Source organism: Camelus bactrianus, chromosome 34 (assembly GCF_048773025.1).
Source record: "Camelus bactrianus isolate YW-2024 breed Bactrian camel chromosome 34, ASM4877302v1, whole genome shotgun sequence".
NCBI lineage: Eukaryota > Metazoa > Chordata > Mammalia > Artiodactyla > Camelidae > Camelus > Camelus bactrianus.
In genome coordinates, this window is record NC_133572.1 from 3022354 (window position 1) to 3093877 (window position 71524).

At 47.7% G+C, this 71524-nt stretch overlaps 1 protein-coding gene across 4 annotated transcripts; it reads right to left on the minus strand.

The window, feature by feature from the left end:
* Positions 1 to 8107: 8107 nt before the first annotated feature.
* On the minus strand, positions 8108 to 42468 carry PARP11 (poly(ADP-ribose) polymerase family member 11). Of its 4 annotated transcripts, XM_074357250.1 has the most exons (8): positions 40349 to 40569; positions 23757 to 23882; positions 22804 to 22924; positions 20328 to 20403; positions 18128 to 18200; positions 17916 to 18046; positions 12387 to 12538; positions 8108 to 10867 (listed from the first exon to the last, which is right to left on the minus strand). In XM_074357250.1, the coding sequence occupies exons 1-8, from the start codon at positions 40364 to 40366 to the stop codon at positions 10551 to 10553; spliced, it is 1014 nt and encodes a 337-aa protein (XP_074213351.1). In that variant the 5' UTR covers positions 40367 to 40569; the 3' UTR covers positions 8108 to 10550. The 4 variants fall into 4 exon arrangements, 2 of the variants coding, with proteins under 2 accessions (XP_074213351.1, XP_074213352.1); XM_074357251.1 differs by lacking the exons at positions 22804 to 22924; positions 40349 to 40569 and having other exon boundaries at positions 23757 to 23886; XR_012503907.1 differs by lacking the exons at positions 8108 to 10867; positions 12387 to 12538; positions 17916 to 18046; positions 22804 to 22924 and having other exon boundaries at positions 40349 to 42468.
* Positions 42469 to 71524: the final 29056 nt, after the last annotated feature.

Sequence of the window (71524 nt, forward strand, 5' to 3'; positions counted from 1 at the left end):
ATTGAAATAGAGTTGATTTACAACGTTGTGTTAACATCTGGTGTACGGCTTAGTGGTTCAGTTATACACACATATATTCTTGTTCATATTCTTTTTCATTACAGGTCACTACAAGCTATTGACTATAGTTCCCCGTGCTCTGCAGCAGGACCTTGCTGTTTATCTATTCTGTCCATAGTAGTGTGTATCCGATAATCCCAAACTCCTAATTTATCCCTCCCTTCTTTCCCCTTGGGTAACCATAAGCTTGTTTTCTTTTTTTTTAATATATATTTTATTTACTTATTTATTATTGTATTATTTAACTATGTTTACTTTGGCAGGGGGCAGGGAGGTAATGAGGTTTATTTTTTAATGGAGGGACTGGGGATTGAACCCAGGACCTTGTGCATGCTAAGCATGGGCTCTACCACTGAGCTCTACCCTCCCCTCATAAGTTTGTTTTCTACATCCGTGAGTCTGCTCCTGTTTTGTAAATAAGTTCATTTGTGTCATTTTTTTAGATTCCACGTACAAGTGGTATTATAGGATATTTGTCTCTGCATGCCTGACATAATTCTGAACCAGAGGCTGAGGTTACAGGAAAGAGGATGAAGAAGGCTGGGAGAGGGGGTGACACTTGATAGTGTCAAGGCTTCAGGAGGTACAGACACACTAGGTCAGCAGGTGAGACATCCAACCCGGAGACCCCCTGGGAGGTGGTGAGCAGTTCAGGGCTCAGGGGCCGTCCACCCCAGGGCGCCCTCTGGTGGAACTCAGTGTGGTTGACAGCGTGGACCAGGGCACTGTCAGAGCAGAAGCTGCTCCTTCACAGGTGCCCCTCCCTTCTCCAGCCTCCAGCTCCTTGCAAATTCGCAGGACTACACCCCAGACTCCCTGACCCAGGAGAGTCGGGGAGGGTACAAGAACCGCAAAGATAGATATTTCCAACTAGTTGCAGTTTTTTCTCTCCAGAGAGGTGCCACTGCCTTTCCGATCCAGTGGCAACGAAACTTGGCGGGGATTCAGGCAGTGAGCAGTGCGAGTCGTCACAGACCTGCACTGAGCCCGGGAGGCGAAGGCACCCACTGCGTTAGCGCTCAGGCACCTACTCATCCCAGGCTGCGTCCTAACGCACCCGTAATAACCCAGCTGGCGGTTACAGCAGCCCTGGGGGGCCGGTGCCGATTGTCCGATGGGCCCGCAGCACAGAGCGGCCACACAGCCTGTGACTGCTTGGCTGGATGGGACCCCAGGCTGTCTGGTTTCAGAGTCCGCAGTGCTGATCAGCACCCTGTGCTGCTCTGGGTACAGATGTAACGGCCTCACCCTCCGAGAAGTGCATGTTCAGTGGGTGTGTTCCCAGAGCTGACATCCTTTCAAAACGGGGGCCCCAAGTTCCAGCCCCTCCTGCCCTGTCATCGCTTCAGCACAGAGGATGATAGTGTTGGGAAACCAAGCATCACCAAAAATAAACCCGTATTTCCCCTTCAGCCCCCACCTTAGAGCCGGTCAGTCCCTGCCCTGGAGGGTCGCTGCACAGTCTTCTCCGGTGATGTAGTAACAAACCTTCCGTGGACAATTGCTTTAGGCCGACTTATTCGAGCCGAGAAACGATACCTCCCTGGTGAATTACACTGTCACCGCAGGGAGGGCGTTTACAACTCTCTCTAAAAGGAGTCTCCAAAGCCATCATACGTGGTCACAAAGCACAAAACTCTCTGGGAGACCTCAGCGCCCGAGGCCCAAGGCAGCCCGCACTGGGGGTGCCTGTGTTTGCCATTTCTGATGTAGCACCTAAATACGGTCAATTCCATATTATTCCAGAAAGTTCTAAACAGCAACACCTGAATTTTCCACCTGCTGGTGGCTATTTACGCAGAATTTACATTGTGGTCACAACTATGTTTGCAGTATTTACATTATATTGGGTATAGCAAGTACTCTAGAGATGATCTGATGTATACAGGAGGGTTCCGCAGGCTGAAGGCAAATGCCTCTCTGTCTTATATAAGAGACTCGAGCCTCTGGGGATTTCGGGATGGGGGTGGTGTCCTGGAACCCATCTGCTAGGAGCGACTGTGAGCATGAGGTCCACATGTCAATAAACTTCTGCTTTCCTTTTGCTAATCTGTCATTACAGGGGTCTCAGCCAGGAATGCCGAAGGGAGACGCGAAATTATTTTTCCTCCTCTGCATCAACCACTAAGCTTCCTTGTCTTTTGTTACCCTTTCCTCCCCGTTGTTCAAGTCTTCCGCTGACATGGGGTTGGGCGAGGTATCCAGAAGGCAGCTCACCCGCGGGCTCCCTGTCTGGCGGCGTGCGCAGGGCTGGCTCTCTGCTGTTCTCCAAGAACTCGACGGAAGCAAACTGGGCTTTGCTACCTACACACAGTATTTTTCAAATGTTGACCTTGTAATACATTTTTTTTTTTAATGGAGGCTGTCATACCAAGATCAGGCACATACAGCCACATCACATCCAAGTCACACGGAAAGACAGATCACCGGCCCGTGTGGGGTGATCCCGACGCCTGTGTGTGGGTCTCCGCTAGCTCGGACACGGGCAGGTGACCCAGGAGTCAGCCCTTCCGGTCCTCGCGGTGACAATTACAACTGCACGAAGCCGAGTCTCTTGTTGTGCCCACGGGGACGGTGAAGCCCGGGGCTCGGTGACTTCAGAGTGACTCGGAGCAGCCCCGGGGGGAGCGCGTGCGCCCGTCAGGAGCCGGACAGGTGGGAGGGGAGTCCCAGGATCGGAGACCGCTTCTGTGTTCCGTGCCGGGGGAGGGACGGTTCGGAGAGTAACCATCTCCGTAGCTATGGACTCAGAAGCACCCAGCAATTTGCTGGATTACGTAAAATTCCACAGGAGAGAAGGAAGGAAACGGGGGCTACGTGACAGCGCGGGGAAAGGCGGTTCGCGAAGGCCTTTCGGACAGGCCAGGTTCCGGAGCACGTGAAACGGTCACTGTCGGAAACGGGCCCGCTTTTCCCGCAGTTCCTACAAATGGGATGGACACACCCCCAGGCGGACTCGGGGCTGGGCTGTCGCAACTCGCGGCCGAGGAGGAGGCCGGGCCGATTCCCGAGGGCCCTCGCACTCCGTTCTCTGAAGTTTCCAGCCAGGAGCTCGGCTCCCGGGTCCGCGGTGCCGGCTCTGGGGGGTGATGGCGCCACCTGGTGCTTGTCGCCCTCAACCGCACCTCCCGCCCAGACGCCTCCCTAGCTCGGACCCCCAGCGGCGATCCCTGCCCCCAAGCCAGGCCGAGTCGCCCGAGGCAGCAAAGCCTTTCAGAAAACGGAATCAGCACGGAATTGTTTGCTAAATTAGAATGTTCTTTTTCGAAAATTATGAGGGGAGTCAGTGCAGCGCCGAGACGTGAGGACGCTGAGTTCCCGTTCCCCTCCGTGCGTGGACCACGCGAGGTGCTGCAAGGAACACGCAGGGCGCCTGCGCACGACCCTTCGCCCGGCAGGCACGGCCCGCGGGGTGGGAGAGGCAGGGGCGGGTGGCAGACCCACCGTCACGCTGAGTTTCCAGCCCTGCCTGGGGGGAGATGGCGCTGGCCGTTCGGGAGTGTCCAGGCAGGCTGGAGTACTTCCTGGAGGGCAGGTCAAAGAAGGCATTTAAACTAGCAAAATGGCAAACAACAAGGCCCTGCTGTGCAGCACAGGGAGCTAGATCCAGCAACTTGTAATAATCTATAATGGAAAAGAATCTGAAAAAGAATATGTGTGTGTGTGTGTGTGAACATAACTGAATCACTCCACTGTACACCGGAAACCAACACAACGTTGTAAGTCAACTCTACTTCCATAAAAAAGTCAGGGATTGCCTAGAACAAACAAGCAAAAACAAACCAGCAAAATGACTGACAGAGACGATCTTTCAATCTCTTCCTGAAGTTGCAGTTTTAAATTGTACCCGTGAAGTGGCTGATCAGGGTATAGGAGGTCTGTACCAGTTAGAACGAAACACGGAATTTAAAAAGTGTCATCTGTATGTAATCAACAAATTCTCTGATGGGACACTGTGACTGTTCCACATCCCTACTGAGCACAAGCAAGAATAAAGTGGTTCTAAGATACAGAAAATAAAGATAAATCTCTTCTCATGCCCGACTTTGAGTTCCTTGGAGGCAGGAAAAGGAACAGTGTCACAGTTCTGGACGCTGTGTCCTGCCTGGTGCAGAGCCTGGCGCGTAGCAGATACAGATGCTCAGCTAGTGTTTTGTTGGAAGAGTGACTACATTCACTTACAGTTTCCCTGGAGGCAGAAAACTAGACCAAATAAACTGTTATTGAACAGGCTGAGAAGGAAAAGCCGAGCAGCCCTGACACTGAGGAACTGGCCAAGTGCGCGGTCGGGTCATCCTCCCTCTCCCTGGACAGAAACGCCCTCACCGAACACAGCCCAGGCGAGCGTCCCAGGAGACTATGACGACACAGGCAGCGCAAGGCCACGCCATAGTTTTGTCTAAGCACAGAGGAAAATAAGGTCAGTGTGCCACCCGCTGGGCACTGACAACCCCTCCCACCCGCAAGGCACCGACAGCCCCCGTCTCAGCCAGAACGAATGTTTGCCGCTTCTTTACAAAGGACAGCTTATCCTCGGGCCAGCCTTCCCTCCCTACAGAGAAGACCCACCGAGATACCTGCTTCCTGATAGCCTCCAATCTGGGGCCCACCCCCTTCCGGAGATGCTCCCCCAAGTCCCTAAGAAGTCCTCTCTGAGCCCCTCTTCCTGGGATGCTCCCCAGCCCCTGGTCGGCCCGCTCCCTGTACACCCCGACCCACTTAGCTCCAGGGCTGCTTCTGGGGTACTTGGCCGAAGGGCGTGGACCAAGTGAGCAAAGAGGGAAAAGCGCGCCCTTAACTCCCAGGGCCGCGCGGACCCGGTGAGAGCCCAGATCTGTGAGAGCCGTGTGAGCTACAGAGCACCTCCTAAGAGAGGAGGGTCTTGTCTGTTGACACCTGACCGTGTTTCCTGGCATTATCCTAAGCCCTTCACAGGCGTTATTTCGTCACGCATCGTAGACGCTGTCACTGGCCCTGTTTGTGGATGAGGAGCCGAGGCACAGAGAAGTAACCTCCCCAGGGTCAGACAGCTGGTAAGGGGTGGAGCCAGGGCTCAGCTCCACCTTCTGACCCCAGAGCCCCAGCTTCAGATGACTAGGACTCTGAAGGGAGAAGGGAGGTACGGGAGCAAGGCACGCGGAAAGGCCCGGGGGCCCTGCTCCTGACCCCGTGCTCCCCCCCCCCCGCCCCGCCCGGCTCCCGCAAGGCCGACCCCTGGGGCCAGGTGCAGGCAAGAAGGGCAACACATCCTGGTTCTTTAAGTGGATTTGATTCTGTCCCCTTCACTGTGATGATAAAAAGCGCTCAGTCTGCCCCCAGCCCACACCTTGTTTCTGACCCACTGCAAGCCTTGGGGGCGTAGTTGGGTGTGGCCGAATCACCTCATTTACACCGGCCCATCTTCCAGGCCTCTGCATCCAGACATCCTTTTACAGGTCCCTTAGGGAAGCCGTCTCTGATTCCCTAGGAGAGGTGAGGGCCCCTTGTCACAGGCTCCCAAGTGGCCTCAGCTTCCCGTTTGATAAAGCCTGTCACTCCTGTGATGGTTCAGGATGCTTCCATCCTGCCATTCCACTCCAGGAACTTAGGGTCGTGAACTTGAAGGGGACCGGACCCCGTGGCAGGAGAGATCCGGGGAGAACCGGGTCAATCCCTTTCGCTTCTTCTCCCTAACTTCTGCCTCTCCATCCTTGGTCTGTTCAGGCATTGCCCAGAGAAATCCAGCCACCAGCTCGCTCAGGTCTTTTTTCTTAACAAGAGCCTGGTCAGTTGTTCAAAAAAGTCACCTTCCAAGGGGGAGGGTATAGTTCAGAGGTAGAGCACATGCTTAGCATGCACGAGGTCCTGGGTTCAATCCCCAGTACCTCCTCTAAAAATAAATAAATAAATCTAATTACCGCCCCCCCCCAAAATAAAATAAATACATAAAAAAAAATCACCTTCTGACAAGCAAACCCAGAAATAAAACTCAGATCAGCACTCCCAAGACGGTGCCAGATCTTTTCCTTAATGAATAAAGAGGAGGAACTGGGTTCAAACACCGACTCTCTAAGAATGTTAATCAAATGTGGACTGATCAGGCCTGCAGCATCTACGCGTTCCCCAGGGAGACTTTAAAGCTAATGAGCCCTTCAGGAAAAGGTATGAAAAAGGAACAGGAAGATACCAGAAGCACAACCTGGATTTACGGTTAAGATGGTAAAGATGGTCTGAATTCAGGTCTAGATTGTCTGCCCCCCTCCCACACCCCAAGCTGACTGCCCACAGTGGGGTCAGCCTAAGCCTGGGTCAGGATCAGCTCGTGTGCAGCCTCTCCGTGGCAGAGGGTCCAGCAAAGCTAAAAAGCAGCAGGGAACACAGATGCCTTTGGCATAACCCTGTGTCCCGTTCTCGAGAGAAGCCCCTTAAAAATAAGTAAAACCAACGCTGATTTCTTAGATACACAGCCGCACAGTGAGAAGGTTCAAATAAAAGCCCAGTTCACAGCCAGCGGGGCCAAGGAGTGAGCGCCAGGCCGTTAGAGCTGAGAGCATTGCAGCGCCTTCCAGCAGGAGGCTGGCGTCAGTCCCAGCAGGGAGGCACCGCCAGGTGCTGGGAACACGCAGCGCACCTTCCGACCCGGGATGCTCCGGCACGGCGCAGCATGCGAGGGGCGAGGGGCTGCAAACAGCTCCCACACCTGCCTCAGCCTGGGGTCTCGGAAACCTCCCTCTGCGCCAAAGTGAAGGTGAGGGAGGAGCTGTGGGCGCCTCTCCTGGGCACGCCACTCACCCTGCCCGGGCTGTGATCCGACAGCCGTGTACCTCCAAGTTTCTCAAAACGGCCCTTTCTTCCGCCAGCGGTGCCCAAGGAACACGATCGAATTATTCACAGGAAGTGAGGGCGGGAGGCGTGTTTCACCAAACCTGTTCCTGCATTTAGTGCAGGGGGCGGGTGACATTCGGCAAAATCACTTCACCCAAGTTTTTGACGAGGATTTGTTTTCCTCTTCCTGGCTATGTTTCATTACATTTTTCTCTTGACTAGTCCAGAATGTATAACTTCATCTGCAAATGGATTGTTTTACACCAAATTAAATGATTACTGACAAATAAGTAAAACACCCTTACCTGGGGCCGGGGAGGCGGTCTGGGACGGAACCGCCACCAGGACTGCTCACCGCAAAGTCATTTCTGGCACAGTTCCTGCAACCCGGGAGGTGACCTCAGATACCCGGACGGCTTAGGCACACTTCTGTAAGGTTGTCATCTTTCTACATCATCAAGCAAAGTGCAGCTGACTTTTCATCATAATGAGCCTTAGTAATAGACCAGCATTTAGACAGACTGGAACATGGCTGTAGCAAACGGAAGACTCGGACGGTGTGCACGGGTAGGCCTTGCTCATTCTGTTTGCATTTCTCCCAGCGCTACAATTAAGATGTTTGGCCAGAAGAAGCTTAAAGATTAAGCGACATGCCTACGTTCCTCCAAAAGGAACTACTGCACACACCGGGAGGGGCTGAGGCTGCAGACCTCGGGTGAAGGCAGACGCCCCTCGAACTGCTCCTCTCCAAGCCGGGAGCTGCCAGGAGCAAAGGAAGCCGGTCTCGGGCTCTGTGGGAATTTTCAGTGGCACGGAGGAAACGATTTTCCCCACAGGCGGTTTGATCAGCTGTGGCCCGTGATTCACGCGGAGACCCAGAGACCGCCCCCGCCTACAAGTCGGTTCCGTGAGAGTTACAGGCCGCAGACTCCCAGAGTCCATGCAGTTTGAGCAGAAAACTTAGGTTTAAATCATGCAGGGCGGGGACACAGACGTCACAGACATAAATACACGGGGTACAGACAACCAGACCTGCCACTGTGTGGGAAACAGCACTTTCCTACGTCAAAAACGGCTCCCACGACTTGACCACCCTCACTGGAACAGTCCAGAAATGAAAGCAGCACTAATGCAAAACCTTCCTGTTAGCAAGTAAAAGATTTAGGAGACTGTTTCTTATAAACACTTTTTTTTTACCCCGAGGCTGCTATTACCAAAGCAAGAAAGCAAAGCCACGATCAGCTGTTTTTCCTGCAGAATCTGAAAATCATTTATTCGCGGATCTGGAATAGTTTCTCTCCAGCCCCCTTTCCACACCCCACGTGATGACCAGAGGAAAACACGGCAAACGGTTGGTTCCAGTCTCGGGACATCCTGACAATACGATCCTCAGCTCAATCTACTGACCAAAAACAAGAGCTCTAACATCCATTCACTCTACGCTGTTGTGTTTTAAAAGTTAATCAACATCCGCTCTTTCTTTTACAAGGGGAGCTGGATAGCACTACGTTCTCTGTTACAAGGTCCGCGTAAGCAGGGGGCCCAATAGTGAGGGTCAGAGTTCACGCAGGGTGCCTCACGAGTTTCAACCTCCAGCTCTTAGCCTCCTAGGGGTAGGACCTGCTTGTGTCTAACAGAGTAACAACCCCTGAAAGCTACAAAGTTATCCCATTCGAGTGATGGGAGAGGCAATCAAGTTAAATTGAAAAAAAAAAGATAGCCATATTTAAGGGGGGGGCTATTTTAACATTTTTTGGTATGTAAATAACAAATACGTAGAAGAAAAAGATTTTCAAGGTCTGAAATCCTAATGTCTCTAACAGGATTTCTGTGAGCGAGCTGAGAGTGGCTCTGTGCTGTGTCTCACTAGGCAGCCTGGTGACTTTCCCGCCATCATTTCCACTATGACATCCTGGTGCCTCCAAAACGTGTCCTTTCTAAACACTAACGGCCCTTCATCTAAACTGGCTGTCAGTCTGCACATCAGAGTCAGGAAATCTTTGTTGTTACTTGGTTTCAAAGTACTGGACGTGCCTTCCCTGTGTGCCGTGTACCACTTAGTTTCCACGGCACAATCACGTGTATCCTGGGCTCTGCGGGGAACCCGGGGACCTGGGGCAGCTGAAGAACTACCTAGCCTTGCTCCACACTCCGTATCTGTATCATTTCTAGACGCCTGCCCAGTTCACATGCTGGAGCTGAGCCTCACAAGCGTGGGTTTTTCTTGAGAAGTTAAGTTATGCTCACTACCTTCCAGCCAAAACTAGGTGAGGATAATGGAGCGAGAATTTAGTATTAAACTGAGTTAGAAAAGGTTTTCCAGAAAAGATAGTGTTCTTTTCTTCTTTTTTTTTTTTTTTTCAGGTAGAATCATAGAAAATCGAGGTTGGAAAAGCTCTTAACAATCCTGTGGCCAATTCCTCCACTGACACCTGGACTCCTGTGTAACATCTCTGCCAAGCTGTTGTCCAGCCTCTGCTGGAATACTTTCAGGGGCAGGAAGCTGTTCCGACATTACTTATTCCTCCTTAAAATAGAACAGCAACACAGACAGAACGGGGAAACAAACTTCCACTAAGCACGATTGATGAACTGTACCTAACTTTTCAAGAGTTAGCAGATTGTCAATTGCTACTCAAAAGAATAAACCAGATTTGTTCCAAGCATCCCATGCTTGCTGCAGTGATTCAAAGTGGGGAGATGGTGGGGAGGGTGTAGCTCAATGGCAGAGTGCGTGCTTAGCATGCACAAGGTCCTGGGTTCAATCCTCAGTCCCTTCATTAAAAAAAAATCATCAAGTGAGATAAAATGTAGAAGTGTGAATTTTACAACTCATTGCTGAATAGCTATGGGGGGGAGAGCAGATTACAATGTCTGACAATCATTGTAGGGACCTGAAACAAAGGGAAAATGTTTTAAATAATAAATAAAAGTTTCACTTGGAAGTTGCAGTAAACACTCGTGCAGTCAGCCTTAGGCGAGAATTCAGGAGCTCTGGTGGGTGATGTGCAGGCCGATTCCGGGCTGTCGCGGGTGTCAGTGAGGCTGGGAGACAGGAGTGCATGGTGAGAGCGAGGCAGTCTGATGCGCGCCCGCCCGCCATCCGAGGCAGCCGGAGCAGGGCACCCGGTCTCGGCTTCATCCTTCTGCCTTGTCTGGCAGCCCTGCAAACCAGGCTCTCGTTGCTGATTTCTTCAGGTGTCAGGCTGCTTTGAGGTTTTAAACGCCCCCTTCAGAAGACCAACAAAGCAACATGCTGATGGATGGACAATTTCAGAATTCAATTTACAAAGGGTCGGTTCCTCTGAAGGGGAGCGTTCATGTCTGTATTTTTAGTTTTTGGACACGTATAGGAATAAGTCTATCTGGACTGAAAACATTGACCCTGAAAACACACCCGTAAACTTCCAAGACTCTGAGTGACTCGGCTGATTCAGTTTCGAGGGCTGTCTTCCCCGTCGGTGTCTGTCGCTAACAAACACAAGGAACAAACACGACTCATAATGGACAAAACCAGAAAGACAAAAAACCAGCCACGGCGTCAGCGTGTCTTTTTATAGGGAGGCCATTTTTTTTCCTTATCTGCTTCAGAAGCATCAGCTAATTAACATGTTAGTAGCTGGAGATCAAATCCCCCTGCGGAAAAAGAACGGAATGTCCGTGACCACTGAAACTTGGAAGTGAGATCAATGAAAGTCTATTAAGTACTCAGGGTAGATCTGGTTGGCGTCGAACACCACGAAGATCCTTGGGTTCCAGGTGTCGTCCACACAGCTGTCGTACAAGTTCACGTAGCTCCCGTCTTTGGAAGGAGGGCGCATGTACTTGGAGTCTCCGTTTATGTAGTCTCCGATGAGCACGCGCGCCAGGAACATGGATTTGGAGGTTCGACACAGGTGCCGCTGCTGCAGGCTGACACCGTGAATCTGGAACGTGTTTCCGTGCTTTATGTCATCTTTGCAGAAGCGACTGGAGTAAGCAGCATCTCTGGCAAAATATGTTCCTTAAAAAGAAAGGGCCCCGGAGAGCCAAGATTACTCCAGGGGGAACAGGTGCAACACAAGCACGAACGCCGTGATTGTCGGGGGACAGACACATGGAAGGGTGTAAGGGAAGCAGATGCGGGCTTTCCTCGCCTGCAGGTTTTAACAAAACGAACAGAAATCTATCTGTTACGGCCTGCTGGGACGCGGCCTGCCCCTGGGATGGTTACTACAGACCAGTCCCCACCACCAACACCATCCCCCGTCCCCACCGAAAGGTAGCTCCCAGACTTGTGTTTCAAAAAAAAGGCTTAAAAAGAAATCCAATAAGTAAGACAGCTGTGGACACTTTTCGTGATTAAAAGTGGCAGGCCCCGCACTGTAGCTGCTTGGACCGCGCTCCCACTGCTGTTTCCTTCCACCCCTTTCTCACCCCGCCACCCACCCATCCGAACATCCACACCAAACGCTGGAGGGCACGGTGAAAACGCGGGTCTGCAGAGATGATTTCAAACCCCAGAAACCACATTTCTATGATGCAGGGTAACAGTTCAATAATGTTTCTGGAGATAACAGAACCCCACGTGCAGGAGAAGATTTCGGAAGAGAGTGCAATGCTATTCACGTCTGAACGTCCCTAAAGAATGCGCTCCCTGGCTCTTCGCCTAAAGACGAAAACTTGACAAAGGACCGATTCTTCCGAAATGGCAGACCCAGGAGACAGACCTCATCACGGGAATATTCACCCTAAAAAATTTTGGAAGTGAACTGCAAAGTCTCATATTACCCAAATCTGATGGGAATTATGTAACACCTTTCTGACCCTCTTACGGGTAACTAAGTGGGATGATCTTTGCAGGAGTTATTTTTGAAAGTAATTTACTTTTTAAAAAATGCTGCACCTCCTGATCTGGAGTGGCAGCCAGTTCTCTTGCTGGAGGTAAGGTCCACAGTCAGGACCAGACAATTAACTGTCCACCCTTACCTCTCCCCTCCTCTCTCTCCTTCATTTGCTTGAATCTGGAGAAGTTGGACTTTCACAATGTTAGGGAAAAGCAGAGGATTTCCCCCATTATCCCTTCCTGTTCTTTAATGTCCTTACCTGTCATTCTTCTAAAGATCAACACAAAACAAACAAAACTGCCAGCCCCTAGGCCCGCGCACAGTGCGCGCAGTGATTTGTTTACTTTACAGTGCTCTGTATTTTTGACATAAAGCAGTTTGGTGCATAGGCTTCTCCGTGGAAGGGACTTATCCATGGAAATTAAACGTAATGCAGAAGTCAGCTTCCATGGGCACGCCGCCGCCCATCGGGGAGCCCGGGACTTGGGGAGGCGCCTCGTCTGCAGAGCTGCACCAAGTCCTCCTTCCACCTGGCACCCGCGGGGAGTGGCTCCAGGAGCTCCGGGGCTGTGCGGGGACCCGGCCGGCAACTTGGAACTTAACGACTCTCAAACCCCTGGGTCACCATCAGCTCACTGGGGAGAGGAGATTCTCTCCGAGCACCCAAACTGGACCCAGGATTCTGGGAATTATTACCTTTTCCAAAGAGAGCACCGTGAATACCGTTTATCCTCCAGTCAAAGTTATGAATGCAAATCGCTTCCACAAACTCGCTGCTGGTGCCGTGAAACAGCATTTGCTCGTTAATCTGAGGCACGCCTCTTTTTTTCTTGAGCTGAGCCTTTTTCCTGAAAACACAACACATAGACACAAAACACACAGAAATAACACCGTTACGGGGCACTGTTGGTTTTTCAAGGAGCACAGCTCAATAGGGAACAGAACACAGCTCTTTAACCTAAATCCTAAGTGGGCAAATAGCTCTGGAAAAGAAATAATCTCAAGTGCTCCTGGACACGTAAATCGTCTCATCAAAAATTAGTTAACATTGACACTTAAGGTGAAAATTATACTGAAAACTATAGCTATCACAGACGATGCTCGGTCGTAGTAAAGGTGGCTGACTGCCTAAGCCAGCCAAGGTTTACAGACGCCTAAAAATGACACCACAAACCATAAATCATGCCTAGTGCACAGGGCCTTTAACAGTGAATTCTCTGAGCAGGGACCACGCCCTGCATTTTGAATTTTGAATCTCAGGGCTGGAAGGGGCATTAAGCCATCCAGTTCAACCTTCTTCCCAACAGACAGATCTCTTCCAGCGCATAAAAGATATTCAATGCAGGGTTTAGTGTACTAGTGAAAAAACAAGTCAACTGAAAACAGCCTAAAATTCATCGAAAAAAGAATAATTACATATTTACACATGAAAGTTACAGTAGTGAACTATCCCTACACGTATTAACATAGATAACTCCTGAAAAATAATGTCAAACGGAAAGACAATGTTGCAGAAAGAGACACAGAGCTCAGGATAATAACACTACTGTAGAGGTGTACGCACGTGGTAAAAAAATACAAAAAGCTCATGGACAAGAAGGCCTGACACCAGCCTCGGCAGGAAAGGAGGATGGCGGGGGCGGGGGGAGGGGAACGCCCACCTGTAACTGTAATGCTCTGTATCTAAAAAGGCCCAGATACAAAGATGAAGAAACTGTCATAAATGTTAAAATGTCGAATCCGATGGGTAGGTACCTGGGTGTCCGTAAACTATCTGCTGCATTTTCATTTTTAAATATTTCATAAAAAAGACATTTGAGAAAGTAAAAGGCACCCGCTCCCCCGCCACCTCTGCAAATGACAGCTCTCCAGCGCCTGCCTCAGCGCGTCTGTGTCCAGGCTCCGCGGGACAGCGAGCCCACCTGGGATCGGTGTGGCTCGGAGTCAGCCACCCGACCTGGACACGGAAGCCACGTCCGCCCTCCCGTACTTCTCCCGGGAGCTCTTAGTTGTCCTCTCCTGCACACCGGACAATTCGATGTCCCCACACAAAACGGCTCTGCAAATGCCCAGGGATCACCGTGAGTACCAGTCTGGGCTTTCTTCTCCAGGTGAACAGACACCATCCCTCAGCTGTCCCTCACACAGCGCAGCTCCCAGGCCTTTCTCCACCCCGGGCGGCCTCGAGTGGAGATGAATCTGCCGGACACCTCCCTGTCTGTAAACGCCGCTAAGAAACGGGGCCCAGATGCCGTGAGCCGGCGCAGGGCTGAGCTCGCTCTGCCCCGGGCACCTGGCTGCTGCTGACAGCTGGAGTAGACTGCAACTCCCAGGGCCTTCTCAAAGCACGCTTCTCTTGGCTTGCGAGACTGGTACAGCTGTAGATTTATTTCAATTAAGCTTTATCTTGATATAGCAATTCTAAAAGCAGAGAATTTATAAAGGACACGCAGCTTAGTGACTGTTCGGGGGAGGGAGAGTTGCCCTGAAACGAGGAGAGGAATGGAAGCGCACACGGCCTTTCCCCAGTGTCACCTGGCAGCAGCGTCACAACTCAGACGTCTTTGCTTTCTCTGAAGACAGTCTTTTCAGACCATTAAGCATGACATCAGGGGATGTGTATGAAACAAACGCTGACTTTGGAAAAAGCCAGGATGTTTTCACAAAGAACAAGTTATGCCAACCTTCTTTTTAGACTTTCAAGTTCTGTCTGAAAAGCTTTTTTGACAAGAAACATTTGTTGCTTGTCTAACCAAGAAAAATATCTTTTTTTAAAAGAAGATAACCGTATTTGTTTTGACTCACTGTTTCAACCTTCCAAGGCCTTTGTGACTCCCGGTTAGCCCACACGGCACACCAGCCGCCCCTCTCAGTGCCGAGCCTTTCACAAGCGTGATAAGCAGGCCTCCTACACTTTCATCCAAGTTCCTGCTGAGAACGTGGAAGGGCTCAAGAAGCAAGCAAGCCTCTGAAGCAGGTGCGGTTTACTACACAGGAGTTATACTGCAATAAAGGTGTTAATAAAATAAAATAAGAAGAAAGCACGCGTGCCCTTCAAGTTTCTCTGCATAAGACGTCTGACCGGTGCTCCTTTTTCCCTTCGTCCTGCCACGCGGCCAGCCCCTCTCTCTGGCCCCATCGTAAGAACCCTTCTCAGCCACTTGTAGAGATCCAGTTGTGTCGTCTAAGGCTCCCCCATCTACCACGGCAACCCTCATAGCTCGCCGAGTGTTAGTGGAATCATTCTGTTTTTTCCTAAGTAAACATTTGTTAATATACGTCCTTCAAATGTCAAGCTCCATGGTTTGTAATGACTAGAATCCACTCCAAAATCAGGATTTTCACTCATCACTCAGGAACTTTTGTTTGAGAATTCCGAGTCTCTCTTAAATATTATACACAAAGTGCTGGTTAAACAGCTGGGCGTGTGGGCGCCGACACCCTGCTCGACCCCCAGCTGGAGGCGGGTATGGGCGCTCTGCCCCCCGCGCGGCCTGCCTGCTGTATTCTAGCGCCCGCAACACGTGGGAACGTGCAAGCCATGACCTTGTTCCAGAAAGGCTGACCTTGGGGTCCAGAGCCTTCTGGACTTCAGTTAGACCTCAGGGAACAAGACAGAGTCCTCCACCACCCTGCCTGACCCCACATTCATTTCCGAACTTACTGAAAATGCTGCCGCACCTGCTTCTCAGAGCCTTCAAACCACCCGCCCCCTCAGGGACCAGGGCATCCAGGGGGCCCCGCGGGGCACACCGCGCACTCCGACTGCAGCAGGGAGTGCTGCCCGCCCTGGACTGCAGTAAGCCGGCCTAGGCGTGGACCAGCGGCTCCCGTCCTGGGTGAACACCAGAACCACGTACAGAAATTCGCAAAGATAAAAATGTCAGAGCACAGAGGCTCTGACTCGGTGGACCAGGACAGGTAGGAGACGCCGCCACGTGCTAAGGGCCCCCCAGCTGATTGTGACCCGTGGCACGTGCCCTGGGGGGCAAAATCACCCCTAGTTGAAAACCACTGCTTTGAACTCCTTCTGCGGAGTACAACCCGGTAAACTATTTTCTACATTGCAAATCAGATCCATTACTCTCTTGCTTCAAGCCCTGCGATGGCTGCCCACCGTCCCAGGGGAAAATCCAAACCCCCTGGCTTGCTTATAAGGGCCTGCATGGCCTGGCCTGCACCCACTCTGACCGCAACTCTGGGTCGGTCCAAGTCGAGGGAGGCTGAGGGAGATGACCACCTGCCCGCCCCAGGGGCCCCTGCCAGTGCTGCGCGCCCTGCCTCGCGAGCGCTTCTCCAGCACTTCCCCCAGCAGCCTACCCTCTGTTCTGTTTGAACCCCTCACTGCTCCATGTTCCCCACCTGCCAGCAGACTTTGGCCCCTGCTGCTCCTGATGCCCGGGGTGCCCTCCCTCCCCTTCCTGCGTCCGGCTCCATGACACCTCCTTCAGGAAATGCTCTGTGACACTCCCCACCCCACAACACAGACGCTGCTCCCCAGCAGGGGTGAGGGGCCCCGGCTCTGCTCACACCTGCATCTTGTGCTGCATGCCTGGCTCCCTGTCCAAGCTCTGGTCCTGGGCACGCCTGTCCCCAAGGGCCTAGAACAGTGCCTGTCACAAAGCTGGTGCGCAGACAGCCAGACAAAGAGGGGAGGAGGAAGGCCTGGACGACGCAGACTGAGGCTGGACCGGCTCCCGTGGGCCGCCCGCCTGCTGGTGAGTCACGTGCCATGAGAGGACCAGGCCACTCTCCATCTTCAGGCAGGTGTCAAAATGACAGGCTGTCCTGAAAATGAGACTCAGTGGTTTCTGCCGTCACGGCAGGTGGCGGGTTCATTCACCATCACAGGTTTCCACGGGCCGACATTCCATAAAATCAGGCACGGCGCCCACAGAGTAGAACCATTTCCCGTGACATCCTTAGTACACACTGTTCTAGGGGATTCACTGGAACACTGCTACCACGTGGGTCTCCAATTATGAGAGAGACTGGTAGGAATTCCACTTCAGAGGCCTGATTAAGAATAAGGAATTAAGTTTTCATCAGAACCTTTTAGCGAAACTTACTTTATTCACTGAGAGAATAAAACCAAAGAAGAGGGAGGCTCCCATCTTCCTCTACAAAAGAATCACCCAAACAAGAACTAAATAAAACCTGCACTCAGGCCCAGGACTGTCAGAAGTAAAAGTGGGCTTGGCCCAAGGACTCAAAACTACCAAGAATACAAGCTGAAAACCACTATTTTATAATATAAGCCAGTATGAGAGTAAAACCTGGAATTTACTCAGGCCACAGGAGCCGACCAACCAGAAGAGTGAAAGAACTCCATGCATCATTACCAGACAGAAGTCAGCTGATTTTCAAGTATCTGAGGACAAAACGGGTTAAGGCCAGGCATCTGCTTTAAAACACTTCAGCAGCAACAACAACATAGCAAGAAAAGAGAGACAGAGCATGACGGTAAATCTGTATCAGCATCAAGTCAGGATCGTGGATACGTGGGGGTTCATTATATCAGACTCTAGTATTCGAAATTCCCGACTAAATATTCAGTGTCTGTTTGTATTAAAAAACATTAGAAATCAAATCTCGAACACAAATTTAATAAAAATGTTTCAGAAAACCACTTATTTTAAGTAATGCTTGTTATTAAAAAAAATACAGCATGACAGGTTAATTTGGACAATACCTGTAAGTTTCTTGTAATGGGCTCTATTTTCAGCAATCCAATGGGTCATTTCCAACCTAAACTGAGTAATGAATCGAGATTTTAAATCTACAACATAAACTCTGGGCTAAGCAGGAAAGCTGAAAATGTTTTTCACAATGGCCTTCAAAACTGAACAAGCAGATGGCTTACAGGAGGCAGGTCTGAGCCAACAAGGTCACAGCGACACAGCCGAAGCGCCCCCAGGCCCCCTGTGATGCTGGGTTCAGCCTAACCCTTGGCAGGCGAGCGGGAGGGACTGCCGTCACAGCGTGTGTGCGCGGTGCACGGCGCTGACTTGCGGGGACAGCAGCCCTACCCGCCACGCCCCCCGGATGACAAAGGAGAGAGCTGAGAAACCCCATCAAAATCCGGCAGGAGCAGAGCCTGGTGCATCCGCACGGCTCACGTGGCGACACTGACAGCGAGCACAACAGAGCCCTGGTGCCCCACGGCTCCGGGACTGCGAGCGTCTCAGACACCAAGCAGAAGGTTCAGACTAGGAGCTGTCTCACCTGCAAAAGAACTCCCACAGGTCTAGGTTTTGAATTCTCTGGATTCTTCTAATTCTGTTGCGATCCATCGTTCTCCCAAAGAGACCAGCAACCTCCTTATACTCATGCGTTTGGTTGTGCAAAGGAATAAGCTGGAAAGAGAAGTTTGCAGCGTGGTTTTATGGGGCCCTTTGCAGGCCCCCCCGCCTCCCGTGGGTCAGGGCAGCGCTCACCTGGTAGGGGACCTCGGTGTTCACGTTCTCCCAGTGCGCGGGCATGGGGATGGCCTCGTTCTCACAGATGTAACTGTACGTGGAAAAGACAAAACGAAGCATTAGAAGCTGATGACAGTCACAATCAGTGACTTACACGTTTCCTCCCAAGCTGAATTTTCATGCTGAGGCACCGTGACAAATGCAGTTAGGTGCAGTCCTTGGTTTCTCTCTTTTCAAATAGTTCCTGAATGCCTACTCATGTGCAACTTTAGGTACTGAACTGAGAAACCTGATGGGAAACATCTGGTCCTAAATAACATTAAAATTTCAAAAGCTGTTGTTTAATTCTGTTTTTTGTTTTCCCCTGAATTTTCCAGAATGTCTTTTAACTGTAGGAAGATTTTAGGTAAAGAAAAGGAAAATCCAAGAAGAAAATCAAATTCTTGATAAAAAAAAACCCTCTTTAACAGATTAAAACTGCCTACTAAATTACACCCAGTTTTCACAGCCACACATCCAATGTCCTTCAGGATGGAACTCAAACCTGCAGCTTCCTCTCTTCACTGCCCACGACGCCCGCGGTCCACATTAGCTCACTTGGCGCAGCAGACAGTCGAGCTTTTGAAAACTGTCCACCATGTTTAAGCCACTGGATGTGAACACGGAAAAAGACAACGATCTTTGCTCATTTTTCTGAGGGATTGCTGGTCTTCTATTTGGAGATTCCTAAAAGTACTTCGTACACGACAGAGCTGAGTGCTTAGAATGTGGTACTGGGGAACAACAGTTTCCCAGGGTTTTGGTCTTTGTTTTTCACTTTGCCTGAAGTATCTTTTAGCTATGGAAAAGGTTTTCGTCTGTCTGTTTAAGTGTTTGCAGCCCTAGTTAACTGTGAATTCTTTGCCAGCAGGAAATGCACTGCTCCCTTTGCATGTCATAAATGCTCACCGTAGCCCTGCACTACACAAGCAGACATTTCTAGATCAGCACCTCTTCCTCTTCACCAGGCTTCTGTGTCCTAACTGTTCTTCGTCCTTTACTGTCCTGCTCTGTGCCCTCCATTCTGGCTCATTCTCTCCCCTCCCTGTCTTTTTCTATGGCTCATACAGTCTACGTGAGAGCAGAGCATCTGGCCCCATCGTGTGCCTCCTCTCCCACCACAGGGTACCAGACGCAGTGACAGACACTTAGAGCGACCCGTCCATCACCAGGTCTCATCTTCCTTCCAGATCACATGTTCTTTGAAGATAAATAATTTCTTGATTAAATTCCTCATACTTAAGAATGAGATATGATGAAGCTGGTAAGGAAATAACATTCTCCACCTTCCATGGAAGTATTAGGACATTCATTACATAAGTATTCAAATATCTTTGAAATCATGATCCTAAAACATAAGCCAAAAGTCTCGAGAAACAAACTGACAGAAACATTAAACATTTCTTTCTTTAATCCTTTCAGAGTATCTCCTTGGAAGGAGCAAACGGGTCTCTCCTACAATTTACAGGCTAGCAATTTTTTTTTCTGTTTCACTTAAAATTCTTTGAACAGGAAGAATTTCAATACTTGCTTGAGGAAATCATTCCAGAAAATAGGAGACTTGCTCTAAGATTTCCCCTTCAATTCCATTCATATGAATAATGAATAGGTATTCTCTCGGGACATCTATGGCGGTCTTTTCTGGCTACAGACAGCAGGACAGGGAAGGAGGAGAACGTGCCGCCCCGACCCAGGAAGCAGCAGGTGTGGCTGCTGCCCCCCACTTCCCCGTCGCCCCAGGTCCCTTCAGTCACTACAGATCTGAAATTACGTCCAGGGGTTGCCCCCTGGGGTTTGGTCGAGGTGAACACAAAGTGGATAATTACCTAAAATGTATGGTTCAAAAAACTGGATGGTTCTGGGAGAGTCTTTCCTATTCAAACTTACCTCAGTAGGTTATTTGAAGGATTTAGAGCATAGACCAGACATGCAAGTGTTCTAAATTAAAAAGCGTAACTCTATAAAGGGAAGCAAGAAGGACAGCAGGCAAGGAGACGCCAGCAGAAGGTAGCAACATTGCTCGTTCACTAGCTGACGTGAGCTCGGGAGAGACCAGATCAACATGAAGGTTATTAAATAACCTACCAAACCCTTTCCGCCTCTCCGCCCCCCCGTCAGCTATCAAGGCAGAGGAGAGGAGACAAAGCCCGCTCTTCCCACGCCAGGCTCTCCACAATACCTGAAAGCACTGATGGAAAAGGGAGCTCTTTTTATTAGACGCTGTTTTCCAGAGGTGAGATTCGTCTGCTTCATTTCTGCACACGGAGACAAAGATGTTAGAGAAGTCACAGAAACACATTGTGCTGTCAGCTGTCACGAAGATCTGTGGCCACACGGCGTGATGATCTGGGACCGCGGGGCTTTGGGAGGAGCGGCCATGCCCAGGGCACTCGGGCTGCTTCAGCGGACACGCTGGTCAGCAAAGCAGGTTCGCGGCTTCATCTGAGCTCACACACGAGGATGCTAACCTCGGACGCTGCTCGGACGCAGGGTCTGCCCTTTCCGCCTCATACTTAGGCTAAACTGACAGGGAAATAGGAACGTTCTCAACCTAAGAAAATTTAGAGTGCCAGAAGGAGGAAGAAATTACAGTACTGAATCTCCTGGTCAGTTTCTTAAGTGAGAAGTGCACTTTGATTTCTCCACAAAGATTTTGGAAATGATAAAAAAAAAAAAAGATACATTACCATGGTGAAATGTGCACAATTCAGTTTCAAGAATTTTTAACTTTCTTGCCTTTTCTTTAAAGTGTACACCTAAACAGAAAACCTGGCTAGACTCAAGGTGTACTTACAGAAGAGATGCTGGTGATAAAAGGATGAACTCACTGCAGGCATCATTGTCTTCTTCTATCTGTCCCTCAGCGGTGGTGACACCCATCACACCCGCTTCTTCATCCCCACAGAGTTAGGCGCTAAGTCTTCCTACGAGAGCCTAGCCAGTCTATCTTGTCAAACTGGCATCCTAACACCCCCAATAAAGGGGCTCCCCGCCCAGGCAAACGCTGCTCCAGGTGTGCCCTGCTTTTTCCGTGTCCCCCTAGGCTCCGTGTGCTGGCGTGAGCACTGCGCAGGGAAAAGCAAGGTGGTCCCGGCACGAGGAGTGAAGCCTGTGGTGCCTCCTTGTACCACCTCATTTCAAGTTTACTTTTACCATTTTTATGAAGGGAAACTGGGTTGGCTCATGGCAGAACGGATGGGGCTCGTTTTGCAAACGCAACATGGGAAACGCGAACACTGACGCTGCTGAAACAGCATCGTTACAGTGAGGGGTGGGGACTGAGAGCTGTCATATGTGACTTCTATGCTTTGATAAAGGTTTTTTTTTTTAATAAACTGCACCATCTGAGAGAAAGCTTCCAAAAATACAGTTTGCTAGAAAACACTCTTTCAGAAATATGTGGTGTGCTGGGCTACCTCCCAAATGCTTTGACAGACTTACCCTCTGCACGACGCCTGAGGTCTGTGTACCACTATGTCTCAGTGTTGCTTCAAAACTGGGACTTGTGGGGGGAGGGTACAGCTCAAGTGGTGGAGCACATGCTCAGCACCCACGAGGCCCCGGTTCAATCCCTCCGGACCTGCTCTAAGCGGGAATCAGTGAAGAACCCTAATTAGCCCCCTCTCAGCAGAACTGGGACTTGCACACAAGAGTAAAGTGTCTGCCAACACCGTCCGTCTAGACTGCGGCAGAAAGACAAACGTCAGGGCTCCTTAAAGGCAGCCTATCTGCCTAATGTCATAAAAATGTTATAGTTAGGAGTAAGAATCTAATGGCTTTAACTCTTGAATTAAAAAAAAAAAACAGCTCTGGGAGACGACAATCATGAGAGGTCCGGCTGCATCACCTTTACTGGACTACCCCCTCCACCGCTTCTGGGCCTCGGTGCACCCAAGGACCACCCTCGGCTTCCCTGCCCCCCCCCCCCCGCAGCGCAGCACCAGCTGTCGCCACGACTCCGCCCACAGGAACTGGGGCAGAACACCTGGAGGGTCGGGCCATGAGGCACCCCAAATGCACTTTATTAAGAAAGCCCCCCCATCCAGGTCTTGTTTGCCTTGAAGCAGAAAACAGCTGTGGCTGGCAGCTTGAAACTGAAGGGGTGACTCCAACAGGTTTTCGTGGGAGCCCTAAAGACACGCCCACATACAGGGGATGAAATCCAAGTGGGGCTGATTTCCAGATCAGCTGCCAGGGAAGAGCCACTGAGACCAGAAAGCAGCAGAAGGTAACGCCCATCGCGGCTTCCTGGCAAAGACTCCAAGGGGTGGGCCATTCAGCTCAACTTCAGTCTTAAAACTAAACTAGCTACGTATGACTTTTGTCACTGAACCTGTCTGATTGATCCTTAAAAAAAGATGACGATGAGTAAAAGAGTTTATAGGTGTTTTGTGTTCCTCATATGAGAAGCATTACATGAACCCAAAATACATGACAGTCTCCACACACATCAGTAACTGCAAGCATGTAAATACACCTTTACAAAGGCAACGTTACTCAAAAAGATTGTAAAGCCTGAACTTCTGCAGCGGTATTTTACAAAAAGGACTTACTTTACTGTTTATAAATAAATCAACTAACCCTGACCTTCAGAAAGGCAGATTTTACCACATCAATATACTAAGAACACACAACTATTAGGGAAAAAGACATACCTGCAAAGTCTATCCTGTAGCTGAATTTGGAAGTAGTAAAAGAAATGGAGCCACAAGGGTTTGTTTTGAAGCTTTTTTCGATATCTTCACTGCTAACTGAACACTGAATGTTGGTATCCGGCTTTAAGACAAACCAGAAAGTTTCATTTACCAGCTGTTCACATTAATGGCTTGGCCACAGCATGGTGCTGTGGGCACAGAGACAGAACAGAGGGGACAAAGGAAGCTTACTAGTCACCTGCTCTAGTTCCAAATACACAGGGAGCACCCCAGCTAAGACGGCATGTTGGAAACGGCTTAAGGATTTCCGGCAAAGAAACGTCAACAACTGGTTAGAAGGGCTTTTTCCAAGTTATGAGCATTTTTCCGAATTACGGCAAACATTACACTTCCTAAGTGGCTCAGACCGCGTCTTCTTTGAGCAGCCTTGTAAGTCTAAAAAGACCACAAGCTTGGCGTGCAGGTGCACCTCGCAGCATAACCGTGAACTGGCTGTGTGACTGCGGACAAATGACAGAACTGTTCTGAGTTTCACTGCCTGTGTAAGGCCGAGGGTCAACATCTGCTTTCAGGTTGCTGTCAGGACAGAGGAGAAAACACGTGTGCAACCCCTAACCTAGTGCCAGGCGCACGGATGCGTCTAACATGGGCCATCTTCCCTTCCACTGTGTGTCCGCCAGACCGGGCCTGGACCTGCCCACACGTGCCCAGGCTGTGCAGCTCTCTGTACACACAGTGAACACACACCATCTCCTCAAAATAAATATTGTGAAAGCCTGGGGAAGGAAAAGAGGGCAGGACCAAGAGAATTTCTAATCTTTCTTTTGCTCATGCTATCTGATCTCCTGAAGGTCTGATTTCCTTCAGGTGCCGCCTGTGCGCCTTCCTTACACGGGCAGGATGATACCGCGGTGAGTCCAGGTCCCTCCTGCCAGCCGCGAGGGAAGGGGTACCTGGAACATGTGCCACTTCCCACACTCCGCCAGGTAGAACCAGCCCCACTGGGTGTCTGACGTGTCCATCTCATCCACCTCGCTGTCGACTGTTTTGGAAAAGAGCTCTTCTTTGTGGAACATCTCCTGAAATGCCAAAGAGACAGGGAAGAGACAGTTTCTTTAAGAAGCCATGTGCTTCTCAAACATCATTTTCACTCTTAGCAAGAACAGCATTCCATGTGTCCTTCCCACGTGATGTTTAAAAGCAGCATTCCACCTTGCACACAGGATCTGAAGACAAGCATTTAAAAATGCTGAATATCGCTGCTTAACAGAAAAGCCGGACAGTTAGACACGTCAGCAGCATATATCAGTGCCCGCTCAGCCACTTACATAAGCTCTGTCAGCACCTATAAGCACTCGGGGTTCGCAGTACAGGGCCAAGAAATTCCTGTCTTATCGAATGTTCAGGTATTTGGACAAAAGGATCCAGGCTCTCAACTAGTTAACACCCAATACAGCTGACTTGTTTTAAATATTCATTATTTCATTTAATGGCATGGAAAGACATTTATAATATACAGTGTTCAGTACAAAGAAGGTTACAATAAATAGAAATAGGATGATCCAATTTTAATAAAAAAATACATCTACGCTTACCCACGTAATTGTTTGTGTGCGTCTGTATACGTACACGTAGGTGTGTGGATGTGCACGTACGCACAGAGAAGGTCTGGATGGATACACAAACATTTATCACAGCTTTCCCTGAATGTTAGCATAATAATGGTAACTGGCACCCTTAGATGGCTCCTACTGTGTGCCAAGTGCGCTCCTCAGAAATGTACGCGTGACAACTCACCTGGGCCTCGCAACCACGCTAGAAGACGCGCGCTGTCGATATCCCAAATTTACAAATAAGGAAACCCGGGCGCAGAGAGGGCACACAATGACGAAGCCAGGCCTCCGGGCCAGGCGGTCTGGATCCAGGCTGTGCACTCAGGTACCACGGAACCCGGCCTCAGACTTCCTTGTCAATGACTTCATCATCTTGTTTCTATCAAGTGACTCATGTGCACATTATTTTTGAAAAGTTTTAAACATTCTTGGGTAGAGATTGCAATGAAGAGGACGTCATAAGAAAAGGGGCAAAGAGGTGAGTCAAGGAAGATGAAACTTTATCTGGGATGTGGCTTTCTGTCCTCATTCTTCAAGGGTTTTTTAAAAATTAATAATTTAAATGTGCACAAATTAATAAATGAAAATATTCTCCTTGCAGAAAATCAGAACGTTCGAGATAAAGCTAAAGACTGTTTTGATCATCACTTTCACTCCTGATAATGTCTTCCTTCCTCAGGGTTACCCGATGCTGATCACTTACTGTGCGTCTTTCAGACTGTGTGTGTGCGCACGCACGTGTGCGTGTGCGCACGCACACATACAAACACACATAATTACTGGTGATTTGTTAAAAATTTTATTTCCTGCATCTTTGACTTTCCCTTTTTTTACAAAGAATATGTGCTCCTTGGGTAATTTGGAAAATATTTGTTTTAAATTTGATCATTCAAAGTGCCCATCCATTTCCAGGAGCACTGTGACCTGGGATGTCTCTGTCGCCTTGTCTGGGCCACAGTTTCCTCTTGGCAAAGTGCAGGCGGAAGGCTCCCTCCTCGCAGGGCTGCTGCTAGCGATGCTACTTGGTGTTGCAGGAAGGCCCACGCAGTGCCTGAGCTCAGCGAAGTGGGGTTACTCTGTATTCGTGTCTGAAAACTCTCTCTAAGGAATGCTTCAGGATGATGTTCTGGATTTTTCCTTCATGTCTTAAAGCGAACTGGATGCTGAGAAATGGAAACCAGGACCCCCTTGGAGCAAGAGCTGCAGATTTAATTCCGCGTTTGCCTTGTGTATTTTAACCAAATAACAAAGCCAGTGACTTAAAGTCTCAGATCAGCTGTGCAGTTAACTCCTCGCGGGCCCTGTTCTCCCTTCTCTTACTTACTGTTCGCACAGTTTGCCCATTTTACTGTGAGAGACCAAGAGAGCAAGAGGGACCTAGTTAGAGCTTTTCTGCTGAAAACAGCCAGAAAATTTTGGAAGGATGCATTTGAAGGAAACGGTTAAGATAAATATTTGGCTTCTGGGTTCTATCTTTAGTAGAAAAGGAAACGGGAAATAGGAAAGCAGCCTTAACACAGCATACACACAGCAACACGCGCGCTCGGCTGCGTCACACTGGCCCCTCGGCCACGCTGTGACCCAGGTGGGTCACACGTGGGAGTGTCTCACCGAGGCCATCCAGGACGCCCTGTCACACCCAGCTCTGGGCCCAGGACAGGCTCGCCTCACATTCATCCGCGTTCAGAGGGGCAGCAGGACACACAGGCAGCACTGCGCCGAGCGCTCCTGAAGCCCCTCAAATTGTACAGAATTCCTCATCAGTTTACACTGCTTTTTCCTCCACAAGCTACAGTACAGAAGTCATTACCCTTCAGTTAATGTTGGGGAGGAAGAAGAGCAGAGAAAATCAATGATGCTGTGCAGCATCACAGCTGGCGGCTCAGAGAGATTACAGAATCGCCCGCGGCCTCCCTGAGCTGCCGGCCCCACCGCCCCCTCCTCCCGTCCGGCAGTGGTCCCTCTGGCCTCGGGGCCAAAGTGACTGCTCTGCTCCACAGATGCTACTTCTTTTTCAGAGACTCAGCTCGTAAGACTCACTGATGGTTTTCCACAAGTTCATCCTCCACAGGAGTGGCTCTTCTGTATAATCAGGCTCAAAGAGTTCAGTCGTGCTCAAATGAAAAACTTTAAAATACTGTAACCATAGTAGTAATGAGGGTAGGACATTCACACAGGGAGAAAAGGAGCGTGCGCCAGCTGTCCGTCCTGAGGCGGCGATGGATGTGAGTCAGCTGAATAAATCAGATCGGCCAGTACGCCGTCCTCTGCCTTGATTTTCCAGTTTTTAACTGGCTGACAGTGACACCGACTGTACATCAGGCTGTGGAGGAAAACAGCTGGTGAGAAGTGGACAGGCTTTCTGTAAAGTTTCAAGTTTGGTGAGTATGCTGGTGCCACATGTCGACACTGCTAGCTCCTCCAGTGGGAGTATTTACAGAGCCTGGGAGCATCAGCTTGAAAGGCCAGGTGGAAAATGAGTTTAAAGTCAAAATCCTGATCTATAGGAGAAAAATAATGCCACCTTTCCAATTGGTTAAACCCTTTCTGATGAGTTTACTAAAATAAACAAAATGTGATTTATTTTTTATATTTTTATAAAGTTTTATGTTTAAAACTATATTAAATATACATTTTATCTATTTTATATTTAAAATATAATGTTTTAAAATCTTATTTTAAATATAATTTAGTATAAGCATAACACCTTGAGGAAATTATAGTTGGTAATGAAAACTTCCTTGTCTCTTATAGGAAAAAGGTCCAAAACCTGACAGCAAAAGTTTAAAAACAGGGTGGAACTTCTGGAATGACACAGAAGGTGCAGCGGGCCCTCTCCCCAGCAAAACTACATTTTAACTGGTGAACGTTACTTAAAACGACAACATTCAGAGTTTCTGAAAATCGTCCTAAGAGCATACGGCAAATGGAGAAATAGTATTCAAGAAAATCTACTAAATCTCGGAACAGGCAAGAGTCTGGCAACTGAGCCCAGACCTGCTCCACGAGCCTGCCTCGGCCAGGTGTGCCCCAGGGCTCCACCTCGGGCGTGTGCAGACAGGGCCACGGGCTCCCTTTCCCTCCAGCTCCCGGTCTGGGGCCAGGTCCACGCTGGACGGCGCAGGCTGCCCAGGGGCGCAGCAGGTCTCTTCTGGGCAGGCAGCACAGGGGCCTGTCTCCTTTCCCCTCACCGGTCCCCACGCGTTTGGTGGAAGCCCTAGTCCAGGCCCAGCCGGCCCTGCATGTGGGGCCCTGGTTGCTACCACCCCGTCTGCAATAAGGGTAGCGGTCTCACGGCAGGCGGAGTAAGTCAGCAAGACCACGGGCCGCCCCCCACCAACCAGTGCCCACCTCAGAGTGGGGTGTCACTCTAGGAGGAGTGGGCTCCCACCTCCAGCTCCAGGTGCAGTGACACAGCGGAAAGGCACGCCCTAAGGACAAAGGCCCATCTCTCTGCCAGAGGGGACTACGTGGAACAGAGAGGAGAGAACCTCGTGCTAACAGCACTGTCAAAAAAACGGGAAATGGGCCTGAAGCTGGGACACAGGGAATCTGGGGCAGCCGGGAAGAGCCCTCCTGGGCTGACCGTCAGCCGTGGGCGTCGGGAAGGCTGATGCTGACGAGCTCCTGCTGCATCCACTGCATGCACCCAGGAGCGGTCAGAGGTCACGCGGCAGACGCGACTACACTCCCAAGGCTGCATACGGATCCATCAATGCCGGGTGGGAGCCCCACTGACACAAGGGGCTTAAACATAACCTCTGACCAAGCACGGCCTGACCCACGACTGTCCTTTCTCCACTGATTCTGACTTGTATAAAAAGTCAGTTGTCTATATGTCTGTGGGCCTATTTTGGACCCTCTGTTCTGTGCCATTTTCTCTACCTTGATAGCCATACCACACTGCCTTGAGTACTGTGGTTTCATACTGACTCATTAAATCAGGTCGTGTTAGCACTCCAAAATTTGTCCTCCTTTCCCAGCACGGCTTCGGCTAGTCTAGGTCCTTTCAGTTTTGATTGGGGTTGAAGAGTGATCTATTGGAAGAACTGCCATTAACAATATTGAGTATTCCAACCCATGATCGAGGTGTATCTCGTGACTCATTTGGGTATGCTTTCACTGTCTTCAGTGATGTTTTGTAGTTTTCAGTGTATAGATCCTGCATATCATTTATGCAAGATTCACGACCGAGTATTTCATATTTTTCAGGCTATTGTAAGTGAAACTGCATTTTAAATGTCAATTTCTGATTGAGTGTTGCCAGTGTACAGAGATACACTGATTGGGGGTATGGTTCCTGTATCCAGCAGCCTTACTCACTAGTTCTAGATTTTTGGACATTCCATCAGATTCTCCACATAGGCATCATATGTAAACATAAACATAGCTTGCCTTCTTCCTTCTAGCACATGCTTCTTTTTTGCTCTTTCTTTTTCTTGCCGTATTGCACTGGTTATAATCTCCAGTACCATGCTGAATAAAGAACGGGCACCAAATCCTTGTTCCTGATCTTAGTGGGAAAGCATGCAGTCTTTTACTATTAAGTTGGATATTAGATAGAGGTATTCTACAGATGTCCCTTGTGTCAGGGGTCCCCAAGATCACCATCAGGCTCACAAGAGAAGAACTCACAGGACACAGAAGTTGTTCTATGCATGGTTACAGTTTATTACAGTAAACGTACACAGAGTAAAATAAATACATATACATATATGTATACAGACGGAAAAGCAGGTGGGATGAAGCCCAGAGAAAACCACATCCAAGCTCCTAAGTGTCTGCTCCCAGTGGAGTCACACAGGATACACTGAATTTGCCCAGCAACCATGTGTGACAAGTACAGTGCTGCCAACCAGGGATGGTCACCTGAGCACAGGTATCCAGGATTTTTATTGGGAGTTGGTCATGTAAACATACAGTGCCTGTGTGAATGACCTCGTTGCCAAAGTCCCAGACCTCCAGAGGGAAGGCAAGAACCCACCATAAGTCACACTGCTAGTATAAACTATCTGGGCAAACTGGTAGAGCATGGCTGAAGACCTCGGGCATGCAAATACACTCATTCGACAAATAACTCCAAGAGTTCAGTTCTCTGGAGCTGGACAAAGGGTCGTCATGGAAATAGGCCTTTCTTGAGAATGTGCAGGGTCTGAGTAACCCAGGCCTGCTGAGTTAAGCCTTTTCTCCTCACCCTTCATCAGGCTGAGAAAGCTCTCCTGTAGTCCCAGGTTGCTCAGAGTTTTTATCAGGAATAGATACTGGATTCTGTCCAGCGTTTTTTCTGCATGCATTGAAATAATCATACGGTTTTTCATTTTAGTTTGTTTGTATGATGAGCTATACTGACTGCTGTTCAAATATGAAACCAACCTTGCATTGTGGGGATAAACACCATTTGGTAATGATGCATTAACCTTCTGATATATTGTTAGGTTTGATTTGCTAAAATTTTGTTTATAGAATTTTTCATCTATGTTCATTACTAATACAGGTCTGTAGTTATCTGATAATGTCTTTGCCTGTTTTTGGTATCGGGGTAATGACAGCTTCATAGAATGAGTTGTGAAGTATTACCTTCTCTTCAATTTTCTAAAAGTTTGTGCAGAATTGGTATTATTTCTTCCTTCACTGTTTGTTAGAATTCACCAGTGAAACCACTGAGCCTAGGGTTTTCTTTGTGGAAATTCCACACATTTAAGTTCTTTGGTAGCTATTGGGCTGTCCATGTTGTTTGTTTCTTCTTGAGGGAGCTGTGGTAGTTTGTCTTACAGAGAACGTGTCCATGTCATCGCAGCTGCCGTACTGATTGACATTAAGTTTTTCATAACATTCTCTTTCTCCTGTGATTCTTTAATGCTTGTAGAATACATCGTGATGTTCTCTCCTTCATTCTCAAGACTGGTAATTTGTATTCTCTTCTTATTTTTTCTTTTGGATTCATTGATTTTCTCTGTTGTTTTCATTTTAGTGATTTTCACTCTGAAGTTTCTTTGCACCTGCTTGAGTTTAATTCACTCTTCTTTTTCTCTTTTCTTAAGGAGGAAGCTGCGGTCATTGATTTGTGACATTTGTTCTTTTCTGACATAAGCATCAGTACAGCTATAAATTTCCCCCTAAGTACTGGTTTAGCAGCATACCACAAATTTAATGTTTTCATACTTTCTATTTCCCCTTTTTATTTCTTCAACCAATGAGTTATTTTCAAGTGTGCTATTTATTTACCAATACTTGAGGATTTTACAGATCTAATTGAATTTTACTTTAATTCCATTTTAATCAGATAGCATACTTTATATAATTGGAATTTTTTTAAATGTACTGAGACTTCTTTTATGGCCCAAAATATGGTCTATCTTGTTAAATTTTCTCTGTGTAGTTGAAAAAAATGTGTATTCAGCTGCTGTTGGGTATAATGGGCTACAAATACCAATTAGGTCAAGCTGGGTAACAATGTTGTTCAAGTCTTCTATGCCTGGCTCACTTCTGTCTACTCACTCAGTCCATTACTGAGAGAGGAGCATTACAGTCCCCACCTAACAGATAATTCCGACGGGATCATCCACCTCTCCTTACAGCTCTGTTAGTTTTGCTTCAAGTATCTTGAAGATCTGTTATTAGGTGTATAAGTATTTAGGATTGTTACTGATTAACTCACTTCTTTATCATCAGGAAATGATACTCTTTATCATGAATAATATCATTATTTGTGAAATCTACATTAATATTAATATACCACTCAAGCTTTCTCTTGTCTAGTGTTAGCACTGTATCTCTCTTTCCATTTCGTTTTACCCTATTTGTGTCCTTAAATTCAAAGTGTGTTACTTGTAGGCAAGTTACTTACAGTTGGGTCTTGTCATCCACTCTGACAATCTGCCTTCTTTTTTTTATTATTGAACTATAGTCACTTTGCAATGCTGTGTCAGTTTCTGGTGTACAGCATAACGTTTCAGTCATACATGAACATACATGTGTTCCTTTTCATATTCTTTTTCATTATAGTTTACTACAAGATATTGAATATAGTTCCCTATGCTACATAGTAGAAACTCTTGTTTATCTACTTTATATATAGTAGATAGTATCTGCAATCTGCCTTCTAACTGGGGTGTGGAGAGCATTTACTTTGGTATGATTATTGATATGGTTAGGTTTAAGTTTATCATCTTGCTATCTGCTTTCTATTTGTCCCATCTGTTCTTTGTTCCCCTTGTCATTTTCTATCTTCTTTTGGATTGAGTACTTTTAGGGTTCCACTTTATCTCTTTTGGTGCCTTTTCACACACTCTAAAACCCACTCTAATTGAGCCTTTCTAGCTTCTGGCACAGCATCTCCCACCACCCTCTCTCTCTCACTTTCTCTCTCTCTCTCTCTCTCTCTCTCACACACACACACACACACACACACACACACAGGCACAGGCACTTGCCAGGATCTCCAATGAGCTTCACATTACTAAATCCTAGCACTTTTATCAGTTCCTATCTAATTTGACCTCTCAGTAACATTTCAGGTTACCCTCTGTCCTGAATTACTCTTTTCTTGGTTTCCATGAAATCACATCCTCCAGATCATCTTAGCCTTTGGCCACAAATTCTCAATCCTTTGCACTTTGACTTCTACTCAGCCTGTAACTCTTAGGGCTCCTGGGGCTCAGCCTTAGCCCCTTTTTGTCTTTCTCAACACCATCAAAACCTGGTCCTCAAGAATTAGGAAGTGGTTCACAGGCATTTTCAGGGGAAAAAATTATGAAAGAAATCTGTTCACATATAGTTTGCAAAGCTGAAATATAATATTAATAACAATTTTCACAAAAATTCTTTTTTTAAGTCACCAACTCACTGTAGTATCTCATTACGTTCAGTCTGTATTAATCAGTTCATATCAGTGAGTGTTCAGCAAATACGATGATGTAAAATCAAAGCAACTGTCACATAATTTTCAAAGCTCCACATCAACTGGCTTTGTTGACAAGGACAGAGGAGAGACCAAGGCTGCGAGGCGTTCTCCAGCTAACACAGCCAGAAGTCTTGATATTGCTGAGAAGCTGTCCATCCGAATTTAGTGCCCAGTTTAACCACTGAGTCAAAAAACAAGCTACTGACAATACCCTTTTATTGAATGCCTCTGTTGGAAGTCACAGCTTATCAGTGACACATGATATGGAAGAGTGATTATTACTATTTGAGTGTCTTGATGTTTATTTAGTTTTAAAACTGAACAAACTGCTTGTGAGAAAATGCTGACCAGCTCTCGGGGAGTACAGCCAGTGCGCAACGCGGCAGGGGTGCTCGACGTTGCGTTCCCTTTATCAGTGAAGGCCCGTGTTCAAGGGAAGGTGGTTTTCATTCAGGCAATGATACTTCTGTGAGCTCGGACAGAGGGTGAAAAGAGAGGAAAAGGTGATGCTGGGTTCCCAAAAGATGTCTAAACATGTGGGACAGCGTGAAGTCAACAGTGCGCCTCCTGCGAACACATGTACGTATGTACATGACCGGGACGTGCGCTGGACACCAGAAACTGGCACGCTGTTAAGGGACTGCACTTCAATAATTAATTAATTAATTAATTAAGTTACAAAAAGAACACACAATGTGCCTCCTGATTGTAACTGAGTGTTGGAGGAAACAGTGAGAACTGAACACCAGCAAGTCCTGATGACTCAGAGTGTGTCCTCCCAGACGCTGAGGAGAGAAGCGGCGGTGCTGGCGACGTTACTCTGCCCACTCGAGTCTACCGGCTGCGAGGTCAAGAGGGCTGACAAGAGCTTCTGAAAGGAGGGACGAGCTAAAAACATTTCTTCACGGTGCTGAAAATACCGAGTCATTCTCGATTTCCAGAAGTATATAGCTGAAATAAATTCAGCATCTTAAATTAACCTGAACCTACTCCTTTAAGACCAAAATACCCAAATTTTTAACGCTGAGAATAAGATACCAGGCTTCTCAGTCACCACACTATGCTGCGAATGGCTCAGCTGCTAGGGGGTGAGTCCTTCCCCGAATCTGATGGTTCTCCGCTCATCAGAGGGTGAGACTGACTCACTACTGTGGATATAGACAGAATACAGCCAGCGTTACAGCAAACATGAACAGATACTTTCCAGATGCTGAAGTAATCAGAGTATCCATTTGCTCCCATCTTCCAAACATTCAGGCTGCTTAAAACATCCACCCCTACAATTATTTAATATTTTACACCTATCAGTGTGGCATCTGACAGAGCACTAGGAACAGTCTCCCCATAATTTCTCAGTCCGGTATTCCAAAACCTCTGACGGGGCCAGCGAACACTAGCTGCAAATCTTGACAATCTGTAACACTGTGGGATTTCCTGATTTACCAGAAATAGAGGGTAAAAGATCAAAGTGTCTGGGTCTAACCCACATCTCAAGCTATCTATCAAGTTAGAAATGTACTTTGTAAGAGGCTGCAAAAATAATATCTTTTTAAACAATAAAAACATTAATCATTTAAAAAATACTGCATTATTGTTTAAAGCCGGTGATCTGCATGGGTGATGAAAATTTGAGAAACACTGTCCCAGGGATCTGACTGACTTTGATGAATTTAACAGCCATCTATCTATTTAGGCTGAGAACAGAACTGCAATTTCTAGCCCAGCCTTCTCTGAGCTCGACTCCCTTATCTGACTGCCTCTGTGACTCATTACGGGAATGTCTCACAGGCACCCTCAACCTGTAACAGGCCCCACCAAACTCCTGGCCCCCTCCATGTCTCACTGTTTTCCAGTCTCCCCATCTCAGAAAAGACTCTCCTCTTCCCAGCCGCCTGTGCCAGAAACTCGGCCTCCATCACTCCCAGTGCAGCCGGGGCTGGCCCACTCCTCTCTCTCCCCACTCAGTCCAGATCACCTTCCCTCTACCCTGGACGACACTAGAGCTTCCTCGGGGTCTTCCAATGGCCTTTCTGATGCCCTTCAGTATAAGTTTTCAATTGCTGCTGAAGCAAATGGCCACCAACGCTGTGGCTTACAACAACACAACCTACAACTGCACAGCCCCGCTGGTCTGACGCGTGACTCACTGGGCTAAAATCAAGGCGGGCTTGACCCCTTCCGGCGGCCGTCCCGGGGGAACCTGCTTCCTTGGCTTTTCCAGCTTCTAAAAGCCACCTGCGCTCCTTGCTTTGCAGCTCCCTTACTTCATCTCTGAAGCCAGCACCGCTGTGCCTCATCGACTAGTCTTCCATGGCCACACATCCCTCGACTCACCTCTGTCTTCATCTTATACTTTTAAGGACTCTTGTGTTTGTGTTTGTATTGGGCCCACCTGGATCATCCAAGATATTCTCCCTGCCATCTGTCAGCCGATTAGCTATCTTAATTCCTCTTTGCTGTGTAACCTAACACCCCGCAGTTTCCGGTGACAAAGACTTGGGTATCTCTGGGAGGCCGCTACCTTGCCTAGCACACCCTCTAGTACACAACTCATTTTCCACACAGCAGCCAGAATGATCTTTTTCAAAACACAGATATGTTCATGTCACTTCCTATGTAAAACCCTTTGATGGCCCTAACTCGTCCAAGAACAAAGTTCAAATCCTAAAAAAGTGCCACAAAGCCACGCATGGCCTATTCCTACTTACCTACTGGCCCCGACTCCTGGTTCACCGTGTTCCAGCCACACTCGGCTTCTCTCTCAAGCTCCTCTCTGCCTCAGGGCCTTTGCTCGTGCAATTTCTGCTGTCTCAACAGCCCTCCTCGCCTCCCTCCCAACCTTTATCTGGCTAACTCTGGTTCAGCCCTTCAGATCTCTGTGAAAGTAACTCTCGCCGGATGGCCTGACTTGACCTCCCCGCCCAGAGCCAGCTCCTCCTGTTACACATTTTATTGTCCTCTTCTCCTTGCAGAGCGTTTTACTACAGTTGCAGTTCAACGTTACTGTGCGATTACTGGCTCACTATCTGCCTCCCTGCACCGGGCTGCAAACCCATGAGTGCTGGGGCCTATTCGGTTCTGCTCACCACTGTAAGCCCGGGGACTTAGAACTGACTGGCTTACAGCTGGTGCTGAATAAATAAACCAGGGCATCAGACAGTCTTTCCCAAGCAGGTCTAGCTCTAGGAGAGGAGCTGCGTAAGCCAAGGCCCTGGGCGTGCTGCCTGAGCCCCAGGCCGGGGGCCACGCTCGGAACAACGCCTCGCTCCCACTTCAGACCTTTACCACAAACACCCATCTCCAGTCTGGTCCCAACTCTGGTTTCTCCCCGATCCTGAAAGCTCTTAGCCTCACTCCTTAGCCTTGCTGTGACCACCATGCCAGCCCTGGAAGGCCACATGATTTCTGTCCTCCTGCTCACAGGCTGCATTACTGGAAAAGTTCTGAACACACGGGCGCTGGTGTGGCAAAAATGCAGCTCAGGAGTCCCTCCGTGAGTGCCGACTCCCTGCGACTCTTCCCACAGGCTCTTTCCCACTCACTTTAAATCCTGTATCCTAAGTGAGATTGGAAGGAGTGCATGTCCTGGAATCAGAAAGTTCTGGGTTTAGAACCTGGCTGTGTCCTCATTCAGAAAGCATGCCACACTTTGAGGCTTAGTGCCATCGCTAAAAAAGAGGACAACCAATTTATCGGTCCCCACGTCACCGAGGTGCTGGGGGCCTCCACGCGGCCCCGCCCCAGCTGCTAGGAACCGGCCCGCCACGCTCCTCTCTGAGCTCAGCTAAGCCCACGACCAGCGCGGTTACAGAGGAGGCCAGGAGGGCCAGGCCGTCGGTCACGAACCCCCGAGCGCATGCTGCTCCGGGAACACATCTCCATAGACACTACGTTCTCTAGAACTTTCACTGCCAGGAGCACACCCTGCCGCTGCCCTCCTCCCACCTGGGGGTATGACTGTAACATACACCACCCGCTCAGACGAGAGGCCCCGCAGGGGTCGGCGGCCACCCCACCCCGCCGACAGCCCTCTGGCCTCGGCCTCGGATGGACGAGGTCCTCGCAGGGACGACCATCAGACGTGCACGTTCTCCACTTCATCCTCCACCCAAGCCACGCTGGCTGTTCTCTCTCACTTCCCTGGGCTCTGGTCATTTTGCTTCCCCTGACCTTTCCATAAGACCCCTTGTGTAACTCCAACACCTAGCTCAAGTGTAACTTACGTCAATAAACCCTCCTGGTCCCCCAGACACCCTCTGGCAACACCTTCTCCACCCAAACTTGATCTCCAGGCCCTTGAGGTCCGTGTTCACCGCCCCTCCAGTGTCTAGAGCGGTGTTTTATAGGCAGTTGGTGCTTGTTCAGTATTTGCTGACTGACTGAGTGAGATGGTGACTTGATGTCTGGGGGAGACACTAACTCCTGGAGGGACGACCAGCAGAGCTGCCCGTCCCCCAGCTCAGAAAAGGGACCGGGACTGAAGATGGGCACTGGGGAGGCACAGCTGTCACCCAGAGAGCTGCAGCCTCGGGGCCCACCCAGAAAGGACGTGCTGAGAGGACAAACTGGTTGCGGGAGGCGACTTCAGGCGCAGAAGGAGGCAGCGCAGCCAGGTCAAAACTATGATTCAGGGATAAGTCACAGGAAGGAGAAGGAAGCCAAGGAGCACAGCCCCAGGAGATCCAAAGAAAGAGCCTGCGGGAAAACACCTCTCACGGCATGAATGCTGCAGAAAGACAGAAGAGACTGGGGGTGGCCCAGTGGCGCTGTGTGTGGTGGCTCCGCAGTTCTTGGTGGCCTCCCGGCAAGTCAGGTGCTGGAGCGGACGCAGGGCTGGGGCTGAGGGACGGGCAGGAATGACAAAACGTGTGGGACTGGTCCCTCAAGAGGCGGGACAGAGAAAGGAGAGAACCGCAGCGCCAAGGGAGTCCGCGAGCAGCTGTGAACATAAAGTAAGAGAGAAAACGCTGGCCCAGCAGGTGGAGCCCGGCACGGAGGCAGCAGCGTCATCACGGCTCCCACCGAGCGGCAGGATGGAGGCAGCGAGGACACGGGGGGGACACGGGCCTAGGGTAGCTCTGCGGCTCACCCACCTGCGCGGTCTCAGGAGCGTCGTTCCCTCCTCCCTTGGCTAACCCAGCAGACTGTTCTGACCACATGAGTCAATAAGAGAAAAGGAATCTGGGGAGAGTTCATCACTCTCTATAAGGTAAGAGTTTATTACTGCAATAGATGATTTGTTACTTTTACAGATGTTTGTCATTTTTCATTTTCGCTCATCAGAGAGAAGCTGTAATACTGGTGTACTCACTCTTAACTCCAGTAAAGAAGGATAAGACAGCGGCAGAGACAGAGAAAGGCAGGACCACGTCAGGGTGCGCAGGGTCAAGGCACCGATGGCGTCCCCTCCAGCTCCTGTCTACAGATCTTGCCCTTCTCCTAAACTGGAGACGTCAGTCAGGGCCACTCCCCCAGGCGGATGAGAACGGCCAGGAGGCCGGTTCACACCAGAGCCCAGCGTCTGCTGCTCGGTCAGTCTGTCTGCCTCGGGGTGGGGGAGGCTCAAGCTCACCCCCTGGTGTCTGGTCAGTGAAAGTGAAAGGCTGGAGGAGAAGCATCACTGACCTCATGACTGCCTTGAAAAATACAATAAAATTGTGTCCTGAGATAAAGCTTATTTATAGCTCCTTGGTGATGGTGTTTTAGGTTCTTTGCACCCAAGAAAATGTTGCAAATTCAGCAGTGATTTTCCACATTCAAACTGTGACACGGAGACTTTCCACATGTAAGGGGTTTCTGGGTATTACCATGGCCAGAGTCAGCGCATTATTTCCTCAAAACACTTGCAAGTGGAATACAGTATCACGCAGAAGGCATGTTTGCAGTAGGGGGTATATCTGCAGACCACAGGTGGCAAATCAAGGTCATAGATGCTACCAAAAAAAAATTACAGGGCGAAGCTAGGCAGCAGGCTTCCATTTTAAAGCAGTTTGCTATGGCCTTCCTCCACAAAGTAGAATTTATTATATCATTCAATGGAAAGGAATGGTAAACAGTAATTGAAATTGATGGGTAATACAAAAGTCATCTGTATTTATCTTTCAGATGCATTGTGGTTTTTTTTTTTAAAGCCTCCCAGATATGTTTGGCTTAGGCAAACATTAAAATTAATTTTTATTCCATGAGTACAGCTGGACATACCATCCAGATGCCTCTTCTATTAAAAGAAACTAAGAAATTACAAGAGGAAACTCATTTGCAGAATGTGGATTGTATTTTTAAAGACGGAAACTGCCCTTATGGACAGCATTTATATACTCAGAGGAAGACAAACAGTATCAGTAAGAAAACACAGCAGCACTAAGACCTAGCAGTGCAGCATGAAAAGGGTCAAAAGAAAATTTCAGGATTATAGGTGGAAAGCTCACCACTGTTAACAAAGTCAGCCTGCTCTACTGAAATCAAGCGAAATCACTGGGGTGATTTCAGAGAAAACTGAACATTCCTTCCAAAGGAAGGAGATAATGCTATAACAAACCAAATATGGGAGATATTCATTAATACCTTTATAATCCTCACAGCCATACAAGTGATCCAACAGCAAATCCTGATTTATATGGTGGAGGAGGGAGACTGACTCATGGGAGCAAAAGCCTCTTCCTAGTCCTGATGCAATCCCCTCTGTTAATTCAAGGGATATTTACTGAGCGCTTACTATATGCCAGGCCCTGCTCTCTAATTTGAGGATACCAGAGTAAAAGAAACAGACAAAAATCTCTGCCTACATGGAGCTTGTAACGTAGTGAAGAATTTAAAACATGTGGCTTTAGGCGAGACATGTACTTGGATGACTGAGGAAAAATTATTATTACGGAGAAATCAGGCAGAGAAGGACTGCCAATAAAAACAACACACACACACACACACACACACACACACACATACCTACATAATAATATAGAATAAAGACTGTTGACAGTCAAACTGAATACATAAGCAGGGAGCACATTCTCACAATTTGAAATTATTCTTACTAAAATCAAATACCAGTAAGTGCTTTCCTTTGATGTGGCCTTAAATTAAAGGGCTTTGTAAATGCACTTAAAAAAAAAAAAAGGTTCTTAGATGATGATCACAGTTGTATGACGGCCTGGGATAGAAACGGAAAGTCCAGACCAACAAACTAGTTTGTACTGGATAAAAACTTAAAAACATAAGGGAATTTACTGATAAAATCTCTAACTTTTCTGGAAATATGTTCTAGGAAAGGAAAAAAAGAAGTTCAACGATTTGCGGATACGTGATTCTGCCATTTTTCCAGTCCCCTCGAAGGCGTAAATAGTGTATCTTTGCCCCGTTACTAGGGTACCGCACCTCTAACAGGAGACTGACTAATGGAACACTCCTGGCAAGCGGATTCCATTCTCCCAAGGCTGCATATTACATAAATGAACGTATAAAAGCTAACTAAACAAAAACACACGCAGACACAATGCAAATGCCAGAGGGAGACACAGGACCTGTAGCGGAAACGCTCCAGCTCATCAGTTCTGTCCACTGGAAAAAACCTCAGAACTTCACCGTCTAGAGGCTTGGAACACACGCTCGGCACCCCTACGTTTTCAATGGCTGTCCCCCAAGAAGGGAAAAGGAGCCCTGACGGTCCCTCTGAGCCCCTCGCTTTAGACTGGGGGTGGGGGAAGCTGGCAGGTACACCTAAGGCCAAGGACGAGGATAGGTTCGAAGCCCAGGAACAGCCAGAAAGCGAAATGCAAAGTTTAGAGAGACGGTGGGGGGGACGAGGGCGGAGAAACCACAGCAAGTCAGAATCAATCACCGGGACAGGACAGCCACTCGGCGCCGGGACCCCGCCGAGCCGCCGTCTCTGCTCGGGAGGCCCGGGGTCTTTGCGCCCCCGGAACTCAACAGCCGGCCTCGCCAGCCGAGGGGGAGCAATTCCCGGGAACCCCTCCCGCCCTCTCCCGTCAACCCCGCCCATCGGTCCGCCCCGTCCCGCCCGGCTACTCACCGGATTCGCTTCCCACATAACGGTGGCGAAATCGAGCGGAGAGAGCCTGGGGGAAGGGGCTGGCCGCGGGGCCAGGATGCTGGGTTTTTCCTGAGGGTCCCAGGAGGTCAAGGCACCGAGGCGCAATCTCCACACAGGCCTCCTTCTCCCCCTCCCTGTCACAAGCCGGCGTCTTCGGACCCCCAACTCCCGACTTCCGGCCGAAGCCGGCCAATCAGCGCCAGCTCCGCCCCGCCCCCGGAAGCTCGCCCCGCCCCCACGTTCCCTTCCGGGCTCGGCGCGGAGTGGGAGGGGCTTGCGAGGGTCCGGGTGGGAGTGGAGGTTAAAGGGCGCCCAGGGCTGTTTCCCCGCGGCCACGCTCCCTCCGCTCGCAGGGATGCTCGACCCTTGCTGGCCGTCCTTCCTCCCGTATTTACTGGTCACCGTATAGTGAGTGTGGTGCCCAGAGGCAGACAGGGGTGGGAAGTAGTCTCCTGTGGGCCAGGCTTCCAGAGTGGCCCGGGTCCTTGCGTTCAGAACGGAGGTGATAATGGTGTCGAAGGGTGTGGGCCGGTCCCTGGCGACGCCTCGCGCAGCGCTTGGCAGTGAGCGAGGGTCATTCGCCAAACGCGGTGCTAGGGAGGCTCCGGAACGAACAGGACTGACCCATGTGCAGTCCCCATGGAGCTTAGAGTTCAGAGAAAAAAGTAAGAAGTAAGTAAAGTAAGTAAATGAAAAGGTGCAGTGTGGCTTCTGGGTAGCACGGCAGGTACAGGGCTCTTTGAGAGCGCGCTTGCCTAGCACAGGCTGCCTGCCTGCCCCCATACGTTCCCCCACCCCCAAGACATTTAAGCTGAGATCTCAAGGATGTAGTCCTAAGGAAGTTCCCTGAGTAAAGAGAGTCTGCAAGAGAGGAGGAATCTTACAGGCAAAGAAGGAGCATCTGCCTATAGGAAGTGTGAAAACAGACATGTTAAGATCCACCTGAGCTCCCCTATACCTCCAAACATTAAAAATAAATATATTTTTTATTTGATCAAAGCGTACCTACAGATTTAGAGCTTGATTTTTTTTTTCACTTACTATGATGTGGATATCCTTCATTCCAAAACATATGGGAAATCTGTTTCACCATTTTAAAGTAGACTCCGAGCATTCCAGAGCTTTGATGTATGTTACTCACATAGGCATCTGAGATAATGCCTTGTGACAGATATTTAAGTACTTTTCAGTTTTTCACTATTCCAAAAAATGTAGCAACAGGCACTTCCATACAGGCATCTGTAAGTTTGTTCATTAACCTTGAAATTAGTTCTTAGAAATGGAATTGTTCAAGAAGAGATGATGGAAATTTCAAATTTTGATACATATTGCCAAACTACACTCAAGAATAGTGTGTAATTTTGAAATCTCTAATTTATTCTGATAAATGAATTGGGATAGGGACCTTCACTTCACCTTTTTGTAAATTTAATTTTTGCCAAATGGTTAACCGGTTACCCTAGCCTCACTTATTGAATAATCTGTTCTTTCCCCACTACTTTGAAGTAACACCATTAATCGTAAACTAAATTAATCACTATATATATATTCTCATTGTTGTATTAACCATCTGCTTATTCATTCCATGCTGTGCTACACTGTTACAATTATTATAGTTTTTTCTCTATGTGAGTAATATATCTGCTTTCTCATGAAGCAAGTCCTCTCCTAATTCCCTACTTTCCAAAAATTTCACAGTCATGGGTCCTCCTGTTCAGGAAAACACCTCTTCATGTACTGAGGTCTCTTATCTTTTAAATACATTAAAGCTTCTTTTCCCCATAGAGATTTACACGTGTCTTGTTAATTTGTTCTCAGATGTTGCATAGATTTTGTTGTTATGTGGGTGAGATATTTTTCATTGCTGTAAGTTGGAAAAACCATAGGTTTTTATGTATTTGTCTTGAATCCTACCACACTGTGAAAGTGTCTTACTTGTTTTAATAGCTTGTCAACTGATCTCTCTGAATTTTTATTTCGACAGTTGTATCATCTACAGATAAAGCAATGTTCACTCTTCCTGGTGCATTGGCCAAAACTTCAGAAAAGTTTTGAATACAGGACAAGATAACAGGCATTCAGTCTTTAATGTGGTATGACAAGTATTTGCCCTAGTCGGTGTTAGCTATTCCTTAAGTACACTATCATCTTTAAAGAACTTTCTTTCAAAATACCATATGAGATCGCTCATATGGGGAATCTAAAACAAACAAACAAAACAGAAATACAAAACAGAAACAGACTCATAGACATAGAATACAAACTTGTGATTGCCAAGGGGGCGGGGGGTGGGAAGGGATAGACTGAGATTTCAAAATGTAGAATAGATAAACAAGATTGTACTGTATAGCACAGGGAAATATATACAAGATCTTGTGGGAGCTCACAGAAAAAAATGTGGCAATGAATATATGTATATTCATGTATAACTGAAAAATTGTGCTCTACACTGGAATTTGACGTAACATTGTAAAATGATTATAAATCAATAAAAAATGTTAAAAAATTAAAAAAAAAATAAAGAACTTTCTTTATATTCCTGATTTACTACATGCTTTTATTTGGGAAAGGATGTTAAGTTTTATCAACTGCTGAGCTCTGGTACTATATTCACGTCTACTCTGACTCCTTAATATAATGAACTATACCAATAGATTTCCTAATGTTCAGCTCATACTTACCTTCTTGAAATAAACTCTGCTTAGCCATATATTCATTTTTCCTTGAATAAACCGCTGGGTTCAATTTATTAATCTCTTATTTAGGAATGAAATACATTTATATTGGTGAAATTGGTCTGTTGCTACAGGTGTTTTTTTGTGATTGTCTTGAACAAGTTTTGCAAAGCGGACAGCAGCAATGTAAATAATTTAGGAATTAGCTCTTCCTCAAAGGTGGAGATGCTTTTTCACAAACCTAGTTTAACTGGGAAGACTAGGACCAGGCCTCTGCGTGTGGTGGGGTTGGAGCTGTACTTCATTTCCCTGAAGACCTGGGGTCGCCTGGGCTGGTGGCCAGAGAGCAAGTCGGAGAGAACGCAGCTGACCGGGATGTACAGCAGGTGGATGCGTTGTTAAAATGACTGCTGCGTCCCGAAGTCGTATGAAGAGAACACATTTCATAAACTGAGAATAGTTGTGAGCACTTCAGTAGTGATTTTCTCTTACTATTCTGGGCTTATGGCCACTGTTGAGCTAGTATGGGGAGGGACCTTCGATTAACATTTATTTCTGGGGTCACAAACTGATAGCTAATGACTTTAGCATACAAAGTGTTTTAAAAAAATTATGCATACTGACCATGGACACTAGTTTTCTCAGGAAAGCCAGACAAACAGAAAACATTTTCCTTTATCCTTCACGTTTTCTACGTGGGTTCTGGGCGGAGATGTCTTAAGCCAGATGCTAAACCCAGCCCAGGGATCCTGAGTGATGGCAGCTCTCTGAATGCCAAGGGAGGAGGGAGGACATGCCCCAGGGGAAAGGAGAGGGGAGGGGGAAAAAAGGAGCAGAGGAGACCTCTCTCACCTCTGGAACGCAAGAAAATAATCCATGGAGAAGACAGTAGGGGAAGGAAGAGGGTGGCCAGGTAAATTTGTAGAGAAAATAATCTCCCCTAAGACAACAGAAAGAGAAAGGAGAACCAAGCATGTGGTGGGGTGCAGGATATAGTGTTAACTATTGTTTGAATGTTCTTTTTATAACTGTTTTTGCTTTTAAAGGCCACATGTACAGCCAGAAATGGGGAGGGGGCACTAGGCGTGCATATGGGACACGGGCTGGACTGGACAGAAAGGGGCGGCGGGAGACCGGAAGAGGCGCAGAGGGGGAGCCAGGGACCAAGAGAGGGTCCAGGAGTGAGGCTGAAAAAGCTGCATCTGTGCCCAGCGGCCCTGGATGTAAAGACCCAGCCTCAGCCTGAACAGGAGCCAACAGTGGGGCAGCCCAGACTCAGCCCTGCCGCTGGGGTCTGGCGCGCTAGCTGCCCGGCAGGGGTCAAGAGCGGGAATGAGGAGATGAAACGTTCGCTGAAGCCGAGATGAGCATTCCCGGGAAAGAATTTTTTTTTTCAAAACATCAAAATGAATCCCGTAAACCTTCCTAATTAGGAAACACGACGAGGAATTAAATTCAACCGGAAAAAAAAAAATGAAGTGCTAACTAATTCCCTCCCACGAAATGGCAAGGCTCCCTTGCAAACGCGCTGCCGATTAGCCCGCGCGGCGGCGCGGGCATCAGCATGCAGCTCACAGCTGCAGTCGGAGCAGTCGGCCGGCCGCGGCGGCGGGGTGTGGCCCTGCTCACTAGGGGACGGGCGAGTCTGACAAGGCGCTGGGCCGCCACGCTCCTGGCTGGGGCTCTCCTTCCAGAAATGCCACTTAGCGTCTTCAGTCATCACGCTGTGAACAAGGACTTACAGGGGATGCTCTGGAAAAGGACAACATACACGGCTTAGGAGAGAGTGTGCAGCTTTGGGGTGAAAAGCGGAAAGCAGGAAGGCCCAGCCCTAAGAAGTCATTTTAAAAATTAGGAGCGGAGGAGACACGTGCAAGCCCCCAGTGGTGGAAAGGGCCGCGGGAGGGGCACGGCCTGCTCTGGGGCCGCTGCAGACCTGCGGGCTTCCGCCGGTCCCTAAGGAGCGCACCCGAGGGAGATGGAGAAACCACGGCAGATTATCCACCAGGTTGTCCACTGTGAGCTGCCACTCTTCCATTCCTCATTCTGCAAATATTCAGCAAGCGCCTTCCATGTTCCAGAAGCTGTCTCTGGCCTCTTAGGAGGTACCATCGAATACACTGGAGGAAAATCCCCACCCTTGTGGAATTTACGTGCTGGGCGAGGTGGTGGGTGGGCAGGCTTTGGGTTGGGGGGACGGACACAGACAATGTAATAAATAAGCACATTGTATAGGATGCTATGGGGAGACATGAGCCACAGAGAAAATGTAGATAGGGGTAGGGGGTATTGAGAAGGTTCGGGATGGTCCTCCCTGAGAGAGTAACATTTGAGGAGGTACGGGGGGAAATGCCTAATGACATCTGGGCCAAGAGTATTCCGTGCAGAGGGAACAGCTGCTTCGGAGTTCCTAAGGAGAGCACGTGCGTGCGTGCGTGCGTGTGTGTGTGTGTGTTTTTGGAGGGGGTGCGGCGCAGATGGGACAGGGCCCGGTATAACTACGCGCCTGGCACTGTTGTAAACTGTGCACATTAACAAGCATCGTTCTCACGGCAACCCTACAAAGCAGGTACTCTCATCACCCCCTTCTACAGACAAAGGAAGTAAGGCACAGAGAGATCACTGAACTTGTCCAGGGACATCCAGCCCTTGGTGCCTGGCTTCAGAGCTCCTGATCACCACTCTCCATGGTTTCAATTCTCCCACTTCTGACACCAGCCCTGGTTGCCCAGTTGCAACTGGAATTCAAGTAACTCCCCTAAGATAAATTTATGATCTTTAGAAAGAAGCCACTGCTGTTTCCTGCTTTATGGCTTATCGCCCTCTCCCTGGGCCTCTGCCCCTTCTCCCACCACCCCGAGAACTGCTGTTTCCTGCAAGTTCATCACTGGGGTCCGTTGCTTCTGCCCAGAAAATCAAAGAAATGTCTATCAATAGTTTATGGCTAGATTTATGGGTAAATGGATAAATGGCTAGACAGACAGTTTACGAACAGGCAGGTTTATGGAGAGAGTTTATGGGTAGATAGATTCAGTTTAGTAGGGGCGGGGGTGAAGGGGTGCTTCTGTGATTAATAACACAGACCACAAGGAGACAGGACTGAGCATAAACTGCATTTAAAAACTAGACACCAACTTGCCTTCTACTCCAGCAGGCGCTGGGTGGGGACGTGTGTTTGTCTCCACTCTTCTCACCTTCTCTATCCTGTTCTCTCGAGACACAGCACTTTTCTACGAAAACCCACTGAATAATGCAGCTGAAGTGGAGGAATCGTATGGTATATGAATTATATCTCAATAAGTCTGTTAAAACAATTAATTGTTTAAAAGGCTAGGATCTTGGCTCTCCCCTCCCTGGTTTACCATCTGACCTGTCTCCTCAGGGACCGAGAACCCCCACGGAAAAATGTTCACTTCCTCAGCTCCAAGCACAAAAGTTACAATTTTGTTTTGACTCCAAGGCTTACAGCATTATGCCAAGGAAGATTCTTTCCCATTATACCTTCAAGACCAATTTTCCTTACAAATAGTAACATTTTTATGTTAAGACAAACACACACATATTGTGGAGAAGAAGGCAGTGTTCACACACACTGGTGAGTTTGAAGCAGTTCCTGGCTCCGGGGTGGCGGCCCCCAGCAGGGGGTGAGGTGGCCACTATGGGACACACCATGTTAATGTCCAGAGCGTCAGGGGCTGACCCAAGTGCTGGTTCTCATTAGCCGAGTGATAATAAGCAAGCCACATGCTTTCGGGACCTCCGTTTCTCATATAAAAGATGAGATCATTGGACCAGGTAAACCCAAGGTTGCTGCCAGCTCTCACAGCCCCTGGTCTGACGTCATAAGGAGAGAAGTCAGATGCTGGGCTCAGAGACATCAGCCAAGATGCCCAGAGATACAGGGAGCAAAAGATACATTGTGTGCCTTTGAGGAACGGTTCATTTACTGGAGGAGATGAAAAAGAGCCACGTGAGAGTCTTGATAAATGTATGAGTTAAATATACAAACCATCCAAAGAATGCCAAGGACAGGGAGCAGCTGAGAATGCTGAGCGATCAGATCCCTGGTCCAGATCACCTTGCTTTTTGACTCACCTGTGCACCTAAAGCAACAAGGGAGCTCTTAACCTGCCAAATCCTGAGCCCCATGGGTCAGATCTCCTGACACAAAAGCACTCCTGGTCACTTTTGTGTCGACACAAAGGCTTCGAATCACAGAATAAGAAACTCTCAGAGCAGAAGACGCTTCTCAGCATCATCCAGTCCAAACCTCTCCATCTCCACTTAGCACTTGGGATGATGCTGGTCTCCTGCTTATAATATTTTTATTTGATAGACTGTCCTTAACATTATCCTTGATCCTGCATAATCCTGAAGCTACAACAGGAATGCACATAAAATCCTTCTCTTCAAAGCCCAGTGGATGACGTAGGAAATGGCTTTAAGATGAGTCTTATCATCGGCATAGAGTGGGGCCGGATCTGCCCAGCAACCACGTCGCAAAAATTGTTTGTGCGTTTCCCTGCATCTTCTTTTCACACTCCCCGAGGCTGTTTCTGAGCATTTCTGCAAGTCTCTGCTTACAGGCCTTTCGTCATCTTAAACTGCCCTGAGTTCTTTAAAAAAAAAAAAAAAGTGAAATGAAAGGGAAATAGAGAGGAAAAATCACTGTGATCTCTCCCATTCAATTTGTTCATTTTCATTTTTCCTGGGAGATCTGGCCTCCTGGATTAATATTTACTCTAAGGACTAGACTGAAAACTGGCATCTCTAGGTAATATCTCGGGGAAGGCCTGCCTGGATGATACAGGAATATTAAATACTTGGCCCCTAGAGGTTTCTTCCAATCCCAAAATTCTGGGGTCCAGAAAGGAAGGGTGGTCCCTCATAGATTGTTCAAAACTGGGTTTTTATTTCCCAGCTGGGAAAGAATGTGCCCATGTCACCACTAGATGGCGCTGGCAGACAGGGAAGAATGGCTCTGATTTTTAAAAATGTGAGCAGAAACTTTCTAATAAGCCAGAGATTTCCTTTGTTTCTGGATGACCAAGATCAGCTTTGGTCAAGCACATTTCAGAATAGCTTTCTGGAGCAGCAATGATCTAACTGTACTGCTTTACCCTAAATCAACCAGATGGCCAAGACTGAATGAAAACAGAACGGTATGTCTTTAGGAGTAAAAGTAAGTATAAAGAATGATAAAACTCCTATCTCTGTGGGGCCAAAAACAGAGACTTGCAGTCAGGGACATAAGTGGGCACTGCGATCAGCGGTGATAAGTACTAGATGCTTATTCGGACACGGGTGGACCTTTGCCCGACAGATGAGGTGGACACGGACTCAGGGAGCCTCAAATTAAAGTAGGAATTAAAGCAGGAGGAGCAAACCGTATTGCTTTAACACATCCGGGTCTGTCCGAGGATTATTCGGTGGATCATCTGATGAATAATTCACTGTTTCCATTTTAACCACTAACCCAGCTCTGATGAGCCAACATCTAAGTGGGGTCGGGGTTTAGGATTTGGAAGGGAGCTCCCGGGGTCTCGGCCACCCTCTCTGCTCCTGCGGTGACGCCTCCCGCGTGAGCGAGGGCTGGTCCAGTCTGTTCACACGCGCGGCAAGCTGGCCACGCGGAGCGGCGGCCGGCTACGCCTCCGGACGGCGCGGTAGTTAGAACGCTCGCCCTGGGCGCGAGCCGGAGCGCGGTGCCCGGCGACCCCGCGGGGGCCTCCGCTCACACGCCTTCTCCTGAAACAGGCGATGGTCAGGCCGTCTCTCAGCCTCAAACGCTGTCCGTTTCTTCAACCTTTTTTCACATAACGTGTTTCTGTCCTTGTCTTGCTTCCCTTTATCTGATTCACCTTAAAAAAGTGCTCTGCGGGGAAGGGTGTAGCTCAGTGGTAGTGTGAGCTTAGCATGCACGAGGTCCTGGGTTCAAGCCCTAGTCCCTCCGTTACAAATAAATAATAAATAAGCCTAATTGCCGCTCCAAAAAATAAATTAAAAAACATAAGTGAAAAATAAATTTTAAAAAAAGTGTTCTGATCACAGAGCCAGCAGGACCATTAGCTGCCTTGATTTAAGCTCTAGGCATCTCTGAATGCAGCCGAAGTTTGGTTAACTCTCTTCACTGTTTCCCCTTTGGAGCCTGTGGACAAACTCCCAGGTCATTCCCGTGAATGTGGTGAGTCAGACTGGCTCACTCTCTGTCTATGCAACTGATTTTCAGAATTAAAATACAGGAGTTGGAAATTAACACAACATGGTAGACTGACTATGCTTCAGTTTAAAAAAAGTATTTAAAAAATAAATCAGTTGGTAGAGCAGTTATCAGTATTTAAGATTCTATGAAGTAAAATAAGCCTTGGAACAGGCTCACAGGCAGAGAAAACAAACTCATGGTTACAGGGTAGGGGGGCTGGGGAGCGGAGGGAATGGCTAAATTGGGAGTCCGAGATTTGCAGATACTAACTAATATAAAACAGATAAACAGCAAGTTTATACTGTACAGCACAGGGAACTATATTCAATATCTTGTAGCAACCTATGGTGAAAAAGACAATGAAAACAAATACATGAATGTCCCTATGTGACTGAAGGATGGTGCTGTACACCAGAAATTGACACAACATTGTGAACTGACCGTACTTCAATAAAAATATATTTAAAAAAAATAAACCTTGGGATATTTGTCAATTGTATTTATAATTAATAAATGTTATAAATTTGAAGTAGCATAAATATATGCCAGTAAAATATCAATTTGTGGTTTTATAAAAATAAAAGAAAGTAAAGTGCAGGTGTTAAGCCCTGTGGCTGCAGGATTTAAGCTCACAGCTGTGAGCTGTCAGAGTTACACTGGGTCATTTCCACCAGACCCTGGTGACAGACACACCTGGATTGAAAATTCTGTTTCTCCCCTCCTGAGCTCTCATCTTGGGCAAAGGCCTCATCTCAAAGCATCAATTCCCTCATCTCTGAAATGGAGAGAACATTGCTACCTGCCTCCTAGGGTGGTACAATTTAAATGTGATCGTTTCGTGGGAAAAGTAAATATAACACAGTTCACAGGATGGGGCAAGCTCTCGGTAAGTGTTTGCCGTGATTATTACTGTTACTATCAATACTCTAATCCTTCATGCTGTCTCTCCCCCCCGTCCATGGCATGTGACAGTCTGATCGGCATCCCCTTTAAGACACAGACAAAACTACTTGTAAGTGGATGTGTAACAGAGAGAGCCCTCCACGGCTCACCGCTTAGCTTCCCTCCAGGCTGATGGAGGCGCTAATCAGCAGTCTTTAGGTGTCACTCTCAGCCCAGCCGGGCTGTTCCCACTGGCCGGGAGCCAGCTCACGTCTCACCCACAAGGAGGTTATGATAGATCTTGTCAAACGCCGTGCTGAAAGCAAGGACGATTTTGATGCCTCCTCGTTCTACCAGTCTAATATCCCTATCAAAAAAGGAATAAACGAAGACATGTTTTGTTTCCTGAGATTTCGGGCTGGCGCTGAGTGAGCTCTGCTTTTCTAAAGACTTACAAAGAGTCTGCTTAATAATCTGTTCAGTTGATGGGTTAAAGTGGTCAAATTGTGGGTTATTTCCCCTTTCGTTTCTATTATTATAATAATGTTTGTGGAGCAAATAGCTTTTTAAAATTCGGTTCTAGAATTCTGCCAGGGACAATTGTCAAGCTGACTGGCTTATCGTTTTTATAATGTGCCCCTTTCCCCCTTTCTCTGAGAATTGGGACAACTTTGTTCTTCCCTCGTCTGCTAACCGTTTCGCTATTCTCCATGCTTTTTCAAAGATTATTGACAATGGTTCTGGGAGTTCTTTGAGCAACCTGGGATGTGATTTGTCTGAGTCTGGAGATTTGAATTTATTAAGGGGGGTGAAAAACACCACACTAGTCTCTCGCTCTGGCTTCTCCATTTATCAGCTGGGTGCGTGTGGGCAGGTTTTGATTTTATTTCAGCTGAAATTTCCCCATCTGGGAAACAAGGCATTTGGACCAGATGACGTTGGAGGCTCTTTCAAGGTCTGATGGTCTTTGTTCTGTGTCTCAAGCCATCTAACGTTTTTCCGACTAACTTTTCTTATTTATTTTGGCTTTCAGTTTCTGCTCAGTACAATTTCTTCTGCTATTTTTTGTTGCTTGGTGGACACATTTCGGTTTAGAATCCAGACGCCTTAAGCTGGCACTCAGAGCCGACACACCTGGCGGGACATTTCGCCCCACTCCCGGGTCTGCTTGTCTCTGTTCAGATGGGCAGGGCCCATCTTCCAAGCGCATGTGCCTCTCTGTCCTTCTGCTAAGGTCCCTTCCCTAGGGTGGACCACCATCCCCAGCCACCTGGCTCCGTCAGATTCCACTCCTCTTTTAAGGCCCGGTTCAGGTACCAATTCTCATTGGAGGGGTTTCCCACCCACTGCCAGCCCTGTGCCCTCCTTCCTCTAAATGCCTGACGCATTCAGTGCAGATCCCCTGTGCTTCCTGGAGAGCACCCTGGCAGCGTTTGGGCGTGGGCGGGAGGTTGAACGGTGCAGTTATTGATCTCTCCCTGACGGTCACTGCCAGGATGCTCAGTCAGCCCTAGTGGATGCTGAATGAACTCCAGGCTGTTAAGAGTTTTCCCTAATCAGAACATTTAGGTAGCTACCTAAAGTAGGGAAGAGTCTTTTTCACCTTAGGAGTCATGGGAAGGTGAGCTCAAGTCATTTAACCCTTAATGTCTTAATATATTTTAAGACAAGAAGAGGATTCTAGTACACAACTGACCATGAAGCCCAAACTGGCTCATTTTCCTCCCGAAGCCAGCGCAGAGAAGGGATTGGAGAAGAGGTGCTGAATGTACAAAGTTACCAACTGGTTCAGGATCGAGTGTGACTCGCTGGTGCCCAGCCCATCCAGACCTGACGTCTCCTCTGTTGGCCAGCATGGCGACACAGCCTGAAGCGCTGGGATGGAGGCCAGGTTTATACTTCATCTAATAAACAGTGCAGACACATTTCTTGGCCACGGAGGGACGACTTCTGTGTGTCCCCCGTCAAACCAGGCGGACGTCCCAGCAAATGCGCATGGCGCAAACGCGCACGCACCTGGAGAGGCAGGATTGGCTCCCCCGGCCCCCTCCCCACCACGGGTGTGAAATCCGTGTCCCAGTAAACTGTAAATTGTAGTGAGTAATCCCAGCACAACACTTCAGAATCCCACCACTGCCATAAAAGTACCACAGTTGTGACAAAAGACTTGTGATGAGCTTGTAACAGAGGAAAAATAAGGTCTTTCCAAACATGAGCTACTCACAAGCTCACAAAGCCAAAGAAAGCCGCTCGCTGGCTTCCCGGGCTCTGCGCAGCCAGCTCGCACCAGACCCTGCTGGGGACGTGGCGTTTGGGATGCGGAGCCCCAGAGAAGATACACGGACCTCCCTTACGAGAAGTTCACGGCCTTGGGGGCAAGACCACCAAGTAAACAGGTGAGACCTGCGTGCTATGAGAAGAGCTGTAACCGGGAACTGTGAAGCCACCACGGAGGAGGAAGGGAGCCTCTGCTCCTGCAGCGCTCCTGTAGCGCGTGCCCTTGCGAGCACCCTCCTCCCCGCTCCCGCGAGCTCCCCCGACCGGGAGAAGAGGCTCATGGGCTTCTCTGGGGGTCACCACCTCTGCCTGAGAGGGGGTCTTCCATCTCCCAGAGGAAGTCAGGAGCTCAGAGCCTCCACCGCTTCCTGCTGTAAAGAACGCTGCCAACCACACCCCTCCCGGCTTGCAGGGCAGTGCTTGGACTGCTCTTTCGTTGCCCTGGTTGAGGGTGACAAGCCTGCATTTCCCAGGCGAATGAAGTCCATCCAGGGCTTAGTAAGCTCATACGAAACGGGAGTGTTTATAACTGTTAAATATAATGATAAGAGTGGAAGCCCTTCCAGGAAAGCAAAAGTAAAACGCGCAGAGAAACAGCTAGCTGCGTGCGCTGCTGGAAGAGTATCATCAGGTGCGGGAACATGAACGCCTGCACCCCGGCTCCCTTTTAAGTTACAATCATCCAGAAATGACACCACCGCAGCCACACCACATCCTGTTTCCAAGGAGCACTGTCCAGCCACGTCACTCTGAGTGGGGGAAGTACTTTCCCTGGGAAATCTCATCCCTCACATGCCTGACCCCCTGACCCTCATCCCCCCAGCTTTCCAGGTCGCAAACCACAGGCCAGTCCATGGCCTGGCCCCTGGCTGTCCCGCCACCTCTCCCCCTCCCCTCCAGCTTGGTCCCTGATGCCTGGGCAGGGAGGGCTCCTGCCCTCCCCAGTCCCCTGCTGGACCTTTCCCAGGGGGAGGGGGAGAGCAGTCCGTCCTTCCTCCTGAGCAAATGGCCCCAAGGTCACACTTGCAGGTTGGGGTGGGGGGAGGGCGGCTGTGGACCGTGACCTGGCTCCTTTGTGACTCTCTGAGTGTCTGCACAATCGGCCTTCCACCAGCAGAATATACACATATATATTCCTTTTCATACTCTTTTTCATTATAGGCTATTACAGAGTATTGAATATAGTTCCCTGTGCTGTGCAGTAAGTAGGGCCTTGTTGTTAATTTTTTAGATAATAGTTAGTATGTACAAACCCCACACTCCCAGTTTATCCCTCCCTCCCTCCTTTCCCCTCATTGGCAATCATACATTTTTTTTTCTATGTCTGTGAGTCTCTTTCTGTTTTGTAAGTAAGTTCATTTGTGTCATTCTTTTTTAGATTCCACATATAACTGATATCATATGGTATTTTTCTTTGTCTGTCTAATTTACTTCACTTAGTATGATGATCTCCAGATCCATCCATGCTCCTGCAAATGGCATGATTTTATTCTTTTTTATGGCTGAGTAGTACTCCATTATATGGATATACCACAACTGTTTTATCCAGTCCTCTGTCCATGGACATTTAGGTTGCTTCCAGGTCTTGGCACAAGGCTTTATTATTCCCCGAAGGTTACAGAGTGCAGCCATGAAGGCACCATCCCCAAGAAGAAATTTTGGGACTTCTCATGTTGAGTGGAGTCCTGTCAGAACACCCCACAGGGACACACATTTGCATCCAGACTGAGAGGCATGTGGGGACAGTAAGTGACAAAGAGAATGAGGAAAGCAGCATGAGACTGGACATCTACACGTCCTGCTTCACATTGTCTCACGTGAGCAGTGGAGCCCTCCAACCACACGGACTGGGGGGATTTTAGGACACAGTGCATCTCACTTTCGCACCTCCTCCCTCCGTACAGTCTTGCTGGGAGGCTCTGGGACACGTGAAGGGTCTTGAAACGACCTGCCCTGTAGGAGCTGTTGTGACGATGCTGAGACAGAAACCCTGCATCACCGCGCGGGTGTGACAACCACTGCCGTCTCTACCACCCCGCCCTCTCCAAGGGGCCCTTTCCTTATGTAACCCTCCAGCTCCCTCAAAATGTCTTGTTTGGTCCTTAGCGGCTCCCTGGTTCTGGGAGCCCCTCTTCTAGGGCAACAATGTGGTTGAGCTGAGTGTAAGAGACACATCTGTGGTTTTCATAACCTTTGCTTCCTACTTTCCCACATGGCAGGAATCTTTTTCTTCAAAACCAGGAAAAACAATGGAGCAGCAGCATGGCCAAGGGCACTGCAAACTCAAAGACCAAGCAGGACCAAGCAGAGAATATAAATGAGGGCAGGACTGAGGATTATGGCAGCCTGGAAAGGGCACGGTCTCTCTACAGGGATCACCACTATTCAGCTTGGCTGATGGTCACTGTAGGGGGAAATGCCAGTCCAGAGATTTTTGAAAGAAGTTGGAAATTTGGAATTTGATGCAACATCTCCCAAATTGTGAGTATGGGCAGTATATTCAAAAATTTTTAAGTGCCGTGTTGTCCAAGAACCACATCCCTGGGCCAAGTAGTCTTCTGAGCTGCTCACTTACAACCCGTTCCGTAGGAAAAGTAGCATGAGTCGGAGAACCGCATCGCTCGAGTTCAGCTCCTGGCCCTACCTAATGGATCACAAAGTTATTTCAAGTTGCTTAACCTAAGTTTCGTTTTTCCCATCTCTGAAGTCAGGAGGGTACTTCCAGGATTGATAAGAAGGTGAAATGAAACAACGGTACTCCGTGCTAATTTCCCTTCCGCCTCCATTTCTGCCCTCTCCCCTCTGCCTCTGCACAGTGAACTGGAAGGAAGAGCTCCTCCGCATTCTTCTTCGAAGCAAGTTAAGGAACATTTTTTTTTTAATCATTTGTCATATGTTTTTCTAGGAACGTTAACCAGGAGGAGCCTAATTGCCCAATCCCAGGGGCTCATCAGGCTCCGTCGGCGTCTGCGACGGGAAGCAAGCCTGAAGAGGAGGTTTCTGGTTCCTGCTGTTATTGTATCTTGTTTTATTATGTTGTTGCTTGGTTGTTTAAAGGATGAGAGGACAGAGGATGTATGAAAGAAATATTCTTCCTGCAACTTGTGTCCATCGACAGATGATTGGATAAAGAAGATGTGGTATATATATATATATATAATGGAACACTACTCAGTCATAAACAGGAATAAAATAATGCCATTTGCAGCGACATGGAAGGACCTGCAGATGATCAAACTAAATGAAGTCAGTGAGACAGAGAAAGACAAACACCATACGGCATGTGTATGTGCACACCACTTGTATGTGTTGGTACAAAAAGCGATACAAATGAACTTATTCACAGAACGGAGGCAGACTCACAGACACAGCAAACAAACTTATGGCCACCAGAGGGGAAAGGGAGGGTGTAAATTAGGAGTTTAGGGTCAGCAGATACAAACTACTGTACATAAGAGATAAACAAGGTCCTACTGCACAGCACAGGGAACTATATTCAATATCTTGTAATAAACTATAATGGAAAGGAATCTGGGAAAGAATATATACACACATATATGTAATAACTGAATCACTTGCTGTACACCTGAAACTAACAGAACATTGTAAATCAACGTTACTTCAATTAAAAAAAAACCATTCTTCTCGGAATTAAATTCTGACAGCACAATCTCCCGTGACTCTGACTCTGAAGCGAAGGGAAGACCCGCAGCCAGCAGAGGAAGCCCTCCAGCACCCTCGGCTTTCCAAAGAGCCTTTTACAGAAGCGCGAGGGAGGAGCACGGAACCGAAGGGGAAAGCACAGGGTGTTGCAGGCTTGTAGCCCCCGTGTTAGCAAGGCTGGGGCCCAGAATCCTGCTGAGACTTGCCACAAACGCTCAGGAACAGCAAAAAGAGCTTTGTGTGAGTATGTTTTGAGCAGGAAGAACAGGGAAGGGCCAGGTCCAGGGCTCGGGGCAGACGGTGTAATGCTAGCAGATGAGAGACACAAAGCGGAATGGCTCCAGGCCTGTGTCCCCACCGCCTTCTCTGTCTCCAGGAAGGATCTTCTGCCTGGAGAGGGTCTTATCGATGTGGTTGAGAGGAAACTGCAGCCCTAGATGTGACGCTCCGTAGGCAGTCCATACCTGTCCTCTTTAAATGACCTCGGGTCTCCAGGCTCTGACAGATTCCATCCCTGGGGGACCAGCGCACCTGCAGATTTCATCACAGAACTATTGGCGGCAATCTTTCAGGAATCATAGGAGTGATGCCAATGGATTAGCGATGGGCAGCTGTCCGAGTTGTCCAAAGGGGGAATGTGTAGGTTCTGGAAAGTCTGCGCCGTTGAGTTTTACTTTGATCCCCAGCAAGCCCTAACCTGGGTTATTAAGGAGTTAGATTGCAATTGCTTCAAAAAGGAAGTGGTGATCTCAAGAAGCCAGCACAGCTCTGCGTAGCACAAGGTGCCTCATACTAACATCATTTCATATATGGTTTTGTTGGTTTTTCAAAGGTTACCAAAAATCACCAGATTGTCCCAGAAGCAGTGAATCTTTCAGCAGCAGTTTGGACAAAGTTTCTCACGGTAAGATGAATAGATGAAGATCAGATAATCTACAGCTGGGTGAAGGCAAACCCCTGTATCCAGAAATTATGGAATGACTGAGCCAAGTGGCCCAAAGAAAGGAGTACGGTACAAGATGCCACTGGTCCTTGTGTGGGGACCGGTTTTGCCAAGCATCTTTCAATGACACAAAAGATATGCCAAAGGATAAATGTGGGCTGACACAAAATGGAGAAATATAAGAAACACATCGCCCAACGGGAAGCAGGATGTGGTGCGCTGAGCAAGGAACCAAAACAGACACGTGGGACTTCACGGGGGAAAATGAAAGATTTTCGTTTTGGTTTAGGAAAACAACTCAGTTCTCCAAACCACTGACGAGCATCAGTGTGAAAAAAGTCTTGAGGATTTTGGTTAACACAGAACTCAATTATGACCCCCAAATTCTGAGACGGCTCCAAAAACCTAACGTTCGCTCAGCCGTGCAGAGGGAGGAGTAAAAGCAGCACCAGGGTGACGAGGGCGCCGGCCGCCGCGCGCACCAGGGCATCGGGCTGGGGAGGACGTGCCGGACGCTGTTTCTCCTCCACATTCAGCTTTGCGGACTTTTGTCTTTTTTTTTTTTTTAATTAGAAAAGCAAAGCGTATTTGTTGCAGAAAACCTAGAAATGTAGAAAGGCGAAAAGAAGAAAATAAAAGCTACCTGACCATCACCGTGTAAGGGTAACTGTTCGTATCGCTGGTGCGTGTCCGTCAAGTCTTGTTTGTGTGAGATGAAGGCACGTGGAGTGAAGACCTTACCACGTGGCTTATGTAGAGTTTGTACTTCTTTCTTGCTTTGAAATTGGCACCATACCCTGAATTTCCCCAACTCATTCTACATTCTTTGGAAACACAGTCTTAATAGTCACGCAACTTCTTATCACATGCATACGCCTTCATTTGTTTAAAGTGACTCATGCGTGGACGTTAAAGTTGTTTCCATTTGGAGGTGACGGCCGGGAAGTGGCATCGGGTTTTAAAAGGGATACTGGCAAAGGAGTGAGCAGCCCGGGAGGTCAGCCTGCTTAGGGAGGGGTCTTACAGGGGCAGCTAAAAAAGCTGAGCACGTTTATCCTAGGGGAGAGCCAACTGAGAGAGCCCTGGTAACAATCCAAACCCTCAAATTGCTGTCAAGGGGGAAAGGAAGTGAGTTTGTTTCACGTTGCTCTAGGAGGCTGAACTAACGTAGGTGGAATGAGACCGGAGGGAGTCTGATTTCAGCCCCACGTATAACAATTCCTTCGTACCCCCACCCCCAAGGGACCGAGATGCTCTGTAGGGGAGTAACGCCTCCATCATGGGAAGTGTTCAAGCCAAGGCAGGACGGCCACCTGGGGCAGGAATGTGTAGACAGGCTTCCTCCAGTGAGTGGGAGACTGGAACAATAACCTCAAAGGTTCCTCCCAACTAGGGGCGTTCCTGCTTCCTTCCTGCCCTCCTGTGACCTTGCTCACATGGAGAACTCACGGCAGGTAAGGCGCAGAGACGTCGATGCCATTGATTTTACTGCTAGAGTCAAGTGTTGCAGCTCAGAGAGGCAAGGTACCTCCTTGTGCTCTGGACTGGCCCCCAGCTAGACCGCGTTTCACAGGTAGTAAAGCGCTGTTCACACAGACCGCATCACTTTATTCTTGTGACAGCTCTGTGAAGTGGGTGTTGTCATTTCCCCACTTTTAAAGGTGAGAGCACTGAAGCCGAAGTGCTGGAGGGACAAAGCCCAGCCCCCCAGCCTGGCTTCCTGGCACGTCTCACGGTGCCGCTCTTCTGGCGCGAGCCCCTGGGCGTGCGCTTCATGGGCAGCCGTATGCGAGTCTGTGGTCCTTCATGCTGTGTGTTTAAGTGACTCTCTGCAGCTAGATTTTAAAAACCCTTTAAGGCAAGAGTATATGTTATTTTTCTTTTGCATCCCATCCTCCTCCTGCACAACGATTCCTCTAAAACACAGATCTGGTCATGCCAGCCCTGCTTTAGAATATCTGAGCTCCTCAGAGCCTCCCACAGGTGCTCCTCATCCAGTTGGGAAGGGGCCGGGAGAAGAGAGTGGTGCACATTTCAGAGCCTTAGGAGGAATTAAAGGATGTGTAGAAGCATCCGAAGCAATACAACATTATCTGAAAACAAAATTAAAGCAATGAACTTACATATTTCCTGCTTGGTAGAGCTATGTAGGCAATACCAGAATTCTCAATCTTTTTAGGAGGATATATTTAAAAATATTTTTTATTGAAGTATAGTTGATTTACACTGTTCTGTTAGTTTCAGGTGCACAGCAAAGTGATTCAGTTACACAAATATATTCTTTCTCAGATTCTTTTCCATTATAGGTTATTACAAGACATCGCATGTAGTTCCCTGTGCTGTACAGTAAGGTCCTTGTTGTGTATCTGTTTTATATACAGCAGCGTGTATCTGTTAATCCCAAACTCTTAATTTATCCTTAAATATTATTTTGAGGCTGCAAAGAAGTGCATGAGATTTTGCCCTGCAAGCCATAGGTTTTGTGGGCATTGCTTGAGCAACACTGACATAGGAGGTGAAGGCATGCCAGCTCACATTTCCAGCTACGTCTGGGCCTGCGTCAGCGTTCCCTCTCTGCGCTTGGTCTATGGTTTCTGTGTCAGAGCAATTCCATCTTAGTTATCACGGCTTTGCAAGATGTTTTGATCTCTGGTAGGACAAGTACTTATAACTTTTTTCCCTCCAAAATTGTCTGAGCTATTCTTGGCCCTTTATTCTTCCATATGATTTTTAGTATGAGCTTTTCAAGCTCCTTGAAGAAAAAAACTTATTTCCGTTATGATTGTAATTGCACTGAATTCACAGATTTAAACTGGGGGAGAGCTGCCAACCTGATGCTACTGGTGCCTCCATCCCCTTGCTCAGGTGTGGCAGGGCAGGCAGACGGCCTCTTCACCAGCAACCTGCCCCGCCCACCGCCTCTCCTATTGGCAGAGCACACCTCCCTCATAAAGGCTGAAAATGTGAGACACTGTCCCAGCCTCCCTTGCCGGTGGGCATGATGTCACAGCTTAACCCCGGGGAGCCGGACATCAGGTGATGTCCCATGAGAAAAGGGTGGCAAAAATGGATGTGTCAGGACATCGTTTTTTAATCAAAGTGTAGTCACTTTACAACGTTGTGTCAATTTCTGGTATGCAGCATGCTTCAGTCATACACGTACACACATATATTCGTTTGCATATTCTTTTCCATTATAGGCTATTACAAGGTATGGAATATAGTTCCCTGTGCTGTACAGTAGGACCTTGTTGTTTATCTATTTTATATACAGTAGTTAGTATCTGCACATCTCAAACTCCCAATTTATCCCTTCCCACCCCCTTCCCCCTCCATGGGTAGCCATAAATTTCTGTGTCTGTGAGTCTGTTTCTGTTTTGTAAATAAGTTCATTTATGTCTTTTTTTTTGGATTCCACATATAAGTGATATCATATGGTATTTTTCTTTTGCTTTCTGACTTACTTCACCGAGAATGACAATCTCCAGGTCCATCCATGTTGCTGCAAATGGCATTATTTTCTTTATTATGGCTGAGTAGTATTCCACTGTGTGTGTGTGTCTGTGTGTGTGCGTGTGTACATATGTGTGTTTATATGTGTGGGTATATATATATGTGTATGTGTATGTGTATATATATATACACATACACACACACCCCACATCTTCTTTATCTAGTCATCTGTTAATGGACACTTAAGTTGCTTCCATGTCTTGGCCACTGTAAATAGTGCTGCTGTGAACATTGGGGTGCAGGTGTCTTTTTGAATTAGAACTTCCTCCAGATATATGCCCAGGTATGGGATTGCTGGGTCAGAGGGTAAGTCTGTTTTTAAGACATACTTCTTTTATTTCCTTCAGAACGAGGCTGTACGAAGGGGACTTGACACATAGACCAACAAACACATACAAAGCAAATGAACATGGCAAATACACAGCAAATGCTACCACCTGCAGCCACAAAAGGACACATCTGAGGGGAGCGCCCCCGCTGGAGAGGACGCAGCAGAGAGATGAGAAGAGCTTGATTGTTTGCTGACGCCTCTGCATCACAAGATTAAAAACAGCGCACCTGTCTCTCCTGGAATTCTTGTTCCACAAAATAATAAATATTCTTATATTTAAGACATTTCTGGTTGGCATCTGCTACCTGCATGTGAAGGCATCCTAATTAATAGGATGCTAATTTTTTCGCTTTCTTCAATAATAATATTCCATTGTTTTCTCCACAAGCATCGTCTACATTTTTGTGAATATGACGTCTTTTAAAATTACATTTCTAATCGCCTATTATTGGTGATTAAGTAGGTTGCTGATTTGTCTGTTGGTCTTACATCCAGCTTAGTGATCGCTGTTATTAATTCCAAAAGTTTATCGATAAAATGTCTTGCAGTCTGTCATGTCACCTGCACATAAAGACCATTACCTTTATGCTTTTAAATTCTTGTATCTGTTATTTATTTCCTCTGTCTGACTGTATTAGCTAAGACTTCCAGTACAGGCCTGAAAAGAGGCAGCGAGAGGGCGCAGTCCTGTTTCCTCCCGACTGACAAGAACGTGCATTACGCTTCACCTCTCAGGGTCCCTGCGTGGCACGACTGCAGGCGCCCCACTCCCCTTACAGTGCCACCGCACGTGATTCTGTAGTATTTTAATGAATATTCTTTACTAGGTTAATATGTTCCTTTTTCACATCAGTTAGGTTTAGGCTTGGCTGAGAGTAACACTAAAAGACTAAGCAGCAGTGGGGTAAACAAGATGGACATGTATTTTTCATGCTCAAGAAATCCAGCCTGTTTGGGACATAAACGGTGCACCACGTCTCAGAGACCTAGGTTCCTAGTGCCGTGCTGCTCTGCCACCTGAATGTAAAGGGGGAAAAAAGGTATACTTTTCTCAAGGGATAAAGAAAAAGCATTCAATAGAATTCATCATTGGCTTCTGATTAAAAAAAAAAAACTTAATAAACTGAGACCAGAAGGGGTGACTGAGATTGCTAACTTCGCTCCAGTATTTATACATCCCTTCTTCACCATAGAAGAAACCTCAATCCTCTCTTCTGAATTTTCAAACTTACTTGCATTAAATGTATCATTTTCCCCTACGATGTGTTTAATCTCCATTCTGAAGCGCTGTGATTGTGGTCCTCGATTTGTTCTTAATATCGTTTATTCGTGCCTTTTTTATACTCGCTAGACATTTTTCTTTTACTCAGAAAGCCAAATTTTAATTTTGTTGATCTTTTCTATTGTTTTCAAATTTACTGTTTTCTACTTTACCTTTGTTTTCCTTCCTTCTGCTCTTTTTAGGCTTTTTCTGTTTCTGTCCCCTTGCTTCTTGAATTGACTGTAAACTCATTTACCTTTTTTACTTTTCCTTCTTTTTATAAATTAAATTTAGGTCTTAATTGCACCTGATAAGTCAATTCTAACTGCATCACATGTGTTTACTGATCCTTTCATGTTTGCTTATTTTAAACTATTTTGGACTTTTCATTATGATTTTGCCTTGAATCCAAAAGTTATTTAGGAGAGCTTTAATAAGCTTCCAAACATGTTTCTTCCCCACTTGTTAAAAAAAAACCCTCTTCCCCTGGCTTGCAGATATTGAATTTAATTACGCAGTGATCAGAAAAGGATAGAAATTCCTTGAACGTTGTTAAAATCTTTGTCACATGGTCAAGTTTGCAAGTGCTCCATGTCGACGTGAAAACAAATTATAATCTTTATTGTGTGCAGGGTTCTACACAGCACTATTAAATAAATTTATAGGCATTTTCATCAAATATTGTGTAGTCTTACCATTTTTTTTTGTGATTCCTAATTTTCTATTGGAAGACTTAAAAATCTACTGTTTGTATAAAATGGTCAGTTCCCCCCTTTTGTATCATTTGAAACCATGTCGTTTGGGGTGTGTGAAGTCATGACTGCTATGTCATCTTGGAGGACGATTCATTTTATTATTATGAATGTCTCTCTTTTTCCTTATTTTTTTGCCACAAATTCTGTTTTGCCTAATACTAAGACATGCTCAACATTCTTTTGGAATTTTAATGATCTCTCTTTTTATCCCCTCCCTTTATTTTCAAACTTTTGGATTGATTTTTTTTTTTTTTTAACTATTGTGGAGGGGGAGGTAATTAGGTTTATTTACTTATTTTTAGAGGAGGTACTGGGGATTGAACCCAAGGCCCTGTGCGTGCTAGGCATGCGCTCTGCCACTTGAGCTACACCCTCTCCCTGGAGTGATGCAGTTTTAGATGTCTCTTTCGTGTCACTTCTATACAGTTGGACCTCTGTCTCTTTCTCTCTTTCATTCATTTTGATAATCTCTGCTTTCAGTTGTTGGCTTTAATCCATCCACAAGTACAGGATTATGAATTACTATTACCATCTTTTGTTTATTGTTAATGAATCCAATTCCTTCTTCATGTCTTTGATCCTCCTAAACTTACTATTCAGGTCTTTGTCAAACTGCATCGTAAAATTACCTTCAGTTGGAGTGAGTTGTTGACTTTGTTGAGTGTTTTTCTTAGCACTCATTTCCCATGTATCTTCCGGGGAGTTTCGGGCTCATTTTGTACCAGAGGCTTTTTGCTTTGTTTGTTCTGCTCCCTTGCGCTGGCTGAAAAGCTTTCTGGATGCTTCTACCCAGCACCCTGAGCCGTCAGTCTGTAGCCAGGTTTATGACGGTTTCCCGGGGTCTCCTGCCCCACGGTGATCATGAGAACACCGCAGAGCCAGTCATAGAAGCTCATCAGTTCCTCGTTAGGAGGCTGGGTCTTGTATCTCCCACCTCCCTTGTCCCACAGCTCCTAAGAGTGTCAGACCCCGTCTTCAGACAGATGGTCTGCGCCCACCATGTCTTGCACAGATACTCAGCCTCCGTTACCCTCAAGGATCCAGGCTCCTTTCTGCTGCTGCCTGAAAGCCGAGACTTCAGCTCTCCTCTCTGCTTTGCCATGATCCATGAAGATAGTACCTTTCCCCTTTTTGAATTTGACTATATCTTGTTAGGTTTGTTTTTCTCTTTTTACATTTCTTCCACTGCTTTGTGCTTAGAGCACAGGGAATGTGTAGACGTAAATTTGAGGGGAAGCCCGCCTGACTGGAGGTCCATTTCATGTAATATTTTTTCTAAAAATTAAAATATAAACTCCTCAGGCTGGGGTTTAAGGTCTTTTGCCATTCAGATGCTGTCCACTCCACTCCAGGCATCCTGCCCTCCACTCCCGTGAAGTTACCTGCTGGTCCCTGAATGTGGCGCGTGCTCTCACTCTCCCGTGTGCTTACATGTGCTGGTCTTTGTGTCAGGACGGCCCTCGGCCGCCCCTGTTATCTCCAAGACCTTGACCAAAAACCATTTCAAGTGGGAAGTTGGCTCCAGATCCTTCAGGCTGAGTTCTGTGTTTCTTTTCTGTACAATGCACTCAATATACGTGTGAATGAATGAATAAATGAATGACTCACATAGTGTAAACGACTGAGCAAACACGTGTGGTTTACTGCCATAATGTTACCGCTGCGGTCGACTGTTTCTCTAAGGGTCTTCTCTGAGCAACTGTAATTTATTCCTGTTAATCCAGAGCATTTAGAAATACAGGGAAAACAGTGGAGACAGTTTCTCCATGAAGACTGTCTCACATCATGGCCATTAAAGCCGGTTAAGATAGCCCACCATACCTTTTGTAAAAGTGTGGCTTTTACAACTCTTAAGGCAAAAAGATTGGGACCAGCTGTCTCATTTCCTTCCTCAATATCATCATATCCTTTTAAAGAGGAGAAAAGATGGTGGCATGAACTCTATTTTTTATTTTTAGAAAACTTAAAAATAGGATGGAAAAGGCTAAATTACTTTAAGCTCTAGCAGGTTTCAATGTTTTATGCTATAAAAACCTGATTGTATCTTTCTAACCATTATGATTCTGTCTTGGGAGAAAGGTTCTTTTTTTTTTTTTTTTGGTCCCTTTTTGACAGGGGAAAGATAATTTATCAAGGGAAGTGGGATTAAATGGCATGTTTTTGGAGCAAAAATATTTACCTAATTGTCCAGCTTTTCGGGACTCCTTCAGGACACTGTTTCTTCCTCGGGAGCAGAATGAAGGCTCTGTGACGTGGAAGAAACAAGAAGGGTTTCAGTCGTGGGAGTGACCTGTGCCCTCTCTCCCTCCAGCTCGGCTGCACGGCTCCGGCAAAAACAGAAACTCAACCGAGTAGCATTTTTGTTCTAAAAACATCTAAAATTCATCCCAAATCTGTATCTCTTCTGGGGAGAGAAATGAAATCCACTCTAACAAGTAATTAAACAAACAAATAAAAAAAAAATGCCTAAAACCACAGTCTCCTCCCGTGCCTGCCTGTACCCGTTCCTGCTGGTACCCCCGACCCCTCAGATCCAGCCAGTGTGGTCTCCGCTCCCATGAGCCCAGCCTCCCCTGGTCCAGTTTATCGTCCCGGAAGGGCTCTTCTGTGTTGGGCAGAAGCTACACGTGGAGAGCAGGGGGGAAGGACTTGGGAAGCGAAGATGAAGTTACCCTTTATCTTCAGGACTTTGCTCCCTGCCAGGAGTCGTCACAGACTTCCGAAAACCTGAAATTTATGTGAGATTTCTTCTTCTCAGTGATTCAGGGGGGAAAAAAAAGCCCTAAATTTGTCTCCAAATTGCTATTTCCTCCGTACTCCTAATCTGAGCTCAAAGCTTTATTCATTTAACTTCATTTAACAGAGAACTGTTAACTACATACTCTGCTCGCTTCTTATAGATTAAGGCTTGGAAGCCACGGGAGGCCCTGGGGAAGGATTTGGAGTTTCGATAGTTTAGAATTCTGAATCAAGGTCAACGTCGACAGAAAGGATCCAAAGTCAACAAACTGTCTTTCTCTCGTGTGACCAGCCAGCTCACCGCACTGCAGAGACAGCACATCCCGGAGAAGGAGATGAGGAGGGGGACGTGGGGATATTTTTAGTTGAAGGAAAAATATCCGGAAGTATCTTTGGCCTTATTGTCTTGATCTTTTGTGCCAAGCAGCTATGCATTTTTGAAGAGGAGAACAAAATTCATAACATACGAGAGTCAAACCGTTGTGTCGTACACCTTACTCTCACACAGGGAGGCATGCCACTTACGTCTCAGTAAACCTTTGGGGGAGAAGAAAAGAGAGGAGAGCCAGCAGGAGCCATGAAGAAAAGGAAGTTCTGTTAAAGAGGATGCCTCAGTCACAGGTCTTAGCCACATAACTGTGGCTCATTTCGTTTTATTTTTTCAAATGACATTGCTGGGCACCTGCGAGGTGCCAGGCGCCGAGTCCAGCTCCAGAACGGCCCTGACCACTAGAAATACAATGTGAGCCACGCGTGTAATCTGGAAGTCCCAGGAGCCGCACTAAAACAACTGAAGAGAAATAAGTTTTGCAAATTTTTGAATATTTGAAAAAATATAAAGATTAAAAAATAGCATTTGAAATTTGGGAAAAATTTTTAAGAAAGAGAAATAGATGAATGTGGTCTGGCCCCGCTGTCACCCTCCCCCACACTGCTCCCACCCTGCCCCCTGAACGTCGGCCTCCTTGGCCTTGCAGGTCCTCCCACAGCCGGCCTTCCCCCCGGGGACCCCGCAGCTCAGGTCTCTGCCCGGTGTGCCCTCCCTGTCTCTGACCCTACCCGTGTCATTTAGTAAAGAGAGTGAAGGGATGGCTGGTAGGAGCTGGATGTGTACTCAGTATCTGGGGCCACTCGCACGTTATAAAGTGGGGAACAATGCTTTCTTTTTGCTGTTTATCTTTATTGAAGTAGAGTCAGCTTATAATGTTGTGTTGTGTCAATTTCTGGTGCCCAGCATCATGCTTCAGTCACACATGTATGTACCTATATTCTTTTTCATTCTAGGTTACTACAAGATATTGAATATAGTTCCCTATGCCATACAGTGGAAACTTGCTGTTTATCTATTTTGTATATAGTAGTTAGTATCTGCAAATCTCGAACTCCCAATTTATCCCTCCCACCCTCTTTCCCCAGTAACCACAGTTTTGTTTTCTGTGTCTGTGAATCTGTTCCAGTTTTGTAAAAAAGTTCATTGGTGTCTTTTCCCAGATTCCACATATAAGTGATATCATATGATATTTATCTTTCTCTGTCCAACTTAGTTTATTTAGTATGATAATCTCCAGGTCCACCCATGTTGCAGCAAATGGCATTATTTTATTCTGTTTCATGGCTGAGTAGTATTCCATTGTGCATATATGTACCACAACTTCTTTACCCAGTCATCTGTTGATGGACACTTAGGTTGCTTCCATGTCTTGGCTACTGTATATAGTGCTGCTGTGAACACTGGGGTGTGTGTGTCTTTCTGAAGTAGAGTTCCCACTGGATATACGCCCAGGAGTGGGATTGCTGGATATGGTGAGTCTATTTTTAACTTTTAAAAGAACCCCCATACTGTTTTCCATAGTGCCTGCACCAAACTACATTCCCACCAACAGTGCAGGAGTGGGGAACATTGCCTCCATCCAAGCATGGCGGGTCCAGTGGTGGACTTTGGGGCTCCATGACAACAGAACTTTGACCGTGACAACAGAATCTCTGACCGTGTAGACTGTCCTTGATGTGGAACTTGTACCTGATGGGGGTGAGTGACCCTGTAAACCCACCTGTGCTCTGCTCAGCAAGCCATGCCCCTGGCACAGAGCAGCGTCCTTCTCAAGGAAAGGATGGCTTTTCTCATTTTCACAAAGCCACTGAATTAGCAGCCTTGTGCTGAAGGGGGCTTTGGGCGCTGGGGAGAGGTCCAAGTGGCCCCCTTCATTGTCTTTGTCTAAGTTCTGTGGAGTCCAGGCTACACGTATTTGTGTATTTGTGATCAGCCTTAGGTCTTGACCAAGAGATTCTCACAGGGAGAAACAGGAAAAGGACAGAAATATCGATCATTTCAGTACATCTCTGGGGCCCAATGGGACCTATCTCTCCTCAGGACTCTGGCTCCCTGGCATTCAGATGGCGCCTTCATGACAGCAGAAGGTGTGGGCTTCTGTCTCAGACCCTCTCAGAAGTGAGTTTTACTAAGAAGTAGGTGAGCACAGAGTGCCATCTGGAGACCTTCTGGAGAAAGGTCTGAGGGACACGGCCATTGGACATCACTGTCCTGGTGGCATAAAACCTCCCCAACAATGTCACACCCACTCTGTAAGCTCACACTATTCATTTAAAAAAATCCTACCCATTGAAGTAATGTTAGAAAATTTCCAAAATGTCCCCTTCCCCTTCCCTTCTCCCATCTTCCTCCTTCCCATATGCCAATGATCAACCATTAAAATATATATATACATTCTTAGTGCAAACTGTGTGCCAGCAGCAACAAAGGACGACACAGTTGCTCTCCAGTCTCATAAAGCTTAACATGAGTTTCTCCAAACAGAAGATTTTAGGTCTGAGATGGTCTCTGGGAATTTGAAGTTCAGATTTCCAGAATCTCTGGATCCCCCTTCATGTTCTGCAATGTGTTGCCAAATGCTGAAGGGACTTAGTTGTGAGTCGCTGATTACGCATCAGGGAGAACAAGGTGCCCGTCCCTCCCCCAAAGAGACGGGGTTATGTCTTCCCAGTGCTCGCTCTCTCCCCACCTGGTAAGTGCATTCAGATCTCCCAGACACCGAGTCACCAACACTGACCTCCAGGACAAGACCCCAGCCCCACACTCCCCTCATCCAACTTCCTCTCCAAGCCTCAGCTGTTAAGCACACCATTTAGATTTAGATTTTCTTACCTCCTTCTCCATCATCAAAGCCGTTACGCCATCTGCAGCCTCGTCTTTCTTGGTTCATTGTCAGATATCCGTTGAGCATCTGTATCAATTCTGCAGTAAGGTTGGATAAACAAAAAAAGTGATAAGACATAATCCCTACCACTTTTGAACTCTCGGGCCAGTGGGGAAGGAAGGAAGTGTGTAAACCACTTCAGTCGGGGTGATAAGAGTCATAATAATCCGGACAGAGAGATAGGAATCACAGCCACGAGCTGGAGCTGATGACACTGGGGAGGCTTCATGGAGGAGACAATTTTTGAGCTGAACCTTAGAGAACAGATGGGAACTGACCAGGCAGGGAAGCGAAGGAAGACAGCTCAAGGCAGAGGGAGCATCACGTGTGAAGTGTCAAGGAAGGGGCCCCGGACAACCCGGAGACACTCCGTCCCTCCGGGGCAGTCTTCCCTGCCGGAACACCTGGGGATTAAAGAGACAAGTCATCTGCTCCCCTCCCCCACCCCCACCCCCACACGGGACAGGCACAGAACACCTGCTGCAGACACCCCCATTCAAGGGGGGGAGGAGCAACAGGCAGCCAGGTGTCACTGGCCTACAGCGTCTCTGAACTCCGGCAGGAACACGTGCTTGATTCCCTGATTCGAGATCAAGCCCTGGGCATTACTCACTGTGGTTCTCGGTTCTGCCCCAACAGCTACTCTTTCTTTTCCTTAAAAGGTAGCTGATATTTGCAACTGAGAAATTTTCTCAGACGGCGTCTTTTTCTTTCAGATGTTACATATAAGTGATATGATACAGTATTTGTGTTTCTCTGTCTGGCTTAATTCACTTAGTATGATAATCTCCAGGTCCATACATGTTGCTGCAAACGACATTATTTTAGTCTTTTTATGGCTGAGTAGTATTCCATTGTATAAATATACCACAACTTCTTTATCCAGTCATTTGTCAATTCATGAACATTCAGGTTGTTTCTATGTCTTGGCTATTGTAAATACAGAAGCCATTCTCAATTTAACACTGCCTTCCATCTGGAGAGGCAGGGGAGTTTTCAAACTGTGCATACTGCCTCCTTTATATTTAACTTTTTTTCTTGAGCTTATCTCTCTGCCCTCAAATTTTAATAGAAGGGTGACCTTTAACCCTTTCCAGGGTACTAAATATTTCGTCTGGAGAAAAGTATCAAAATCCCGTGGGAAACATTTTTAGTTCTCTGTTGGGAAGCAAAACCCAGACAGGGATATCCATGGCTAGCATTTTAAAAGAGAGAAAGAAAAAAATGTGGGATTAAATTTACGTTAGGCTAATGTGGGTTATTATTGTTTTACTTTTATTTCCAAACATCAGCTTCACAGGGCCAGGCACGTACAGCCAAGTGCTTCCCACTTGGGCTGTGGGCTGAGGACTCACGCAGACTTGGGTACGTTTCTTAATCCCACAAACCTCAGTTTCTTCATCTCTAAAGTGGGATTATGGTTACATTTATCTCATAAGTTTGCTGTGAGGATTGAAGGAGATGTGATGTTTGTGAAGCAGCCAGCAGAACATCCAGCAGATGATCAATAACCTGCTCTGGACTCCTTAGCATGAAAAGCACAGAAATGGCTCCTCATGGTTCCTCTGAAGTGTCCACCAGTTGCTCTGGAAGCTTCTGGAATCAGGAGTCTATAGTCCCTCTCCCTGGGGAGGATGCTTTGCTGGAGAGGAGGAGGGGAAGGGCAGCTTCCCTCTTGCTCTCTCAGGAGTTGGGATCTCTCCCGTACTAAAAAAAAAAAAAAAAAAAAAAACCCAAATTTAGGACAACGGAATGTGGAACTCCCCAGGGACCACATTAACACTGTTCCCAATGGACGATTTCAGGGAAGAAACAAGACCCATTTAGTTTTATTATTTCTGCCTTAAATCCACCCTTGACGTCATCTTTCTGGGTTTCTCTCCTCCTCAGTCCAAATCTCCTCCATCCTGCTTCCCAGAAGAAGCCTTCAGCTCTTCCTCCAGGCAGCCCTGAGACCAGAGGCTGGAAGCCAGTCCAACCCCCGCAACCAGAAGCCAGCCCCGCTCCAGCGGTGGCGGCAGGCGGGGAGGAGCGCGGGACTGGGGAAAGCAGAGGACGACGGAGGGGAAACGAGACTTGGAAAAGGGATTTTAGGAGATGAGGGAGGAGGCATGGTAGGAACCGTGTGTCTGTGAGAGGAGGGTCTTGGGGGAAGATGTGAACGGAAACAGAGATACAGGAGAGGGGTCTGAAGGACACCCGAGGGCAAAGCTGGGGAAGGAGGGAGTCGGCGGAGGGTTCCCCAGACGTGCTGGGGTCCTGGGAGGCTCCTCCCCTGCCTTCCCACGCCTTCCTCTGCCTGAGTCCACCTTCTAGATGCTCTTCTTCGACCTCTTCTCTGTTCGTTCAGCCCAGGTTCTCTCCCTGGAGAGGACACAGCCTCCTGACCAATCGGTCCCCTCCCACCCCCGTACCCCTGCCCCACGCATGCATCTCACACCCCAAGAGACCTCTCTTTAATCTGATCCTGCCCCCGGCCCCCACCCTCAAGCCCCGCGGTGGAGCCCAGCTCTGAGCCCCTCATTGTGGCGTCTGGCCTTTCGTGATCTGGCCCCTGCGACCTCCCTGCCTCACCTCTGTCCATCCGCTCCAGCCTCTCCAGGGAACCGGTCAACCCGAGCCTGCCTGGCCTCCTCGTCGGTTCTGGGTCGAGCCGGCTCCCACTCTGTCCTTTCTCTGAGGGTCTAACTTCGGTGTTT

What these genes read in the sequence shown, in the direction of transcription:
- PARP11 (XM_074357250.1), bottom strand. An exon ending in GGAAGTGGCACATGTTCCAG is followed by an intron (nt 22,925 to 23,756) that starts GTACCCCTTCCC and finishes TTTGTCTTAAAG; the next exon opens with CCGGATACCAACATTCAGTG. An exon ending in ACACCGAGGTCCCCTACCAG is followed by an intron (nt 18,047 to 18,127) that starts GTGAGCGCTGCC and finishes TTCTCTTTCCAG; the next exon opens with CTTATTCCTTTGCACAACCA.